The 60,652-nt window shown below is 47.6% G+C and overlaps 1 protein-coding gene across 1 annotated transcript; it reads right to left on the bottom strand.

The window, feature by feature from the left end:
- Positions 1-826: 826 nt before the first annotated feature.
- DAGLA (diacylglycerol lipase alpha) lies at positions 827-59,135 on the bottom strand (the record flags this gene model as incomplete). The annotated part of the gene is made up of 20 exons (XM_084288470.1): positions 59,041-59,135; positions 30,722-30,860; positions 29,964-30,175; positions 27,462-27,563; positions 26,716-26,854; positions 23,270-23,357; positions 18,739-18,873; positions 17,983-18,060; positions 16,607-16,731; positions 15,313-15,469; positions 14,934-15,017; positions 14,731-14,808; positions 10,527-10,607; positions 8,179-8,321; positions 6,490-6,570; positions 5,437-5,509; positions 4,153-4,349; positions 3,661-3,790; positions 2,458-2,639; positions 827-1,754 (listed from the first exon to the last, which is right to left on the bottom strand). Exons 2-20 carry the CDS (start codon positions 30,814-30,816, stop codon positions 827-829), a joined length of 3,108 nt encoding a protein of 1,035 aa, XP_084144596.1. The 5' UTR covers positions 30,817-30,860; positions 59,041-59,135.
- Positions 59,136-60,652: the final 1,517 nt, after the last annotated feature.

The following is a 60,652-nucleotide window of genomic DNA, read 5'->3' as shown; positions in this document are numbered from 1 at the left end:
TAGGAACGTCGCCAGCTCAGAGCAGTCCAGGGAACTGAGAAGTGATGATGATGGCATCCAGGAGGATTCTTTCCAGCAAAGGAGGGACATGGCAGAGGGCTTTTGGCTCTTCAGAACAATTTCCTTTCCTCTCAGGAGCAGCCTGGTGGTCATTGAACACAGAAGTACTCAGGGGAGAGAAAACAGTGCCAGAACGATTCTTGCTGTGCCTGGCCAGGGAAAGGGAGGCTGCATTTGGGGAGAATACAGCCCCAATGGCTTTAAAACAAGAGTGTGTCCTAGGAAAGCAATCCCCGTGAAAGTGTGACGAATTGGATCTTGGGCCAGATCCGACATGGTAGTGCAACAGGGCCCAAAGTCTCAATCCGCTCATTTCCAAAACTACTGAAACGGTACCAAGGGGGTGATCTGGCCTGGCCCCCTTGCTTCTGTCTATCTAATCCTCAAGCTTCAGAGAAGCTTTACCCCAGAGGACTCCCTGAAGCAGAGCATCTCGCTCCCAAACTCAGCAGGTGCCCTTGGGCAAGGAATCTGCCTCTTCTATGAAACGAGACAGGCTGAGGTAGGGAACTTGCATCTACCTTTACTGACTCAGACCCTCTCAGTGTAGCAGGCCTCGTGAGGCAATGCTCCTTATCCCAGCTATACGCATGGGACTCGAGCACAATCCATCCTCCAGATAGTGTGCCACCACCGTGTCACCCCAGAAGGAATGTTTCCAGCTGTCTCCACCGATCTGAACTGCCTGATGACCACCTCCTCCAAGTATTATCCCAGCACGCAGCCTACGGGATCAGCTCTCAGAGCCACACCCCTTTGCCCTGCACTAAAGGGCAGAAATCATGAGGTCCTCCTGCTTGGCAGGGCTGGTTACATGCCCAGTGGGGGTGGAAGTCCGGATTTTGTCAGTGGCCAGGCACTCCTGGCTGCTCACGCCTGTGGGAGTGATGTCCATGAGTTCTCCAGATGAACTAAGGGGGAAAGAGGGTGAGACAGAGATGCCCGACGAAGGATCTGTTGAGCCTGCAAACAACCTTGGGGGCTTTGGGACTAGGTTGGGTTCATATTGCGCCCTCAACAGGATCTCCTGATCACTGACAGACTTGGGCATCTCTGCAAAGTCACTGGAGCTGTCAGACACCATCATGCAGTAGATGTCCTGGAAGGAGCTGCTTTTGCTATCCAAATTGAAGAGGCTGTCTATGAACTCAGCAAACTCCAGCACTTGGGGACTGGGAACATCAGTGAGCCGTCCATTCTGGAGGGACAGCTCCTCACGAGGGGCTAAGGAAACACGGTCCCCCTCACTGCTGGCCCCCTCCTCACTGCAGCGTCGCTGGGGGGTAGTGCCACCACTGTTGAGTGCATTCTCGGGGGGCTGAGTCTCCTGGGAGTGCTTGGAGAGGCTATCAGCAGCCAGCAGCTCTGTCCGCGAGCTGAGGGAGGGGTTCTCCTCAGGGATAGCAGGGTCTATATAAAAGCAATGCGTCTCGTCCTTCTCCATGACAGCATGGAGGCTGGGAGAGCCCCGGATGCTACGAAAACCAGAGGAACGCCTTGAATCAAAGCTGTAGATGGATTCATTGTCAGAGAGGCTCTCCATGGTTGCAAGAGGAGCACGTCGGTCCTGTAGCTCCACAGACAGACGTTCCTTTGTATCCAGGAGCAGCAGCTCCACGGGGTCTTTCTGCACAGGAGAAAGTGGCTTTGTCTCATAAAACCCCTCCAAGCTAATTTCAGAATGGGACTTGCTCCTGCAATGAGAAACAGAGACAACGTGAGACTGAATTACTCAGAACCAAAAGCTGCCAGAACAGCCAGAGGAACCAAGCCTGGGGCACAGACTGCAGGGCACAATTCTTACAGAGGGAAAAGCAAGCAGGAATGCTTATGGCAATAAATTGCAAGAATACACACAAAACTGTTTCACTTTACAAAATTATTAAAGGTATGAATGCCTCTTAAGATGGCCTCCTGTTTCTACCATGATTCCTATTTGCTCTCCAACCACAAACCGTCTTAGAATCATAGGATGGTTTGGGTTGGAAAGGACCTAAAAGATCATCTAGTTCCAGCCCCACCACCATGGGCAGGGTCACCTTCCACTAGACCAGGTTACTTCGTTCTCAGTTTCTCACTTCCCTGTTTCGCCTGCATGGTGCAACTCCTTCCCCTGCAAGCTTCGTCTTTGTGGTTCCACGGAAAATCCCACTTGCCTTGATAAGAGAAGGAAGTTTCTGTACCTTCAACTTTTAGGTCCCCCTGACCTTTCTGCACTAGCAGATTCTTAAGCGACACAAAGGATCCTTTTTCACCTAGCACAACACAAGACATACTGAAGCAAAATGAAAGTCCCATACAGGCAGCCCTTGGATCTATTCTTCCCACTAACATTGATCACAATGGACCCACAGGAGAGCCAACGATCCTATAAAGAACTCAAAGATGTAGTCTTACTTTGTACTGCTGTTCCTTCTGTCCACTGTTATGGCTCCAGTTCCAATCTGCACTGAGGGTCCACTAGGCAAGGGCTGACTCTGGAAGATCAACTCTGGGGTGAGATCCACTTCTGTAGGACTCACCATCACTTTGGCAGCGGAAAGTAAAGCTGTTTTCCCCTTATTGTAATTCTCCAAGACCTATAACAAGGCAAGCAAAGGAACAATAGTGCTTCACTGGAGGTAACTTCGCTGTTCTTAGCTCAAAACTTCCAAACTGCTGGATCTGCAATTGGTTCTTACTGAGGTGTTCCACAAGCACAGAGCAAAGTCTTGACATAAATGATTATATCAGTGAATTTTGACGTACTCTATCCTGTCAGGATGCCCCGCTGGGAATCCAGTGCTGGGGAGATGCCCAGAGATGCTGGCAGAAGCAGCTTTCACACCAATACAGTAGAGAAGATTTGGCTAACTCTCTATGGCAGAGCTGCATGGCTACGAACTGTAGTTTAGGAGCAGAGACTCATTCCACAACCATTACACATAAGCATAAGCTCAGCCACCCTGCAGACTAACAGAGCAGCTGCAACAGTAGCGTGGAGGACTTCTGAAATACCCCATGCAGCTGCATGCACAGACATCCAGTGCTGTCACAGCTCACTAAATTTCACTTGAACTGCATGCTGTAACAGGCAGCTTTGAGAGAGTGAACCGAACACCACCTAACCTCATATTATTATGGCATTAAAATTGGAAATAGGACCTAGTTTGGGACTCTGGGCATTGGGACTGAAATCTACATTCAATTTCCAGACCTCATCACATTTGACTCAAATAGCCTACACATATCTGGCCCAGAGTACAGTCTTTTTTTCTCTTCCCCCACAAAGGGAAAGGTATTGTGTATTTAAACAGCCTGCTCTCCTGGGTGAGAACTACCTGAAGGCCTGTGATAAGGCACTGGTGTTATTAGGGCATTTTAAGTGCTCTTGCATTACGAATGAATAAGCCCAAACCCCACCAAAGGGATTCCTGGCTCTCCAGCACACACACACAACTTTGGCTCTGTGGACATTTCGTGTCTACAGCTCACCTCAACAGCATCATCATGCCAAGCCTTTCCTGCCCAAACCCAGGCCTTCCACACATTCAAGCCAAAGTCCATGCTATTGAACTGAGTGACCCCTCCCCGCCCCCTGATCCCAATTTTCAGCATTACCTTGTTGAGCCCTTCCATGACCACGTATGGGAGGTGTTCGTGCAACATCGCTGGTGAGATGATGACTTCATTAAACGCCTTATTGTCACCCCAGATAGCAAAGTAAGTGGGATCCTCTTGCTCGCAGCAACTAAAAGAGGAGTTGGGATCCAGAGGAGAAAATGGGGAGCAGGGGATGAAAGAGCAGGCCAATGTTTTGGCATGCAAAAGCATGAAACAGAAGGTTACAGAGACAGAAAAAACAACAGGAGGAAAAATAGAGGGAGGAAATATTAAATACACATGCTACTGCCGTTGCTCTAAAGCACTGCACTAACAAACAGCAACACAAGTGTCTTTCTATCCTCACAGCACGGACACAATCACCGTCACCGTAAGGCAGTGAAAAGTCACCTCCTTCATGGATGGATTGCTCTCTTGGGAAGTCTTTTCCAACAGAAGTTTTTCAACCCCCCATCCATAGGCTGACTTCACAGCTCTGCATATACTCACCAGCACTGCTCTGCAGGATGATTGTGCACCACGTGGATGATGCGGCCAGGCGGGTAGAGCGGTGTGCTTGCAGACAGAGCAATAGTCAGATCACTGGGATGGGTCCAGAGGCGATTACTCGTTACTGAGTTTTCTTCTGTCTCTTCAGGGAGCTCTGACTTGGGTATGCACTTGGTAGCACCCACAATGATTCGCCACTGTCCAGCACAAAGGAAAGGAAGGAGAATATGGAGAAGAGAAAATGATCAGAGAAAGAGCCATCTCACGGGACACTATAGGTAGTTTTATTTAAACTGAATACCTAATATCAGAAAAGAGAAAAACAGAGCTCATGTACCTGTTGCTTGAATAGTAAACCTAGAGAGAGGTAACACCCTTGCTCAGAAAAATTACTTCTCTCTCCCTTCCTTTCACACTTTTAACCTTAAAAGTGGCAAAATCTTGTCTGTCTTCTTTTTGCTGGATGTTTTTGTAGAGTTTGGGATCTAGAGCAAACATATTTGTCCACCAATGGATAGCTTATCTTCCAGGATAAAAAAGGTAGACAGAAACTGAATATTTAATGTACCAAAAGAAGCAAGACTACAACTTATGCAGACAAAAATTCCCTTTATGTCTTTATGCATAAAAAAAATCCTAAAATCTGAAAAAATGCCCAAACCCACAGAATTCTATCAAGAAAAGCATTAGCTCAGTTGTGTTTTTTTGGTTTTTTTACCCTCAATTGATCATTTACATAATATTTTACCCCTAAGAATCTTCAAGTCTTATGCTTTTCCCATCTCAATGTAATAGTAAAGACGACAAGGGAAGAACAAATTTACACATTTCTTATCTCCAAAACGTTAACAGGCCACTTGTCCTAGAAGGGCACCATCCAGAGAGCACACAGCAATGCCTAGAAGCAGACAACTGTTGCACTTCAAAGCCTGTTACCATTTGTTGTTGGCCCCGAAATGCTAGGCTTGGAACAGAGTCTTCAAAACAGGCCAAGATTAGAAAGCTTCCTGCTCTGTTGTTTTAGACATGTAACAGTGAAGTTACAGCACATGAGCCAGAATTATCACAGAGTTACAACTCAGCCTGCAGAGCGTAGCCCCTAACCCAGACCTCTCTAGGTGTCTTCTTGCTGTTGCCATCACTCCTCTGGTTACGGAAACAACACACATGGTGGACCTGAGAGACCTACAGTGCAGAAGTCTGCAGCATTGTTATATGACACGGAGCTATCATCATCACTGCTCAGACGCTTGCCTTCATAAGTCTTTTAATCTTCATTCTTACCTTTGGTTTGTTACTCCTCTGAAGAACATCCAGAAGCTGACGGCGAAATCCCTCCAGCTGAGAGAGACCAATTCTGGAAAAGAGGAAGATGTGGTTACAACAGCTGGGCAAGGAACAGCAGGCAGGTAACAGGATAGTAGAGACATACAGCACAGAAGAATGAGAAGTTATGCTACAAAAGAAACAACAATGCCATAACGTAGATCACTCCAGAGGTGAGTTGAGGCATCACCTGGGACCAGTGAGCAGGGTAAAAGGCCACAGAAACCACTGTGACCACAAACCAGTATGAAATGCGATAGACTCAGAGTGGTGAACGCACATGAAAGGTCAATGATGAGATGAGGGAAATGAAGCCATCAGGGAAACAAGTGAGCAAGAAACAAATGAAAGATAGCACAGAGCTATACAACACTATTAAGCAGACTTCAGGATCGACAGGATTTTGTTATACAAGTTAACAAGAGGTATACTGAATATTGTAGTAGTTTTCCTCCACTGAACTCTACATGCCTAATATTGTACATAGAGAATTTACCTGAAGTCACACAACAGGGCTGAGGTAAAAATAAAACTCTGGTTGATTGGCTCCTAGTTCAATGCCCTGTTTACCCCCCTAGTTCAGGGGAATATGTCACAGCAACAAGAGGTGAGAAATGCCAAGACAAGAAATGAAGGAGATGACAAGAAATCAGCACATGTAGTTCAGGGCAGAGTAAAGAGGTCTGAGATAACACAGACAACCAGAAGGATGGCATTGACACATCAGACACCACCATAAGTATTATTACAGAGGCTGGCTATTCACCTTTTTCTATTATACAGGCAACTGATGCAGAGATGGGGAGGGATATGCCTATAACAAGGTGTGTGAAACACCAATATAGGCGTGCAGTAAAAGATGCAGCAGCACAGGTAAACTAGGAAGACAAGTGAGAAGCATATAAGGATAGGTAAATGAGGACACAAGACAGGTATGATCTGGGTGTTTCTGAAAGGAAACAGGTGACTTTGGTAGAGAACAGCAGATATTTAATCAAGAAATTTGGACACTTCTCAACTTGCCTGGGCACTAGATCTTTGCCAAGCACGACTGCAGTCACAAACTCTTTTGAATACTCCATGGCATCCTCACTGGAAGAGAAACAGGACCAAGAAGAAGCAAACAGGGTTTCACTAGCAGCAAACTGCACTTCATTCCCAATTTGCCACTGGTACCTGAGAAGTTACTAGACTACAGTGAACCTGGGTCATAAAACACACAACACAAGCCGCTCGACGCCCTCAGGACTTGCACGCTTTAAAAAGACGAGCCTGATATTCACATCCCATGCCCCAAGCAACACTGCTCTGTAAGGGTATAGCTCAGATAGCACACCTCCTCCTTTCTTACCTGTGAACAGCTCTGCATATACTTAGAAACAGAAGTTTCTCTAACTCAACACCTCATAGCAGTTTTCCTGTGCTTTGGGAATGGCCAGGTGACCAGAGAGGAAGAAGATATCCCATGCTCTTGAGACTACTCTAAAAAGACACCATAGTAGAACTAAGATGGCCACTTCCTGCAGCAACCTGAGCACCAAGACAAAAGGGAATCAAGGCTTCCACTCCATGAGCTCATTCTGCAGTCAGCTACCTTCTAAAGACTTTTCTTCTGAATCAGTCACCACAGGTAGAGGCCACCAGCACCACTGACCTAGAGATGATCCTGGGCACGATGCACAGTGCAACAGAACTGTGGCAGTCAGAGGCACCTCCTTGAACTCAGACAGCTGAGGTGGCACAGTACTGTTTGGCCTGTGCTATCAAGGGAACTCAGGAGGGAAAGCTCTAAGCAGAAAGCTAAAAAAAAACTCTCAGAAAACATTCTGCAGAGCAATTCCTCTCTAGCTGCAGATGACTAGACATTATTGTCACAACAAGGCATGCTAATGTCCAGAATCATTAGCAGGATGGTTAAAATCCATTGGCTGCTGCTGGAACATGATGCAATAGCTACAAAAGAAGGCTGTAATCCATAGGTCCTTCTAAGTGCACTCACGGTACCCATCATGACTGGAAAGACCTTATTTCACAAGTGGGATGTTATTTGGCTGCCATATAAATAACACGATCAGCAGGTCTGCTCCAGTTTACAGCAGGAGAAACTCACAATACCTCTCTTCAGATATCTGAGGCAGCTACCCTAGATTCCCCCTACAACCAAAGGAGAGAAACAGGCAACAAAGCAGCACAACCTCTCTGACCTATTTTAGACATCCACTTTAGAATGACAGAAATCACACTCTGGAAGTGCCAATTTCTTTGTCAGTTGCAAAAGGAGCCCAAACTGATCTGATGTTTGACCAAATGTAAACGCCTCCATCTCCCATTCTGCACACCTATTCACAGAGGATGGGGAGAGGACACAGTGTCACTGTGCAAACAATAAGCAAGGAAAACGCACTGTCTACTCAACTTGTGTTTCCTACTAGTCAGGGTTAAATAAGAGCTATAGAAGTAAACAAAGCTGAATATTTGGGAGTGGTCACCTGTGATCATATCCTAAACTCTAAACTACAGCAGAGAACAAGAGCTGCCAACAACTCTCAGGTCCTATAAATTGACACTACATTTTTCTACGTGCTTCTCAGGGCAGAGACTTTCTTTTATTGCTCATCAGAACATCACAACCAGGATCTTTCCAGCTACAGCTACATCCCCCCCACACCCTGTCACCAGACCTCCTGACCCAACACCTACCTCAGCAGCCCACCTGGCGGAGAATAGGCAAAGCACTTCAGTGACGGGTACTGCGGACGCAAAAGGAAGGACAGGATGGCAGCTGTGCCAGCCCCTAGGGAATGGCCAACCACAATCAGGCCATAGTGTTTTGTTCCTCTCCCCTGAAAATGAAAAACAAAAGAAGAAATTGAAGTCAGACCAAAAAGAAACTTGACAAACCTCCAAATCTGTCCCTTTCCCCAGCTTCTGAGTCTTTGCTATATGTGAGCACTCCACATTCCAGCTAAACAATTCCTCCTTCAATGGGAACTAGTTATGTTATATTTTGAAACAGGAACACAGTTTTGATTTGCAGTGGCTCATCTATGTCACACAGGAGCTGGGCACAGGGCACATTCCTGTCTTCCAGTAGCACTTGTTCTGAGGGAACACGGGAAGTCATTCTCCTACACTTCCATGAGTCAGCATTTGATCTACTGGGTCTTCCCTGAAAAAGAAAGGGAATGTACACTCAAGTTGTTTGAGTTACTTGGAATCTGATGAGCTTTTTGTTCCTCCTCAGATCTGATAACCATCTGAAAATATTTGAGCCTAGACTCACAGATTAGAGGTCTCCTTGGTTCTAGGAATTATGACTTGCTCTCATTAATTTCACTGCTTGTGAATGCTGAAAAACAGAAATCCTAACCTGCAGTAGGAACAGCAGTCTTTTGAAGTTCAGATGTTCCCAACAGCTGGCAATTGTACAAGTAATTCAAAGACAAAACTATTCTCTAAAAATTTCTGCTGTTCTTGTTATTCAGAGGTGAGAGCACTAGGCATGGCTTAGACTCTAGCAGTTCATTAAGACAATGTTTGAGAAACTTTGATCTTGTTTTAATGCCAGATGACAGAGCTCTGGCCATGCCTTGTAGGCTTTACACAAGGACAGAGAACCCAAATCCTACTCTCCACAGTATCTGGTCACCACAGCTGTGACTATAGATTTCTGCATAAGGTGAAAAAAAGAACACAGACAAAGCCACAGGAAAGAAAGCTCCTTGTATCATTTTACTTCAAGACCACTTCTAAGTCAACATCATGCCTCCTACAGTCAGTGAGGTTGAGGTGAATACTGGGAGAGAATGGAGCCTTTATGCATTTCACTTGTTACTGTATTTTCCTGAACATCTGTTGCTGGCAACTGTCAGAAACAATTTACTGGGGTAGACAAACATTTGGGACCTGGGACAGATGGCATTTATGTTCCACCCATACCACTTCTTCATATATTCTTCAAAGTTAACTTCAGACTATTTCATTTCCTAACCCAAGCCAGTAGTTCCATCTCATTAATCAAGTTCTCTCTCTACCTTTGTGGGTCAGGTCCAGCTAATTACGCTCTATTACATCCATTAGAAATTGGACCCACCATGCATAAAGCCAGCTTCAAACAGAACCAGACGTGTTCCTTGTTATCACACACAGAAGGCAACCAAAATATAGAGCTTCTAATGCCACCATATCCTTACCAGTCAGATAGCAACCGAGCTCTATAGGAGAGCAGGAAAAAATCCTCACGAGCAACAGCTCACTTAAAACCAGTGAGTTTTCTGGGTATAGAGGAATAAAGCATGATAAAAGAAGTCAGATGTCTATGTATCTCTTCTTTCACCTACCGAACATCACAAGACAGACGCTTCTGCACTGACTTCGTGAAACACCAGTTCCAGGGAAGCATCAAGCCTTTTAACCCTCTTCTCCTTTTCTTTCTCCCTTGAGCTGTGGCTAATTTCCCATGGGCCTGCTCAGGCCAAGACATTATTTGGGCACAAGAAAAGGACAGCTGTCTGGCAGCAGGGAATCAGGCAGTTCAGAAGATCCCTCCCCAGCAGGGAGGGTGACTGTGCCTTTAGTGACACAGAAGCTAAGTAAGCTTGTTCGTAATGTCTCTCTCGGGTTTTCCTATAGCTTTCTATCACAAGAAATGTGCACACATAGACAGTCAGCATGGCATCCCACTGCTGTCTCCAAAGAGAATCTCCATAGAGATGGGATTTTAGTTCCTGTTGATTTGTTTTTAATCTTCCCTGTTACTGCATTGCCAATGAATGGGGCTTCCTGCCTTAGCTTTGCCCAAGGAATAAAAAAAAAAAATCTGGAGCTCTGCAGTACTGTTGGGTAGAAGGCTTCAAAATAAAAATAAGCTTTGTGGGAATAAGTAACTCATGGCCCATCTGGAAATCCAGAGGGACAGGAATTGGAAGGAAGATTTTAGAAGTTAGTACAACAGATTCAGGGACCTGGAGGTTGAAAATCAGCATTTTAGGGAAATCTCAACTTCTTTACAGCCTGCAGTGATTAAAAAAAAAAAAACTAATGCTCACCAAGTCTCGTCCAAAAGCTTGAGAAAGCACCATTTCTTGCTCCAATTTCTTCTTGATGTACTCGGCAGATAGCACCATTCCCTGAGGGCAAACACAAAGACAGAACAGGACATTAACGGCTGCAGATCAGCACTGATGTGAACACCTAGGTGGCACCAAACTGCCCTGAACATTGTACAATCTCTAGAGTGCCACACAGCACGTGCCAAGGCTGAGGAAGAATACTGACTCCACTCCATGTTTAGGAAGACTCCATTAGACACGTCTTGACTCGCTGATTACCAGAGCCACAGCTTGTTTAGGAGTAATGACAGTTCTTAAGTTATGACAACCCTCACAGATCCTATTCCTAGGCTTGTGGTGTAAAGTCTGGAAAAAAACACACACCATACCCTAACTTAAACACAAGGCTGTCTATCTGGTAGTTCAGCTCACACTGAGACTTGCAGTAGAGCAGGAGAACCAAACTTTGATTTTCTGCATGTCAGTATCTTAACAACAGAACTGTAATCTTCCATGGAAATCTGCAAATCAGAGCATGAGCTAGCCTAACAAGTTCACAGGGCAACAGCACAAACACCAAGACATAACTGGAGGGAAAAAGTGGCAGCTCTATGTGTGGAGGAAAGAGTTACTGATGACTGCAGGCAGCAGCAGCTATTAAGTGGATTCAGCTGTCAAAGGACATTAACTGCAAATTTTTAAAGGTTTTTATTTCCTAGAAGCTAAGAACTGCTGGAGGATGGGAAAAAAACTGATAGTCTGGTTCTGAACATCTACCCTCTCTCCCAGCTGATGGCTGCATTTAAAGAGTTTGTCTCCCTCTGCATAACAGAGATGCAGCTAAACACTGATATAAACAAATGGCTAGAATTTGGTCTGTTGCATAAATTCTTGGTTATACCTTTATTGCAGTTTATATTCAGTGGTGAGCAAGCCTGAACTGCAAAGTCTAAAAACAGTGATGTAGTCCAAGGTGAACGCAGGTAAACAGAAATTGGCTACTTCTAATTCATTGATTACATATCTCAAGTAATTCACACTGCCTAGGCTGGCCAAAAACCAAGGAGGATCATCTCCTCTGCTATTTTCCATTACACTCCTACCTGAAAACTGTACAAAACAGTACGAAATGAATATTATTGAGCACCGTTTAATCTCAAAGACACAAAAGAATTCACAGACCCCTCAAAAAGCAAAGAAATGTGGAATTGTCAAAGTCCTCGATATCAAACATACCATCAAACCCATCTGCCTATTGAAGAAAAAGAAGACAGGTGATTTTGCTGAGCCCAGAAATGGGACATCTGTAATGCTACTGTCATTATCAAAAAAAGCAGATGCCATGATATTTCATGCCTGTGTTCAGATCTCTCAGCAGCTAGCCAGCTTCAGCTGCATTCAGAAGAGTCTCCATTTCCAACTCTAATGAGAAGTGAATGGCAGGCTACTTATATAAATTTCTAACATGAATTTAGGATCCTATTTTTGAAAAGCATGACCTAAATCTGCGGTGATATCACTATATCACTAATGAGTGGTTAGTCAGCCTTATATCTTTTTTTTTGCCTTTTTTTTTTTTAATATATATAATTACAGCATATTTTAACATAGACAGTGATTTTAACATTATGGAATGAGACTTACCAAAGTTGCATTTAAGCTTTCTGTTAAACACGACCTTGTTTCACAAGTTTCAATGGAATAAAACTACCTGGGTTTAATTTTAAATGTGTAAATAACCAAACAGCCTGGAGATCTAGGAAAAGTAGGAAACATTCTGTATTCTTCACCAATTGACACCACAAAACTTCTATACAATATTTGAATTGTGTATGTGAAAACCCACAAAAGAGGGCATTTATGTGGTAGAAAAGAGCTTGAAAGTTATTGCTATTACTGATTGTTCTATCAAACCAGTGAGGGCTGCTATCACGGCTGAGCTTTCAGGGTTTCATTCTTAGCAGCTACTCACTGTCATCCTAGCTGGCTCAACAGCATGAGACAAACCTCTGTAACGTCATCACTTCAGCAGCTTTGATCTATACAGGTTCAACAGAACTAACCATGAATTCATGCCCTTCACTTGTGATTATTTTTAAATGATCTTTGTTATAAAATTCAATGGATTTTATCTCAAATGGCAAAGTTAGATCTTTTTGTTGTTAATTTCCTCTTTAAGTTGCAATAATCCCCTACTTATATTCTTTTTTGGCACACCAGCCCATAAACCTTAGTTACAGCTATGTTCTTTCTGACCCAAAATAGCTCAGAGACCTAACAAATGTTAACTGTGGCATTCACAGCAACCCAAACAATCAAACACTTTCAGCTGTGGTACCAGTGGAGTGATAAGAAGGCTCATGTAAACATCAAGAGTTTTAATTTGTAAGATGTCTGATCGACACTGCGTGAAGCAGCTTGACAGGCTGGCTCCCAGCCTGCTGGGTGTGCAGGACAGAATCAGCAAGAAAAATAACAGAAGCCAAACAACTTACAGGAAGCTCCCAAATGGTCCAATACTTTTCTTCAAATTAAATGCGTTAGCAAGATACGTCACATACTTTTATATTAAAGTTGACTTCTGGACATTAAAAATGCATCAAGACAGGCATTTTTAAATTCTATTATCTCCATTAGTTTCCCTCAGGAATCAACAGTACATTATTTTCTGAAGATTAATATTGATAATAATTTGAGATAAAGCTGTATTTCTGTATGAGTAACAATAGAAAAAGAAATAATACAAACGCCAAATAAAAAATCAATATACAACACAGGAAATGATCTGATGTTTCATATAAGTTATGGGCAGATGAATATTGTTGTACAAAAGAGATCAAAAGGAAAAACTAACTTCTGCAGGTATTACTAGTTTTTCTGCACATTTAAAACAGAACAAATTTCCCTTACTTTCCTTTGGTTTCCTTTTTTTTTTCCTTTTTTTTTTTTTTTTTTTGAAACTTGTGAACTGCTTATCACAATGATTATGTGAAGCCCTTTTGAACTAAATGAATGAGTAAAAAACCAAGTAACATTATCTTCAGCAGCAGGCATAACACTTCAGAAATGTTAAATGAGTAGTAAAGGCTCAGATATCTAAATAACAATTATGTGACAAAATGCTTCCTCAGGTATCTCTGTTTCTATACGATGTCCTGTGTAATCACTATATTGATTCATTTTCTCATTGGGGGGGGGAAAAAAAAAAAAAAAAAAAAAAAGCACTCATTGTCCAAAGAGGAGCTACAAAATATTGCTTTCAAGAACACACTTTCTGGGAGCGTGTCAGAAATTCCTTCAAGTCCACAGAGTCCCAACAGCACTTCCTTGGGTATCTGGCTTCTTTATCAGACCCGTATCTAAGCATCTGAGTACGCAGTTATCAGCTACTAATGCTCCACTTCCTAAAGCAAAGCATCAAAGCACAGAAGAGGTGATCTGGAAGGACACTGGCCATGAAGCAGGAGCTCACAGCTCACGGCTGCCAAAGAGCTGAGCTCAGTGTCCTGCCCTGAAGAGACCCTGACCAGATATCAGCGGCATCTTGTCTCCCTGAACAGCAGCATTTCCTAGCAGCCACTACATTCCTTCCAACACACACAACCTCCAGTTTGTATTTTTCCTTCCCAGTCTGGCACGGCATCTTGAGAGGCTGCCAAATTCCTGATAATCTTAAAACTCGGCACGTGTGTCATTACTTTGCTGGACTGGGGCAAAGGTGAGTTCTGTACCAAATTGATTTAGTCAGCCCACTCCCAATCATTAACACAGACACACAGCGTCAGTCTAATTACACAGTAGCAAGTCCTGCCAATATCGTTTTACGAGGTTCAATGACTATCCCATTGCAACAGAATTTTAAACATATTGTTGGGGTTTGATTGCAAATTTTGAAAAGGTCATTGGAAGAAAAAGTAATTTCAATGACACCAATAATTTTGTTCTAGGTCTCCACGGATTCCTTTTGCAGCTTGGTTTTTACTAATTGCATGTTGCTTTTTTTTTTAATGTTTTATTATTATTACAGATTGATTTTAACTGTTACAATTTAATGATTTATTTATTTTACATTTCATAGCCATTTCACTGCAGTTACATAACACCCTTAACACCTCAAGCAGTTTAATACTTTTTTTTCCCTGTATTTTTTTTTTTTTTTAAAAACTCAAAACATCAAAATAAGAAGTGTTTTCTTACATACCTTGTGTCCCAGCCACGTCCCATGGTGACCCTCCACTGGAAGGCGCTCTGCGTCCCCAGTTAGGTCAGTCAAGGCATCCTGAAGAAAAGAAGTCACCGTGTTTCAGATAAGTCAAACAGCAAGGGCAAGTCAAGAAGGTCTCAGACTATCCTGAAAGTTTGCTAGGGCAGCCAGGGGTAGATGAGGTCTCACAGTGCACTTACTTTTGGAGACAGCGTTCCTCGGATGCTAATGACCACCTTCTTCTTATCATGGTCCACAGCCACATAGAAAGGAGTTTCATAAACCTGGAAAAGATCCACTGCTGTAGCACTCAGGTGAAACATTCCTGTTTACATATTCTCCTGCTCAGGAAAAAAGAGCAGCTTGACAGACCATCCCTTACAGGTAAGCACTCCTCTGAACGATCTGATTTGGGCAGTAAACAAATATTTCTGTCCAAGGGGCAGAATTTCTTGGCAGAGAGACAGGAAAATTTCAAGTTCCCTTCTTTTGTACCACTACATCTGGAAACATGTGAGCCCCATTAGGAGGGACCGTAGGAGCATGCCCCACATATGAAGGGGGCTGCAGACTCCTTACCGCGTCATGGCAAGAAGTATAAACGATGTCCACCGAGGTCATGTTCTCATCCAAGAAGTGGCGCCGGATGGCAATGGCATTGCAGCCACAGCAATTATCCTCCTCAATGGTAACACTGGGTGCGTAGCGGGGACGTGAGGGACAGAGACAGCAACATCTGCAGAAGAAAAAAAAAAAAAGAGAGAGCTTTGAGGAAAGAGGAACGTGGAAGAGACTGGATTTTACAGTGGAATGCCTAGAGATGAGGGAAAGGAAGGGGGACCCTGCAAGACACACTGGCCTTGTCTTGACAGCAATGGTTTCCTTCAGTTGTTGAAGCTCTTGCACAAAACAGCACACAACTCATGTTTCGGCATCAAAAAGGGGCACTGGGCTCAAATGCAGTTTACTTTCTGAGCACCAGAGAGAGCTACAGTGCAACCAGTCTCCAAGGAATCACTGCATGGTAGGGCTAGGATCTCTCCTCAGGGAATATTGTGCTTAATGGCACAATTCCTCTATTGCTTCAACACACAAGCAGATAACATTTTTTAGATGTGTATCTATTTACAATAAACAACAAACAGGTCTAGACTCATCCCAGAGCCACAACAGAAGCAGATTCTTTCTTCCTTTCCTTTCCCTGAAAGATGCTTCACAGCTAAAAGTGAAAAGAAATTGCTTGCATAAGTGCAAAAAGCTCAACCCCAAAGAGAATCTGATGACAGCATTACAGCAGCTAAAAGCAAACATTTAAAACTATGCAATCCTGAACTGTACTACAGCATTGCTACTGTGAGGTGAGAACTGTATAGCATGGCAGAAAAAAAAAACAGAGAGAGCACAGCACAAACTCTGGCCAAGTCTTATTGATGCTTTAATAAAGACCCAAATGTCAACTCCCTGCATATCTGGGCTTGCTGATAAATCTGATTTCTGCACTCTACAACAGCTATTTTGTCTCAGTGTGAAAGCAGTCTTGTGCCAGATGAGTTCTCTCCACTGTCTGTCCAAACTGCACAGGACTGGCGTGATCCTTAGTGCACCAGAGAGGATAGAGCATATGACAGTCTGGTTTATTTAACAAGGTAAGAAGATAAGCAACTGTAGGAAAGACATGAGAATGAAGGAAAAGAGGTAGAGACAGCATATGAAGTGAAAAAGGAATAAAAGGAGAAGAGCAAAGAAGAAGGAAGTAACTGAAGAATGAGGGAGAGAGCAAACTGATGAAAGAAATGAGAGTTTTAAATCAGGAAAAACCAGAAGGGAAGAGGAAAGAAGAGAAGGCAGAGCGATAGACAGGACGGCCACTCACGAGCAGGATCTGGCCAGGCGACAGAGTCCACATGTGGGCTTCCTCATCAGGTAAATGGGCCAGCCATAGGCCGCCAGGGCAAACAGCATGTAGTAACACACCTCTTTGTATCGCTGCATCTCTTGCTGAAAGAGACAAGAGACTCACTAAAGGCCTTATTCTCTTAACACGTTGATTTGTTCCTGTTTCCCTTTTTCCATCTTAGTTAGACTACACCCTTCTTTCTGAAGATCAGCGTTCACTCTTACCACCACTAGAACAGCAAACACTGTCAGCATTTCCAGGTGGCTGCAGGAGAGTGCGCTGGTTATGCTCTAGCAAGATCCTCTCCCTCCCCTCCCAGTATAGCTATGCCATTGTTGTGATCCGAGGGGCCCTGCTAGCTGCTTAACAAAGGCAGAAGTTAGTTCTATAGGCATTCTCCTCTATGTATCAAACACCCTGCTGCAAAGGAAGGTCATTCTCTGTGGGTTTTACCCCACCCAACCCTCTCTGAACGTAGGAGAAACTAATTTAAGTCTCAGAAAGATGAGCTCTCTAAATACACTGCTCCACATGGGCACAGGCCATAAGGAAGATGCCCAGAGAGGACCATAAAGACAGGGTGAGGCCACGTGCCCCAGTGCTGTCTTCTATAAGCCATGCTGATATTGCTCCCCGAGCACCCTATGCAGAAGGAGACAGGCTGAACACAAGCAGGATGTTAGCATTAAATGCAGCAGAGTACAGCATAGGCACAAGCAGGTTAATCACAGAATTGCTTGATCAGAGATACTGGGATTGGGTCAGTCTTGCATCTCTTGCAGCAGTATCGTCTAATCAAGGAGTGTGAATATAGCCCAGATGAAGGGCTGCAACAGGAGCATGCCAGGAGAAAAGCCAAGCTCAATTTACATAAAGCAGACTGCAGCCATTTCCATCCTGAGAACTGCTGACAGAACCAGCCCCAGGAAGGAAGGCCATCTCGCTCCAGGAAGCTCCCTTCCCTCATCGTGATGGAGCCCTGCCTGCTGGGCTTCACGAGCTCTGCTGCTGGTGCCACCATATGGAGCTCTGCACAACATTCCTGGCTGCAGCACTGAACTCGTACATCTGGCTTCGGAGACGCCTCGCATTGTCTTTCCCTATCTGAGTGGAAATACTACCACTTCCCGCCACGTGGAGGACAGAGGCAGATAAGGCTTTAAAAGTGATCTGAACACAAAGCTTCAGGAGAGCAAGCATTTTTATTCTATTGTACCAATCTTAATTTCTGTGGTAATTCCAGAGGGGCAGAAGAAAAGAGAAACCACTGAAAAAAAAAAAAAAAAAAAAAAAAGAAAACAGGCTACACAGGAGGTATGGTGAGTTTGCAAGATCACAGTCCAGTGACTTACCGCATTTTTCAGATCCAGATACTTTGTGTTCCTGGTCACTGGCATCCCAGACAGAAAAGCTAAAATGTCATTGTTTGCCTGTAAGTCACAAACAGACAAAAATTCTTCTCTGTGACACCAAGACAAAAATCCACATAAGAACTATGTATGTAACATGGGACAAGATTGTTAGCAAGCATCTTGACCAGTCTCCTGTATGGGTTCTGATTTCTGCCTGATTTGATCACTGCTGTCTGAACATCACCTCTGAGGAAAAAAAAAAAAAAAAAAAAAAAAAAACCACACACAACTTCTCTATTGAGTTAGCAATCTGGAAATCTCAATGCCAGTAACAGCTTGAGAATTCAGGAATTTTTCCCTGATGCTCCTGCTGCAGTTCTGTCCAAATGCTGAAGTCTTCTCTACATCACTGTATAGAAGGAGTAATCCTCCCATTCACTTCAAAGTAACTGCCTCCTCCTTCAAGGCACTTGCCCATCTGGGGTCTAGAGCTAAATCTGTATGTATCACCTGCCTAGAAAAGACAACAGGTTTCAAGCCCAACTTAGTGTCATTTGGGCCCTTTTGGGAGTCTTGGAAAAAGAATAGAACTTATTTTACAGCTCAGTGACTGGCAACAGCCCCTCACACAACAGAAACAAGGTGGGCAGAGACACGCAGTTCTCACACAGCAAGTCAAAAGAGCAACAGGTTAAGTCAGAGGCCAGGTGAAATGCCTACCACCTCTGTGCACAGCAGCACGCCCCCTCTACCCACCTCATCCAGCACAGCATTGCGCTTTGCCCGTTGTCGTTGCCGCAGAAGAACCAGGCCTGCAATGATGTCAGATGGGACGATGTCAAGGTCTCGGAAAAACTCAGCAAAAAGGTAGGCGATTTCAGAGTAGGCGTCCTGCAAAATCCACGGAGAGACAGGTTTAGGAGGAGTTTGGGTGTGGGGAGCCTCAAAACAGGACACAGAATGAAAACCAATGCGGCAGCAATGGCCTCATTTCTGTAGCACTCTCCAAAACATCCATGGGATTCCTTCAGGGAACACCATATCTGACCTAATCGTTATTAATGTCCTTCGTATTTTACGTAGTTGCGCACATAGGTCTCAGCTGAGACTGAATTTGCACTGTGCTGGTTGCCTCCGTGTGGATAAACAGACCACCTCAACATCAAAACAGGCAAGGCAAACACAAAGGGAGGGAAGGGAAACATTTTCATCTCTGCATTGTAAATAAGGCACAGGAAGTAAGCCAAGAACCAAACAAATCCCAATCCAATGTCATCTCAGAGTCCTACTTTATCCTCAAAAGCAATTTCAGTAGAACAAAGGTGATTCAGGAAAAGTGCACCAATTTTGTCCTATTTAACAGTCTCTTCAGTTCCGTAACTCCGTCCTGGAATCATTTTCCCCATACTTAAGCTAGACCTCACCATCCCTGGTACCCCACAGAGAAAGTGAGGGATTTCTGAATCCTGCCACCAAACTGTCTCTGTCGCTTACATTGTTTGTTATCACACTCTTTGTTATACGATTTCAAAGAGTTAAATCACGACAAGCAGGTGTTACATACTACAGCTTGTGGTACTGAAAGAGCTGAGCAAGTTACCAAGCTTTTCCAAGTTTATCTTGGACCACACCCAAGCAAAAGGGCCTGAAGAGAAAAACCTGTAAAAAGAGATCTGAGTCATTAAATGCAGAGTTCCAGCAGAGAAAGTGACCACCCCCCCCCCAAAAAAAAAAAGGAAAACACCACAGAAGGGAGGGAAGTGGAAGTGATCTTCAAAAGTCACCCAAAGGCTGTGAAGCAGAGTGACATAGATTTTGATGAGGAATGTTGTTTTCCCTTTGGCTCTGTACCATGAAAGAACATGGGGCCTTGAGTGAGAATGGTTTGGGAGGTTGGAGATGGGCTGGACTGCAAGGTGATGCGTCTGGCCATCGCTCAGAACAATGAACTTAAAGGCAGAAGCGACCCAAGGGATAAACAAATAAAAAGTGGGACTTAGCAAGTGCTGTGGGACACAGATAGTCAGTATTTTCACTCATGCCATTGCTAAACCTTTCCTATGAAGATTTAACAGTCTCGTCCTGAACTTCCAAGCCTGTATTTTCATAGCAGCCTTTACTCAGAGTTCAGGCCACGTGACTGCAGTCTGGTCTGTAGAAAGCCTGGGCTGTTCAAGAAAGGCTGGTCTTCAGGTCAGAATCTCTCCATCTCTTTGACAGGCAAGAAAGTAAGTCCCTTCTCCCCCTAGCAGGCTGGTAGGCAGTGACCTACATTCATTCATCTCTGACAAACTCCTGGAGTGCGAGATTACTTTCTGTATTTTTTCACATGCCTACAAAAGGAAGTTAAATCATCTTTAGGAATGGGACTTCAGGTGCCAACTGTGCAGGTTTCCACACCAGCTGTGCTTCTGAAGAGCAAATGGACTTGCATCAACCTCTCCAACATTACAACCACGTAGTCCTCAAAGTACCAACCCCATAAATCCTACCACCGTTCCTACAAGCATGCAAGAAATGCAAATGGACTCAATATAAAATATAACGAAATAACAACCCCTCCTTTTAACACTCTGACCAAAATAAAAGGTCAGAACAAAGAGTCCAACACATGTGTTTTGTTCCAAAGGAGGGGTTTCTGCTGGAGCACTGGATATGACACTGTGGGATTGTCTGCAGTGTTCTGCTACAAACCCTGGAGGCTCTGGGGCTGGCAGAGCCTTAGTGCTGCAGACTTGACTCCAAACCCTTAAAACAGATTCTTGCCCTGATGCCACGTCCGCTCAGAAGAACTCTATTTTCCAGCTCAGAGGACAATCATCCCCTGCTAGAACATTTTTTCCCATGAAGCCTGGGAGAGGCAGCAAAGGATTCATTTCTGATCCATTACATATGCATTCATTCCACACACTGCCATGCCAGGACAAAGTCAGAGCTTGTTTCTTCAAAGAAAAGAGCCTGGAAATCACACAAGCTGAATGTAAAGTGGGAATTCAATAGCACAAGGAATTTGAAGATTCTGGTATCTGCTTTTATGCTCAACTAGAAAAAAAAGTAGAAACCAACAGTCACAGCAGAATGAGAAGTTTGTTTAAAAAAAATCCTGACACGAGGTGAAATATGTTGCATTCCTAGATAAAATACATTTGTTCAGGAATCAGGACATTTGGCTGCCCCTCAGGGCTCCCAAGCCAGGCTGCAGTGCCCGCACTGCCCTGAGGGCAGGCGGCTCTGGGTACCCAGGCAAGGCACCTGGAGGTGCTGCCAGGCAGGAGGGAAGCTGGTGCACCCAAAAAGCAGAGGGGCAGAACGTAACCACCAAGGGAACGCTGCTCTTTGAGCTGCCACAACACAAAGCTTGTTTCGTTGCGGTTTTCCAGACAGATTTTCCTAAGCAGCTCTAGCAGATCTGTGAAGGTCAGCAGTCCTGGGCCGTTCCTCCTGAGCAGGACAGCAGCTCGGGGCCGGATGTCCCCCAGGAGCCACGAGGTGTTTTGTCCAGTACTGCAGGAGCGCCTGGGAGGACCAGCACGCCAGAACACTTGCTGGATTTCTGCAGAAGGGCTGTGACAACTCCTGCCGCCATCCACACTTCGGAAACCGCACCCTGAGGATAACTACGCAGCACTTACCAACAACCCTTTTTAATCTAACTCATACTGGTTGCCATCTGTGATGAACACATGTTCAGGTAGCCTGCACCTGACTCTCCATTATTTTTACATGGCTTTTCATCTTATTGCACCTTTTCCTTTTGAGGTTAAAATCCCAGTCTTATTTCTCTTCCTATACAAGCTCACGTCCCTTCCATTACGCTCCTCTTTCTGCTGCATCTTTTAGGAGATCAAACTATATTTAGTGAGAACATCACTGATGTGGCCGGTCCCTTGATGGCTTTCCTGTCATTTTCTATGCCCTTCCACTGAAGTTAAATGTTTTTTTCTGGGTGTTTTTTTTTTTTTTTTTTGTCACTGCTGTGCAGTTATGTCTTTGTTGAGGTGCCCTTGATAACTCCTAGCTCTTTTCCTGAGAGGTTGTAACTAATTCAGAGCCTATCAGCGTATGTGAGTGATTTGTTTCTTCAAATGCGTACGTATCACCTCATCTTTTTCTATTATGACTTTCGTTTATCATTGATAATTCCCTTGTTCTGCTTGGTCCTTCAGGAGTTCTCAGATACTCTTAATTCTCACCAACCTAAATAGAAGAGTCACCAGCAAAATTCTTTACCTTATTATTCACACCTCCACCAGGTCATTGGGAGTCCTGCTGAATACCACCTTAACATATAAAAACCTGCTCCCACTGCTTTCAGTAGGAATGAATGCACTGATAACTTTTATGGAAGCGAAAATCAACCCCTTACCTTCCTGTGTTCCCTCTTCCCAAACCCCTTCCCACCCCCCAAGCTGTTTTCTGGGAAAGAAAGTACCAACTGTAGCACATAAAAACTTCAAAGTGTCAATCTTCATTTGAATTCATGGATTAGATGGTAGGTTTGAACCACTTGGTATCTAGAAATACTCCTTTACCAATTCTGACAGGTTTACATTTTCCCCCCTTTCAAAGAGGTCTCTTTTTGAAGCATAAAAGACAAACTCAAACAGTAAGAGAAACTGCCTAAGCAAAAGGAAACTGAATCTGACCAAAGTGCTGTCAAGTGCTGAACCTACATTGATGAAAGATGTATTTTTCCACCAGTATCTTCACTTAAAATCACCCCAGTTTGCCACAACAGCAAGGTAAAGAACAACTTCAGGAGAAGAGCCTAAAACTGACAAACAACATTGCTTTTCTGTGCTATTACCTGTCCTAGAGAGCATCCTGTAATACTCAAAAGCAGAAGGTTAAGACTGGCTGTTTTGAAAGAGACAGCTGCCCTCCCCAGCAATGTTGAAAGGTGAAAATCTGCACCTAAAGGGAAACACCAGCTTCTGTTTTTGCACAGAATACCCAGGTTTCCTCCTGCAGAAATACAAGTTTTAATTCAACCCACTCAGGCTAAAAGGAAGGAAAAGGAACTAACATACAGCAAAACTTCAAGACTTTTCATTCTGGGAGGCAGCTCAGCTTGCTGCTTCTTGAAGGACATTTTCGATCCTTGCATACACTGTTCTCAAGGCTTACTGGACTCATTGTGGCTCCAGATCTCAAAGAACATTTACAGGGAAATGAGATACGTCCAGGTTTGACAGCAGGAATCCCACACTGCTGTGCTCTGCTGAGTCCCACGTACCATCAGCCACACACAGAGTTTGCTCTCCGACAGGAGATACTTGGTACCTACCGACTGAGAGTCTTTTGTCCGCGTGCAGCAAAGAAAAACTTTGAGTCGGCGTGTCCAGCTGCTGGCCTGCCCTTCTTCCAGGCGGTGTCTGCAGTAAAGAAATAAAGGGTAGGTCAGCACATGGGGGCAGGCAGAAGAACATGACAAAACAACAGTATGATCAAATAAACCATGCAGCCACAGGTAAAATGCATCCTAAGCCTTACTCTTACATTTATGTTGCTCTAGCAGAGAAAAGGAGACCTCACACAGTTTAAAGACTGAGCTCATTTCATAGGAAAGTGAGCGTATCAATGTTCTAGCCAGGACCAAGCCTCTGTTTTTATATAGACGGCATCCTTCCTGAGCAAGATGGTTGTTCTATATCATCTGCTGAAGGCAGCATGTCCAAGCACCTGGTGGTGCACAGAAGAGGTGTTCCACCTCTTTGGAACTAGATGATCTTTAAGGTCACTTCCAAGCTGAGCCACTCTATGATTCTCTGAATGGAAGGAGTATCTACTGGAAACTTGGTAGCTGCATCAGAAACTTGGTAGTTCTGACATACCACCACTCAGTGCTAACACTTTACCTTGGGCGGGGAGGGTTACAAAAGATACTGAGTACTTAAAATAAAAGCTGTGCAAATCTTTCCAATAAATTGCTTATTTGGAAAAACATATTTATGCTAAGTAATGCAGTAATATAGAACTGAAAAAAGCCTATTCTTTTTTCAAGTACAGTGCATAACTTTAATCTGAAAAGGGAAAAGCAAGCTAAACGTTCTCTTTCAATTTAGAAAAGGTTAAAAGAGCCTGAATACAGAAGGTTTCACTCAACCCACATTTGGTTTATATGACATTTCAATTTCAGTTCAAAATTAGCTAATCGGACAACCCTATTTAAAATAAACTACAGCTGAGTTCATTCCACTGTCGTGAGCTTGCCCTAGTTACAACACTTTGCAGGGTGACAGTCCCTTATGTTTAACTAGCATTCCTGCAGAACAAACCTGAGATCAAGTCAGACTTGGCACTGTTGAAGCAGGTGACTTTTTTTTTTTTTTTTTTTTTGCCAGACAGCCATGCCACCTGCATGTGAGAAAGTCCACAGCTCTTCTCATGCAGGATCTTTTTAATGTGAACACTAACTTCACATGGGGCAGACCCATGTTAATCAATCAAGACCAAATCAAGACCACCACCATTTTTCTGCCAAATGATCACGTCAGGAAGATCCCAAGCACAAAGAGTGGGTTGCACCTGGCAGAAAAAGATGCTGGTAAACAAGCACCTGCCTGCAACAGGAGGAGGAGATTCTGCACGGCTATCCATCAGCTCATGCCTGAACATTATAAAACTACCCATAACCTCCAAGGAAGATTCCAAAGAGTCGAACAGGAATACATGGGTCTTAAGACAGAGCTGGCAACGCCAGTTTGCTCTACAAAACTCCACAGAACTCAGGCAGCAATGCAAAGAACTTCACAACTCCACCGCGGGGGCTGAAAAGCCAGTGTGCTCTGAGCTATTTTCACTCCAACTTTTCCCAAATTCTTTCTTCCTAACAGTGAACTTCCACACGTTTATTATGAGCCCCAGAGCAAGTTTCTTAGAAAAAAGTCTCAGCACAATTAATTGCGTCATTTGTTTTGATTTATTCTGTTAGCTCTGCAAGATTGTAAAAGCCCCCACACATCAAGATGCCACTAGTAAAGGAAAACCACTCTGTAGCAGAGTCCAGTAAGTTACAGAGTACCACAAAAAGGAAGACAAAGTCACATGTTTCCTAATTGTGACAAACAAACCAAGTACTTTTATGAGTTAAGACAAAGGAAACATGGCTCAGATTAAGGTAATGCAAAGGTCAAATTACTGCTGTAACGTCAGAAGGCTCTATCAGACCGAGGGACTTCAATAGGAATGGCTGGTCCTCAGCATCTTGCAGAATCACAATCCAGAAACAGGCTGAAAACTTCAAAGCATACTCCTCAGAAGGATTGTTTTAAGTGGAGAATTTCAAAATATACTCTGGAAACAACTGCTTTAGCAGCAAACCTGTAGTAATATTTTATGTTTCCCTCTCACATTGCAGCCCAGAGCACTGTGCTTGTTAACATCTGTTAACGCTCCCCTTTCTACAGTAGAAATCTGCAAACAGCAAGCACAAGCTCTCTGAAAATGTTACAGGCCTGGAGGGAAAAACCTGGCCATGGCCCAAGGGACAAATACCTTCACTCAGTTGTCTGGGATCTTAAAATTCCAGAGGGCAGATCATTTTTGGTGTTTTGTTTTGTGCTACCTTAAGTTCTCCAGCAAAAAGAACTTCGTAACCTGTGGCACTCAGTTTTCCCTTGGGGAAAAAACATGGATTAAACCCAACAGTTTTTATTTTTTGTGGGGTACAAGATCCACAGTATCTTCATAGCGTCTTCCAGCTTCTCATCCAGACCTGCATAGGAATGTCTTGATCATAATGCAGCAATTGCACACATTAGGCTTACATGGCACTAACTGAACATCCAAGGACAGCGTTAGTAACATACTGGAAAGGTAAGAAAGAGCATCTTATATTCTGCAGTAAAAACCAGGCTCCTTCAAACAAAGCTTGCCTTCAAAAAAAGCTTGTTGTGTGGCCCTTAGAAGAGTCTAAGTACTTTTTTCCTACAGAAAAATACAGTCTGAAGCATCCCATTTCAAGACACTGAATGAGCACATATCCGAAACACTCCTTGAATATACATTCCCAATGAGAAATACAAAATTTGCAGAGTATTTTTGTTTTAAAAAGTCTCATTTTTAACATTCAAAACATAATGCCCTCAGTCCTACAAAGCCACATTCCTTGCTGACAGTTACATATGTCAAGACTGCATAATAAAACAAAAGCCTGTTTGTGTTGTCCCACTACTGGAAAAAGCTTCTGAAAAATGCCTTGCTTGGTGAAAAAAGCTTTCACATCCCCATCTGGGTAGCTCAAAGATGCAATCAATTCTTAATTAAAACATCTAGCTTCCAACACAAAAGAAACTGTTTCCTGGCCAAAACCAAATACAAGAAATCTCAGGCCAAAAGGTCCTATTTTGCAGATAAAAATAAAGGAGGAAATGGCTTTGGAAGGAGATGCCTCTACCTAAGCAAAATCTAAGCACTGCCTTGCTGTTACTAGGCAAAACACAATGTTACAGGACAGACAAACAAGCTGTTATGATCAGCACTGTGGTTCAAGGGGCTAGCAAGTATTTACAAAACCAGTGACTAATGCATAATCCATCCAGATACCTCGTTGCTTTGCCTCCTTTAGATACAGATGCCCACACACAGCACCTGACAGTCTGCGCTGCATTCCTCCAAAATCACCCTCACCAAAGGGAAGCAACGCCTGAAGCTGAACGCTCCCTGAAGCAAGGCAGGGAGAATGCCAAGAAGCAAAGAAAGCAGGGCACCCTTCCAGAAATGCTGCTTTACCGCAGGTTGTATGTCCTCAAGTTGCGCTGTCTCCGCTTCGTGGCACGCAGTTTGACAAAGGTCCGGCCTGTCGGGTCGAAGACGCACAGGACCGTGATGCAGACGCTCAGGATGACAACCCAGTTGCACACAACCATTCCTACAAAGAAAGAAGAGGAGTCAGGTGCTCTGCCCTTAAGTCTTGGCAGCATCATCGTTCTCTGCTCTTCTCCACAGACATCACACGTACCTCTCCGTTGCTGCAGGGCAGACAGAGGAATTTAACCCAAATACTTTTGCAGCCAGCTGCAGCACGAGTAAATATCCTCTGCAAAGGCTTCTGACCACAGCTAGGTTTTCCAGCTGTTTTAGGAGATTGCCCATGCAGCAGGCCATTAAACACTCATTGAGTACCTAGGTGGACTGTAACATTACCATCAGCCCCCAACCAGTCCGCTGAGGGATTGAAAAGAAATTCTAGAAAAATGGTAAAGCCATTTTGACCAGAAGAGGAACCAGGTCTTTCAGATTCCCCAGTCAGACCCTTCCATGGGAATGTGAATTCTTGCCTCGGTGCAGACAGCACAGACAAATGAATAGAACAACTGTTCTGAGCTCTAATGTCTCAGGGAAACAAGCACCACATTTACAGCTACAATCCACTTCCAACAGTCAATCCCCACATGCATGAATGAATTAGCTCTCCAAGGCAAGAGGATGTCTGCGCATACACAGGACTGCACACAAACCACACTCCAAATACATACCCAAAGTGACACTCTTTGCGGTGATATCATTGCAGGAAGTGTAGTACTGCGTTAGCCAAATGATGCCCACAATAGCATACACAAACTCAATCACCAAGATAGCTGAAACAAAAGGAACACAATGAATAGTAGCAGCATCTCCCTAAGGATTAATGACTGCCTCTCCTCATCTTCTGGAGAGGAATCTCAAAGACAGGTTCGTTACAGCAGTGGCATAGGCTAAATGATGGCAGGACTGGGCCCCAGTGCTTTGGAAGGAGTTATTCAAGAAAGCTAACCAAAAACGTAATGCCTCCGTAACAGTAACTACTCCTAAGTGACACAGGGACCACACAGCTCTATGTGCAAGTACTCTGGCTGCAGAGGTGTGAATCAACCTTCCACCCATGGCAGTGGAAAGACTCCCAGGTAATAAGAATCACCACCTAGGTGATTCTCAATCACCTCAGAGAGCTGGCCTGATTCAAAGAAATGGAGTAAATAGGGATGTGTACCCAGGATTAATTCTGCTTACTACACTGAGCACATGTTCCCATCACCTCTGTCCTTTGCAGTCCTTACAGCAACAGTTGCCAGGATGCAGTCCTGAAGGAAGCATTTACTGGCTCCTCAGTTCTGCACAATACCCTGGCAGTGAGCGAAAAACCTGGGGGTTAACAGTGGTTCAACAAAGAAGTTGGGGAACGCAACCAAGTGCCCATCCTCACTTCCTCAATGCATTACCACCCCGAAGTATAGACGGGGAGCCAGGTACTGAGAGAGTAAGCAGCTTACTTTGATACGCCTAGCATGCTGTTGGTGGAGCTGAGACTGAACCCACGTTCCAGCCTGATGCCTGACCATCCACCCTCCTCATCTACACATGGGCATAGTATCGGGCAGCAGGTGGTCTGCTAGAGACTCTCACCATCCCAGAAAGACTGGTTCAAAGAGCCAGGTAGCAAACAGCTTGTGAGAGCAATGGGCCAGAAACCAGAGCTGGACCCAGCCCCTCATCAGCGCAACCTACGTTCTGAAGCAGCACTTGGCATTGCCCTCCTTAGCTGACCTCCCCTCTGAGAGCGCCAGCTGCAGAGCAGGAGCAGCAGCAGCAGCACAGACAAGGCTGTTGTGGGCTCACATCAGAGCTATATCCTTCGGTTCGTAGGCACTAAATATCACATGCTGAAACAGGACAATCGCACGGACCTTGCCCATGAAAAGGTCACAGCCCTACGTCTATCATCAGAGCTGACAAAACTGTTAAGAGTAAAAAACATCAGCTAAACATACATAAGACCCATGTTACAGTGTAAAAACAGCATCTGAACATGGGTCTAGTTTAACACAGACAGGGAAGAAATCTGGATTATTCTTGGGTAGGAAAATGGCGCTTTGGATTCTCTCTCCTTCCCTTGCCCCATTTAGTCTGTTTTTAACAGTGTTACTCAAGCTGTCAGGCTCTACGTGCTTCCCTAGGGAGACCGCAGTGTGTCTGGGAAACTGGAGAGAAAGATTTGTTTGCTCTTCATGTTAATGATTTGCACTTAGCACTCAAAGGCGGAAATGTCTCCCAGACAGAGCTTTCAAGCAAGGTTACCCATATTTTAGCAAATTTTGCATGAAAACAATCCAGCAAAAACATGCGATGCAAAAACATGCAATGCTTTGTTGGAATGGACTTGACCCTGCCTCTCCGAAAGATTCTCTTAGAATCGTCACCTAGCAGAAAAAAAAAAAATCCAATCAAGTTTCTGTATCTAGAAGAGAATAGCAGTATTCTATTCTGGAATACCAGAGGAGAGAAGAAAAACTAAAATGGAAACCCTGAATGACAGACTAAAGAACAATCCCTTTTACAGCCTAGTTCTTAGTGAGTGTGCAAAACAGGAAATGTTTTTAGGAACACAAGATAAATATGCACCCTAAGAGAGAATGCAACTAGTGAGCAGGTGGCAAACCTATTTATCTCCAAGTGCCTGGAGGTAGAGTATCAGAGTGCAGGTTGCTGGATGGAGAGATGCATCACATGTGAGTCAAGAGGTCAGGTACGTCTTGAGGTAGGTGGATGCAGATTTAAGTATATATATGACAGGCAAGGACATGCACATGCCTCAGGGTGAGAACAGCCATGATTTACAAAGGCATATGTCTGTATCATAGGAAAACTTGTGGAAAAAAAGGTGGGAGAGAGGTGTAGATGCATCTCACTGTGGCAGATCTGTGTTGCAAGACAGAAGGGGAGCATATTTTCTTAGAGGAAAAGGATGTACCTGCATTGCAATGAGGATGACAAGTTAAAGGTTTGCTAGAAAGATATTTGGGGCACTGCATGAGAGTCCTACAGCAATGACAGGGTGCAGTATATGTGATGTATTCAGATGCATATCACATACAAGTGGCCATCTGGATGTCTTTCAGAAGCTGTGTGTTTGTCAGGGTGTGGGGAGAGAAGTCTTCTGCGATAGCAGATGGCAGTGTGGAGGCTGAGTCATTAGGAGGCCTCAGGCCGCTGCCTCTTACCCAGTCTGACATAGAGCACATACTGCATGGAGTCCCGGGGCTCTGTGTACAGGATACTGCCTCGCATGCTGAGCCAGATGATTGCCACCTCTGCGATCATACAGCTGAGCAGGATGCCCAGGTAGCCTCTGCCGTGGTCCACCAGGTTAAGCGAGCAGGCCTCGTTGGGGTTGTACACCAGCCCGAAGAGCACCACGGAGAGGATCACAAACCTGCCAGTCACAAACCAGCTCGTTACAAGAAGCCAAAGAAAGCCACATGCAACATCCCACACCTGCTGTCCTCAAAGTTACCAAGGATCCTCAGTGTCCCACCTAACTTGGCTGCCGACAACTAGTATTAATTTGTTCTGGAAATCCCCTCCCCACAAGCCATCCATGCTAGCCCCACATCAGAACAATTTGATGATCTATGTCAAGGCACGTTATCCCATGGGATCTGCTACTCCAATTGCTTTTCCTGTGCCCCTGTCCAGAAACATTGCCCCAAACTCCAGTGGACAATACTGGGTAGCTCAGGAGGATAAAGGGAGCTCTGGTCAGGCTTTTTCTTTGGAACTGGAACTTAGAAGAGAACTCCTCCAAACAACCAACAGCTGGAAATATGCTGGTGTCCATCAGAAATGCCCCACAGAAGCCTTCCAGACACTTGTATAAGTGCAGGAAGAATTACAGCTGTAAGGAACAGGAGCAGCAAAAAATAAATAAATAAATAAATCATGGAATTATTCAAGCCATCATCCTGCCTTTCTCACTTACCAGGTGGTATGCAGGAGGAAGAGGAAGACTGCTGGCAAAACGAGGTCATCGCTGCCTACAGACCAGCGACGGCGGAACACGACAATCCCTGGCATGGCTAGTGGGTCTGAGAAAGTTCAGCAGGCACGACACTCACCTCCTAGAAAAGAACAGAATCAAAGACACTGCTGATCCTCTTCACCCCCAACAGCAGAGCCCTGCAGCCCCATACCAGCAGAAGGACCACACCTGAGAGCTACCCTATTTTTACACCAAAGATGGTAGAGCTTCTTCCTTCCAGCACCAGGGGGCATGGCACGCTCGGGAAGGAGCACACAGGAGAAGAAGGTACAATTTGAAGGGTGGGAAGGATTCGGTGACTTAAACACCTGCTTCACCTGACGAAATCACCACTCACCCAGCTCCACTTCACAAGATTACCGGGAATCCTGTTGCAGCTCTGTGTCAGTAAGTAGCCAGGTGCTTTGGACAGGTTATGCGGGGGCCTCAACCCTAAATAAGGCCCTATTACCGTGTTCTTCCACAGACGTACCTGCTGCAGCCTCTTCTCTCGTCCAACAGTGCCCTCCCTCACTTGGCTCAGCAAGCCAGAGCACCATTAACAGTTAGCAGTAGCATTTGACAAAGCTATTGACTGACTCCCAACAGAAAGCACTCAGCCGAGGGAGCAAACTCCTAGGAGATCTCTCGCTCAACCACAAGTTGCACAAAGCACCCTGCCAGCTCCACATCTCCTTTGTGTTCAACGTTGGCCCTGGCGGGGACTAGCAATTAAGAAGGTCGAAGATTGAGGGGCTGGCTGTTCCTCCTCGCATTTTGTTTGTGCTCCTATTTCTAAAGCTCCACAAACCCTTTTTAAAAAAAGAAACAGCAGTGATATAAGTCACAAGACTCCACAGGGCTATCCAGACACCTCCTCCCAGCAGAGCTCTCCCACACCACTTCAGTTCTGCTGTGCACGCTCCAGCCTGCTCCAGTCCAATTCTGCGGGGTCAGACCAGTCCCGTCTGTCCCCACAGCACCCCCTCTCCCCTCTGGCATTTCTGGTACAACACACTCGGACCCTCAGCAGCAGCTGTGCCTTCTGTACAGTTTTGTCCACCTTCTACTTCAGAGATCTTGCCTCTGCATGGTCTGCCCACAGCCACCAGAGATCCAACTGCAGCGATGGTCGCTTCCTCCCTCACTCACTCCAAACCCCACCACGCTCCCGACCTGCACCCTCCTGTGCTACCACAGACCAGGGCACCACACGCGTTGGCCTCCCCTCTGAGCGTCCCCCCAAGGCATCTCAGTCCCAAATCACAGCACGGCTCCCAGCCCCTGCCCACCCTCCACCTGCACGTGCCACAGCCGGGGCGCTCCAGCCACGACCTGTGGTCACCACGCTGCTCCACAGCTGTGTCTTGGAAGCAACAACAGCTTTTCATTTTGCTGCTAGGCAAAAAGGAAAGTGTCCCCATTTGTTATTTGTGATGTAATCAGGACTTCCAACAGCATTTTACGGGGAGTATCATCTGCTGCACCTCACACATCACACAAAAAACTTAACTTGCACATCTCTAAGTGCTCCAAGTTTAAAAAAAAAAAAAAAAACAACAACAACACAACGGTACAAGTTTCATGGTCACATTTAAACTAGTTTGAACCTTCTTCACTGTAACACGAGTGCTGGTTCTGTGACAGACCACACTGTATCACAGCACCAGCTGCTGCAGGTAGAGAAACCTCCCCGTCCTACCAAGGCGTACTCAGTCACACGCGGTTACCCCATCCCTTTCCCGCGGTGCAGACCACCCCAAAACAGAAGCCTCCCTGCTGTGCTGACACCCAGGGCCACCGGCTCAGCCCCACCTACCTGCTTCAGTCCCCAAGCACCGAAAACACGCACAAGTCTTGCGCACTTTCCGGGAGACTCCATAGCGAACAGGCTGACGCTTCCAGCACGTTACTCACTTGGGCGAAGGAAACGCTCCATTCCACAAACACAGCGAATGTGCAATTACAACACCATTTGGATTCACACTTCCTTAGCACATAATAATCAGAGCACTCGGTACATTGCAGCTCTACCTTCAAACTGCTCACTCCTCTGGCCATCTGGCAACTCCTTCCAGCCTCGCCGCGAATAACCCGCCTGCACGACAGCCCCTGTGCCTCCAGTACCGCTAGCCCCGCTCCGTATACGTGGATGCACTTTCCGACATCCTCATTTGCTCTGCCTCTGGCCAAGCTCAGCTCCCGTCATCCCCAGCTCACGGCCGTGTCCCACCGAGGAGCTTTCCACAACTCTTGGACCCCTCCAAGTGCAGGCAGGCGCTCTCCGCCTGCTTTCACCGCCCCACCAGCTCGGGGCAGGGTATCAGCAAGAGCAGCAAGCACCTGATGGGAATTCCTCGGGCAGCAGCCCGGCACTCACCGTCACACACGAGACCGGTCACCGTGGGGCTGTTGCTCCTAGCTGTATGCTTAGCAGGCAGCCAGCACGCTGCAAAAAGAGTCCCGATTAATTTTCAAAGACTGCCCGTGCCAAACCTGAACTGTGAGGCCCAGGGCCTCGTCCCTGGTTTGAGAAGAAAGGAGATGATAGAAGGCCTGAGACTGTAAAGCCCACAAAAAAAAAAAAAAAAAAAAAAAAAAAAAGGCACCACCATAATGCTGTCACTGTGAAGACTCTGGCTGCATGCCAGGGTAGCAGATCCCAGGAGTTACATTTCCAGAAGATGAAGATGGGAGTTCCAGCAGGGGAACTGGGAGGAAAAGTGGAAGGTCAGAGTGCAAACAGCCCTGAGACCACTGACCCTAGTTTGCAACAACAAGAATCCCTTGCACTGACCCAAAAATTGCTCCAAAGAGTGGAAGAATTCCCAGGACCTTGAAATCTGAACCGTGGTGCGAGAAGCCCCAAGCTCCCAACGTGAAATTCGGGGGAGGCACATGCAGGAGCGAGCTTTGCGTGCAAGGAGTCCAGAGCCCTGCCCCTTGCATCAGAGGCAGATGTATGGAAGCAGAAATCTTACATGGCCCGCGGTCCAGCTGCCGCTCATCCTTCTCTCCCATGAGGGCGTTTCAGGAGAAGAGCACGTCCACGGCGCCAGGCATCACGAGCGAAGGAGGGAGCAGCAAACTCTTCTTGCAGCCATTGAGAAGCCCGGGCGGCGGAGGGAAGGACGGCGCGCTGCCTGCCTGCTGCCCACGGAGCCGGGCAGCATCCTCCCGGCAACTCCCTCTCCCCGCGAGCCTGGTTTCTTCAGCGGGGCTGCCGAGAGCCGAGCCAGGGGTCGTGACTCCCCCTTCCACACCCCCGGCACCCTCTGGAAGGAAGTGACATCATCCCTATTCTGAGGAGATTGTGTGCGAATTGTGGGAAGGATGGGGAGCAGCGAGAGCAGGCGACGCTGTCAGATGCGTGCGGGGAGATGGGAGGGAAGGGAAGGCTCCAGCAGCGCCAACCTCGAGCCTCCTCCTCCCGCAGCGAGGCCGGCGGCACCGGGAGCGCCGCGGGCACGGCCACAGCTCGGAAAAGCACCCAGGCATCGGGAGGGTGCTGAGCCCGGCCGGGAAGGCCTTGGGCCACCGGCATCTCCTCTGGCACGCACTGAATGACCAGGGGGAGGGGAGCTGGACGGGACACAAAAGGGGCACACAGAGGGGGCCACCCGCCGCAGAAAGGAGAGCCTGTTCCAGAGGAGCAGCCTCTGCCGGCCTTTTCAGCCGCTAATTCCTTGTGACACGCTCTGGGGTATGACAGGATGTGGGGGAAGGGGAGAATTAGCCGGCTGCAGGGGAAGGCTTAGAGAAAAGAGCAAGGGAGAAAAATGCTACAGCGAGACAACATTCCAGCTAAACCTGGGAGATTTAGTCTAATCCAACATCCCATCACGGCTGACATTAGCCTGGGAAGAAGGCGGGTGAGCACAAGCTGAGCCCAGCCCCAGCCCAAGGATAAGGGCTGCGCGCGCCCCGTGCTGCAGGAGCCCACCCACGCCACGCCAACACCCGCAGGAGAATCAGCGCCTCCCAGCTCCCCGCACCACGCAGGCACCCGAGGCTCAGCTGCACCCACGCAGCCCACGCCGACTCCTCGTGAGCCCCCTCCAGAGGGTCCCCCAGCCCCAGACCCGCCAGGCCGGGGGCTCGCTCAGCATCCCCTCCTCGGCTGCCCCGAATGCTCCCCAGGTCCCCGCTCGGCCTCTTGTGTTTCAGACCGTGACCCGCTACTCCTGCCAAGCTGAAGCTGTGAGGCCAACCGCATGCCAAAACCCGATCCCGCACAGCGCCACGAGTTTCTTCTCGCTCTGACGGACCGCTGGTGATGTCCACACAGAGACACTCGCGGGGGGACGCCCTGCTAGCCTGGCACACTCATCATCTCCCCCCGGCACGAGGCGGTGACCTGTGTGCGACAAGACACCGTGCAGGATGATGGAGCAATCCCAGCCCTAAGGGTGGCTCTGCTTACACGCAGCAGTCACCGTAGGACAAGGCCCCTCGCCGCCCCGGCACTGCTCCTTCCAGGGGGAACAGCCCAGGACTGCCGTTTTTCACAGAGCTGCTTAGGAAAACCCGCCTGGAAAACTGCAACGAAACAAGCTTTGTGCACTCTGCCCTTCCACTGGCCTGTGCGGTCTCAGCAGAGGTGGCTCCGGGTACCTGGGCAAGGCAGCTGGTGGTGCAGCATCGTCATTTCCAGAGGGACGTGTTCCAGAGATGCGTCCTCTGCCTGCCACCACGCAGGATGGCACTCACGAGCACTTCCCGCAGCGCTGTGCAACTTTCCGCGTCTCCTTGCAGCAACAGGAACACGTTCTGCCCCTTGTCAGCGTGCCGGCATGCCTTCACCTTCCTAAGTTATTTATTAGAGCTATTGAAGCTCGCTGGATTTCTTGTGGATGCCTGCATTATTATTTTTTTTTTTATATACTGAAGTGAACTCAGAAAGCAACAGCACTGGAAAATAACCACGTTTGTCACATTCAGGTGACCAAAAATGCCATTCAGCATGATTAACCAGACAGCTCCCGACCCTTAAGTGTGTGCTGCTTCATAAAACCCGAACCCTTCCCCTGCAGTAACAGCACTTGGGGAGCAGACAGGGTTCCAGCCCTGCCTGAAGCACACAGCCCCCCTTCCCCTCCTCACAAGCACACCCCACAGCCACCACGGGCAGCCTGCCCCACGTCGGGTCGCCACCCCTGCGGCTTACAGAAGCCCCCTGTTCCTGCTCAGCATGCCTTTCTTAAGCACTTACTGTACTTGACGGAAATCATCAATTAGAACTTGGACCCGACTTTATCAATCCTTGGCCAGCTATTTTTAAAGGCCTTAAATGAAGCTCTTTCTGTTTCTGAGCTCGGACCCTCACAATCTGGGAATTGTTCCTTGCAGCGAGACGCAGGGGATGTGGTTTCATCCCCACTGAGATGTCCCGAGGCTGGTCAGGCGTTTCCTTGCCGGTGTCTGCACGCTTGCAAACCCATCTGGCCCCATCCAGGACACGGCCTGCGGCAGGAGCTGGACAGCAAGGTCAGCTGCGTCCAACTTCCCTGCACAATCCACCCACTAGCAAACAAAGGGAAGAAATGAGCCAGGTGACAGATGAAAGAAAAGCATCCAGACCTTCAAAAAAATGCATCCCCTGGATGGGAATACCTCAAAGTAACATGGAAGGATACCTACTGAGTGTACAAGGTGAAACGGAGGCTCATACTCTAACAGGAAGACAAGTCCCACAGCACCAGAGGAGGACGAGTTCTTCCAACACAGGGCTGCCTTTTGCAGGCAGCAGCAAGTCCGTATTGCAAGCAATGCCTTCAAGAACTGTAGGGAAAGCTCCTTCCCTGGGGGGAGATGGAAGAGCGGCTGCCAGAAGGCTGTGAGGACAGATCTGCCGTAACTGAGCAGGCTTAAGGGAGCAGATTTGTATTTTGAAGAATATGACACGTATTAACGTAACGTCTAGGAGCCACATTTACAATCAAGTCACAAGCTGCTCGGCACGAGCAGACAATGCAGGCAAAGTCACGGCTGTTGGAGTACCAGTCTCACACCTACTTTGAAGATCCTCCTCCGTACCCTCCTATTTTCCAAGCAGAAGGAAATAAAGTGAGGCAGTGCCAGAGCCACCAGGTCAAGTCACCAGGTCTGAGCCAGGAAAGGTTCAAAAAGTCTCCTGTGGCCTGGCCCGCTTCAGGCAGGGCTCCCCCACGCCACGCTGTCACCAGCAGGGAACTACTGCAATTAGGTCAGACCCAGAGCCGTGACAGTGCCCACTGACACAGACACCCAGAGCACACACTGAGTACAACCTGAACTTCAAACCCCACGCGTGGGGCAAGCACTTACCATTACGTCCTGCTTTAAATCCCAAATTTTGGTTTAAATCCCAAATGCGGGCATGATCCTGCCCTTGGAAATGCAGTAGCGATGGCTGCCAGACTAGGCTGGTAGCAACAGAGCAGCCCAACACGCTGGCCTGTCCCCAGCTCTTCGTCCCTAATGCTTCTTCAAAGCCCCCGTCCTCAGGCAGAAGCATCAAAGTGTCTTCAGGTGATTCGTCCCATCGAGGTGGGACAGCTGGACTAGATGATCCTGAAGGTCTTTTCCACGCTTAATGATTCTATGATTCTAATTGCACGTGCTCCTTGCTTACATCCATTCCCTTTGTCTCTTACCCCAGACACCTTGGGGAGAAATTGCTCTCGTGAGTCCTGCTCCATCTTCAGACAAACAACTTCTCCCACCCATTTACCTTCTTGAACCTCACAGCCTTGCAATTTACACCTGGGAATTTCAAAAGCCTCTTATCAGAGAGCTGTTCTGCTTCGTTTTAACAGTGCCTCTCCTCTAACAAGGAGAAAAAAAATCAGCTCTCAAAACCTTACTACTGAAGCAGGGGATGTTGTCACATCTGCTACACACTCTGAAATGGCTATTTTCCTGTAGGATGATGCCATACAGAGCACACCACAAAGGGTCCAAGACGGAAATATCACCCGCTTCTGAGCAATCATATTGCTAGTCCCAGGTGATCAGAGCCATTAACTGAGATTTAAAAATTCACAAGTGTATTTCCAAGAAGAGATGCTCCCATTACCATCTTTCAGTTGGATTTCAGGGTTCTGCAGACAAAGGGTTCGAGTTTCCAAGCATTTTTCTGCAACTGCAGGGACTGTAACTTCTTCCTGTCTAACAACAACACGGGAGATAACAAGCATTTAAGAACAACACACTGCAAACTGGCAGCGTATCTGCCTCCCTTCAAAGGAGCTTCACAGAAACGGAGTGTGTGAGGGAAGAGCAGGTGACACGCTCACCCTCGGGCTGGGACAGTGCCTTGCTTCTTTGGGAGGGCTGGCTAGCCGTGCTGCTGCTGCCTTCAGCATGCCAAGATGAACACGTTTTCTGAATGATTTTTCTTCTTGAGACACAGACATACAGACACTGGAACGACCGACACATCTGCATGGCGTGTGCTTGCCCACAGTGCTGCCCTTCTTCTGGAAAAAGAAAGAATTCTACCGACTCTCACTGTCCTTACTGTGAGAAGATGGAAAAGTCCTAAGCAGAGCTGAACGATACCAAAATGCTGCTACTACTACTCGCAGCGCTCCTTCACAGCTTTCCAGCCAGCGGTTAAAAGCAGGATGAGGAATCCACGGAACTGAGAAGGAAGTGAAGACGCTCTCCCCCTGGCGAGATGTTCCCACGAACCTGCTGCGATGCCCGCGGCGCCCCTGGCACCAGCCGAGCCTGCTCTCCTGGCTGTGCTCGCAGCACAGCTCTCCTGAGCACAGCAAATGCTCCCAGCAAGTGTACTTCAGGGGTGGCTTCGCCAAGGGGGCTGCCCGTCATTCTCTGCTGCAATTAGCGAGATGTGTGTAAATAGGAGAAAAATTGGCAGGACCTAAAGTTCCCCTCCCTCCTCCCCCCAAGTTGGCATACCCCACAGGCCAGGATTTATCCACAGGCAGGCAAGGGACAACTTGGCAGGGGTAAGCACAGTCCTCTTAAAAGCGTCTTCAAGTGCCAAACAAGTTAGCGCATAAAAACAGAGATCCCCATGAGAAACCTGACTGCCCAAATTCAGGAAGAGTGATGTTCAGTGATGTTCTCGGATGTGAAAACAGCCTCACTCTACAGCTCCAGGACGACCAGGGATTTTATCTCAGGAGGTCTCACCACAGCATAGCTCCAAGCTTCAGGATTGTCAGGCTACAGAACGTTAAAAAGTCTCCACAAATAACTGGTCAAGAAACAACAGAAGCCGACAGACAGCCTCACCTTAAAACGAGCCACTTTACTGGAAACCTAGGAGTACAAAAAGGAGCACAATCCAAGTCTGCTGACATTAATTTAGTTAAAAACAACACCCCGTCGTTGTATCAATGCCGACATATCTGCAGCCACCTACATTTTGTGCTAGCAAAGCCCACAATCTGAGCTTTCTGACGATTCCAAGCTCGAGCAAAAATAATGTCCAAGTTGCTAGGGGAAAAAAATGTATTAAAAAGTGAAACTAATTTTGTATTTCAAATAGAACTTACTGTTCTACAGGGTAATAAAACCTGCTAGTGTTTAATAGCCAGCAGTCAGTGACAAGAAAAGCCTGGCTTGATCAGGGAAGGAAAAGGATGCTGGAAAGTATCACTGGCATGAGCCAGCACAAGTCTGTGGGCAAAGCCAAAACGCCGGGCATCCCAAGCCCAAGTGGCATCAGCAGGCAATGCCAGCACAATACTGGCCAGCCCATGTTTGCATACGAGGTACAGCAGTTAATTTTTCCTGGACCCATCCACTGGGGATTGCAATTCTTCATTTCTTGTTGTAACATCTCATGGCTGCCTTCAAAATTTGGTAATTCACAGTTGTAAACCACACAAGTATTAATTTGCCCTTAGCAAAACCAACCAGGGCTGGGTTAAGTCAGCCAGGGAGAGAAAGTGGTAAGTGGTGCTTTAAGGAATATTTTGGATGTAATCAACCGCTGCCAACCTGCCACCCTTGTTTCTTCAGGCAAGCTATTTTTCACTACAATCCTGGCAAATTCAAATCTGTCAGTTTTACTCCACCCTGCAACGCTTCTCAGATCAGCCAGGAGAAAAGATCTCAGATCGACCAGGAGAAAAGAATCAGGAGCAGCGTACCTCGGGGTGAAAGTAAATGAAGTTGGCGATGGTTCCCTGAGGTGGCTAACCTCCAAGTGCCCTGTCCTCAGGAAGAGGGGAAACTCCAGCCACGCTGAAAAACAATTGCCTTTCTGCGATACCACAGCCAGGCTCCCCGGCTTCCTACTTTACACTAGTGGGCAAACAGTTTTCCCAATAACTTGACTCATTGCTTCGGGAATTCCCTAGAGGATGAGTCACATTACAGGGAAAGCCACCAGTCATTCTACGGGGAGCTACACGGACCACCGCTGCCAATACGAGAAGAGTGAAAGAAGTGGGAGAACAGAAGATCAGTGCCAAACTCTGGAAAACGGTGCGGTCAACAGCACTCCTTGGCACTCCTTCCCTGCTCCCCTCCCCAAAAAGCACCCAGGAGTGCTCGCGCCTGGCTGTGGAGAGGTGGCAGCAGGCTCCCGAGCCTCACGGTGGGGCGCTGGAGGGAGGAAGCGCTGGCTCTGCTCGCATCAAGAAGCGCCTGACAGAGGAAGGAAGGTGCTGAGGAGATAAAACCATGCACTGTGGGGAGTGGAACGGCAGCACGAGGGGCACAGAGCTGCAGGGCCCCTCACTGCATCCCTGCTCAGCAGGGACCTCAAACAGCGCTGCTTCTGCTGCCTTACGACCCACCACAGCTTATACTGCAATTTTCCCTTTCCTCCCATCCCATTAGGACGTTCCTAAGTGCACCCATGCTCCAGTCAAAAATGCTGAGAATGCCTGCTGCACGGCAAGGCTGCATCCTAAAGCACCTTTTCATAATGCCACTTGCAATTGTTAAACGGGGATGCTAATGATGTGAAACCGTCAGGCTCATCTGTGCTGGAAATTCACTTCAGCCAGGTTAAGGCTTACCTGGCTGCTGCTGACGCTCACCTCCTGGAGCTGCATGTTTGCCTGTTTGTTTCAGTGATTTTGCCCTCAATTGTCCCTAATTGCAGGACCTGGGCTGACAGCTCCATTTCTGCTCAAGCAGCGGGTCCTGGTGTTGCTTCTCCAGTCTCTGTGTTACGTCTGCACTGACAGGTGGCATCTGTAAGTCTCCTTGAGCACCATGTGCCTTCACCTGGGTTCAGCTCCCTCCTTTTTTTGTCTCACATTCTTTGCTTCAGGCAGGAGAAGCGTGCCTGTGTCTTACATTCCCAGAAACCAACCTGAAAGTATGGGGCCATCACCCATAGGTGATGCATCACCCAAAGGCGTGTATATTCAGTCCCGTCCTTAAATCACCCAGGACAAGACCTGAACTTCAGAGCTCTTGATTGTTGGAAACGACTCCAACAACTAAGCTCTCACCATTTCTCCATGCCATCCACCCCTAGGGCAAGGCACTGCGTGTTGTAAGAAGCAATCCCTTTCCTAAACCTTCTCCCATTACACCTCTGTTCCCACGAGCCACCCTGTGCACGCTGCTAACCCACCTCACGACCTTGTTTTCATGAGTCCCTCCCAAAACCATGAAGCCTGGGTTCCCACTTTCCAATAGCTCACTCCTACCCAGAGCAGCAGCATCATACATTTTCAAGCAGGAGCTCCTCTTTTTCTTGCCACAACTTGGGATTCCTTAGAGCCTTCACTGAAAATTAATTTAACATTAACTGATATTTCTGCTTGCAGCACATCCCATTCTTCCAAGGAAATTTAATAAAACAGAACCTAAATCAATATTCATGGCATCCTGTTTAGGAAACCTAACTCTGCTACTGCCACCATTCCCCTTCCTCATTTTTTTGGACTCCTGCAGGGCGTTATTTATGGAGGCAGACGCAAAAAACTCTGGCTTCACAGAAGTAGCATCAAAACCCAAACACCCTAATCCATTTTTCCAACAAGATCTTGGGAAATTTAATAATCTAACATCTCAAGGACCGCTGCTTTCCATAGGAGGGCTACCCTCAGCAGGAATCCAGGCCACGTACCCATATCACAAAGCATATCCAGTTGCATTTCAGTTTACCCCAGGGCATTAAGGGAGCAGAGATCAAACACCCGAGGTGCTCGATGTGGTAAAGGACCTACCTGTGCAGCTCCGGACACACGAGCACGTGCACGGGCAAGCACTTTTCCCGACACAAACGTCAGCCCAGCAGCGACCGCCTTCACCGTCCATCCCGCACGGCACAGCCACCGCATCGTATTTGCTAAAAATCCTATAGCAGAGCTGCGAATTGCAGCTGGGAAGTTTCCTTGCCTGGGGCAACGCCCGCCATACCGCTCGGTACACGCGCTGTAAGAGACCTCTCAGCGGGACAGCAGAGCGCTGCCCTCGGCTGTTCAGCGCCTGTATCCAAACGCTGACCCTCTGCTGCTCCCCGTCTGTCGCCTGCGGTCTCAGAAGCCTTTCAGACACTAAAGGAAAGGCACTTTGGAGGCAGGTGACAGCAGAACGGCTTTATATCGAGTAACGTGCTCTTCTCACCCTAAAGCAGCCCAAATCACGCAGGTGAGAATCGCTCAAAGCCTTCCCCGCTGCACCTAAGCTCACAGGGAACCTCGAAAGCCAGACTGGATTCTCAGACGCGGGCGTTTGTCGCTGCAACTTCAGAAGAAATCCGTGGTTCTGCCCCTCCCTTCTCATGGCTTCCACCTCAGTGCACGAGAACAGCCCTTGGAATAAAACAAAGGATTGAGCTAAGTACTCCCAGAAGAAAAAAATGTTTCCTTATTCCTGCCTGGAGAACGCAGCCTTCTAAAGAAAGCTGCCAGCCCTGACCCAGCTCATGTAAAGCGTGCTAATTACAGTGAAAATCCAAAGAAAGCAAGAGCAGGAGGGAGGGAGGGAGGGAAAGCCAGACTCCAGCTCGCTGGCTCACACAAATGACAGCTTGAGCAAACTTTCCCTGCCCGAGTGGCTGCTGCCATAAATAACGCCCTCCAGGAGCCCAAGCCCCAGTCACGGCGTGGGGACGGCAGCAGCGGCACCTCGCCACCCGGAGCAGCCCCACTCCTGCACCACTTTCTGAAAGCCGCCCTTGTCTCCTCGCCCCATCCTGCAGATTTGATGCATCTCTCGCCTCTGGCAACCCACTCCCCCATTATGCTGTCATTCTTTTACTCCCTTTCCTTTTTCAGTCTCCGCATTTTCCGTGGCTCCCCTCGATGACACCGCTCTGCAGCTCTCCATCGATTTCTCCAGGGCTTTGTTGCTCTGGAGGATCCCCACAGGAGCCGGGCTCCTCCTTCCAGCTGCCAGCAGCTGCTCTCCGACCCCAAACACTTTGCCATTAGGACCTAAAGGCAGTCACCAAGGAACACAGCACTCCTCACAAAGTGAGCTCCTTGACCACTTGCTGCAAGCAGCTCCAGCCCTCTCCTGCTTTAGGAAACTAAGTCCCAAATTCAGACCCAGGGGAAGTCAGACAGGTAGCTCCCTGTAAGTTGGCTCACTTTTCCTCCAGCCTTTCTGGTGGTGCTGTCCCAGTCACACGCACGCAGCGCTGCTAGAAGAGGCTCGAGGGACAGCGTGGGTCCTGCACCTTCGTACGCCGCCAGTTGCTGGGACAGCAGACCGACAGCTTCCTCTTCCTCCTGAAAACTCCTGGCTTTCCTAGCAATGTGGGAAGATAAAACTGAAGCTTGGGGCTGAATGCAGCCGTGCTCTTCCAGAACCTCAGCCCTGGATGCGTGTGATAGCCGGCGGTAAGCCTATTTTCAGTTTGGTACGCAAGCAAGGGTGAACAGAGCCCAGGTTTCTCTGATCTTGCCTCGTATTTAAGCCACATCAAAGGCATATTTAAGACAGAAATATGTAACCTGGAAACCCAGAACTAAAAGTCCTTTAGCTAAAAGTCTGGCACAGCACCGGGGCTGGACCCCACTGCCCTGCCATGTGAGCGGAAGAAGCGCTTCCTAGCTCCTTGTTTAGGTAGGCAACTCGATTTTAGAAGCTCACCCATTCAAGCTGGATCAGCCTCTACTTTTCCAGCTGTGGGTCCTGTGAGCACTCTTACTGTACTGTACTGCTCTGTTGCAGAGCTTATGTAGACTTCTGCCACTTTTATCTGCAGGTTCCAAAAAAAAAAAAAAAAAAAAAAAAAAAAAAAAAGCCTCTATTTATTGCTGTTTCTAATACACCGGAAGAAGCCAAATGATTTGGGAACAGCAGAACACAATCACTTCATTTGACAATTAATTCTGTTCATCACCACAGACCCTGGAGCTGGAACAGCTAATTCCCATCCCGTCCTCTGCTCTCCAAATGTGAAGCTCCATGCTCCAGGCAGCACAGCCACGTGCTCCTGCCTTCGGCCAGGGCGCCTCCCTCTGCTCCTGACGTGCCCAAGTTTCCATGCTCGTTTGCTAAACTGTCACTGCCTTGGTCTTGGCCGCCTGTACCTCTCTGCCCCTGCACAGCCCTCCCACACACCCCAGTGTGCTCCCTGCCTGCCTTTCCTCACGGCTCCAAGAGGAGCACCACGCCACAGGCGGCCTCAGCTCTGCCTCCAAAGAGGCTACGCAGGGGGCCAGACACAGCTCACCTTTGCACGGATGTTTGCATGATGTAGCTCGCAGCTAATTGCACGGGATCACAACGTAATCAAAGCATTTCTAGCCAGTCCCAGGGTTGCCCTGACATTTTCACGAAGGCAAATATTTTCTCCCTGTTGCCACAATCCTCCTTGTTTTCCTAAACTCCTCGCTTTGTCTCGTTAGCAGCTGCTGGAGAAGTGGCCAAGCACACGTTGGCAGGAGCTAGGCGAGCGTGTCAGCGTCGCTATCCCCTTGGCATCTCTTTGCTAACCACCAGGTTAGCAAAGACGTACAAAAGGGAGGCGAGGAGGAAAGCTGCAGCAGTAGAATACCCCGGCAGAACATTCCTTGGCTTCATGCAGATGTCCAGACATGAACTGCACAACATGGATTGCAACTGTCTGCTTCAGTGGCTAACAAGTGGCTGCACTAGAAGAAAATCGGGAATAATCCTTCCCCACACTAACGGAGCAGAAGAAACACAGGCCAGTCACGCACAGGAGTTCCCTAACCCTGGTGTCGCAGACTTAGAACTACTGTAGGAGGTACAAAAAAAAAAAGCAGGGCACTATTCAGAACATAAATCAAAAGCAAGGTTACTAAAATATAGATAAGCGCAAAAATAAAATGAAAGGGATCAGAGATCACAAAAGAGGCGCTGGGAAAGGAGCAAGGTATGCTCCTGCCAAAAGAGAAGTCAGACAGAATTCAGTTACAAGCTTCATCTAAATGTCATCAGCTTGGGGCCAGTGAACTGCCAAAGAGATGGAAACAAGACCGGCCATCTTATCTGTGAGCAAACAACACGGAGCGATAGGCCAGACTAAACAGCTCGGCCGCGCCACTCGCCTGGCAAGCAGCTGCAGACCTGCCTGAAAAAACACCCCGCGTGCCCCACGTTGGCTCAGCTGTGCTACTCTTGTTCGAGAGGGCGATCCGACATAATGTGCTCCTCCTAAAACTTGTCACCGAAGCCCACATCTGTCAGAATCAACCAAAAAATAAAAAACACGTCGTCTTCCCTGAAGAAAATCAGCAGGGTCATCCCCCGAGCTCTCCAAAGTTATCCATGTGGAAATAACACTTTCTGGAAACTTGAAGCATCGGGAACTTCACAGCTTTGGCAAAACAGAGGAAAGCAGTAACGCTGCTCTTCCATCGGTGAGAAAGATAAAGAAGAGCAGCTGACCCCAAAGCTCACCTGGAGAGCTTCCCAACGGAGAGGGGGCTCACGCGCAGGAAACAGGAGGCTCCAGCAGCTCCCCGGAAAGGAAGCGTTTTGAAATTGACTTTTGTAAGAAGCCACCTTTCCTCTAGTCTGGCAGACGAGATTTTCAAAAGCTAAATGAGTCTTCGCACTTGAATTTATAATCCAAACAGGATTATAAGAAAAAAAAAAAAGCTGTTTATTCAGATGTATTCCAGGACAAGCGATTGGCTCTGAGCCGACACACAGAAAGACAGATTTAGACTATTAGAAGAAAAAGTACTTCTTCCTCTCATGCTGTAGGCAATATATCATTATCCCTGTAATTAAATTTAGTGCCTTTGTGGCAATGCCTTCTGCAGAATTTATCTAACTGTGGACTTTTTTTTTCCCCTTTCCTTTAATTATAGTACAATTAACCATGAAGCGTCCGGTCATTTAAAGCTTTTCAATTGGGCTTCAGAAGTAGGTGCCTGAAGCAGGCTTTGGTGGGAGTGCTGTAATAATCTCAGAGCAGATCACGAGCACAAGACCCGGGGTTTGGCTACTAATTCACCTTTTGTTGTTGCAAGGGAATTTTCAAAGCTTGCAAAAGATCTTCATTTCATCTTTTGCAGTTACAGCACCCGATTCAAATCTTCATCCTTGATTAGAGCTCAAAGGCCTCAGAACAGTATTAAATTGCAATTAACCCAGCTGATGAAGGCATAATCAAGCACCTAAGTATCAGGCATAAGCATATTTTTTTTCCCCTCGATTTCTTCACTGTCACTTAAATTCTGGACATGGCCACAAAGATTCGAGCTGAGATTTCCTACTGCTCTTTTCTGGGCAACGTGGGAAAATGTTTCCAGCCTTTCTGAAGAAACCTTACAGGAATTACACCTGCATTCTTGCAGAAATGTTGTCTGACTTACGCTCTGCACGGACCTCTCAGACCACAGAGCCCAGCCCGCAGGACTAGCAAACCACGCTTGAATCAATCTGAGATCTGCACATACAACAAGATGCAAGGACAAAAGGTACAGAAGAGCTTGTCAGATGGCTCCACTTCTTCCCCCAAAATAGGACTGTAACCACAGTCTCTGAAAAGGGGATCTCCTGAGTACTCATTAACAGATCACACAAGGACTGCACTGAGATGCCAGGTAGCTTCTTGCAGACCTTCGCAGCGTTCCTGAAGACAGCCTTTCCCACAGGCAACGTGCTTTCCCCAAAGATCTCTGCCTCTAACACCTGACAGCGTTAGACCTGACACAACCTGACAGTCATGGGGACCTCAGGAACCCACGCTGGGTCAAGCACTCGCTTCTCTCCAGCTGCTGAGCTGCAGGTAGCTACCAGTCCGCTTGGTTTGCTGCATTCCTTTCCTTCCTTGAAACTTGTAGCTCCAGGGGACATGTCAGGAGTTGCTTTACAGAAAGGTGACATGAAAATATTGAAGTATTTTCACTGTGTGAGGAATTCATCGTCAGAATCAGTGATTAGGCTACGGCTGGAAGCGAGAGGATTAAGAACTCTTATTTATCCATATTAGTGTCACTATTCATACGAACACCTGACTATTTTGTACATCTTAGGATGCACAACATCCCGTCCATCATGTGGCAGAAAGCTGCACAGATAACTTAAGATTTTATTTGCATGGCAAAGAAAAGAGCAGAGCAGACAGTTCCAGAAAGCATAGTCTGCTACAGCGTGCAGCTCTGAGGATTGACTTGCCCAACACCTGGTGAACTTGAGCATTCTTTCAAGGGGAAAAAAAAAATGAATATCCATAGGCTTCTTCCTTCCTCGGAACTCCTCGGTCACAGATCAGAGTGTCCAGCCAAAGAGCTGGACACCCTGCACACCGCAGTATGCTGCAAACAGAATCCTACTTCAGCCGAGAGAGTCATACCAGTGGGCCGACGATCACTCTGGAGTAAGGAAACAAGAACGCTGGCAGAATGACACCATAAATAATTCACTGACACTTCAGTGATCTCTCCTGGCACTACTGAAACTTTAAAGGTGCTCCAGCTGCCAGACTGAAGTTGATCTGGAAAAGGAAAAAAGTATACAAAGGACATAAGAATGACCCCGCTGCCTTTCCTCAAGTACTCTTCAAACTGAAGCATCAGCAGCTGCACATCTTCCTCCCTCTCTCCTTCCTCTCCCCAGCTCCTCTGCTTTACCCTAATTAGCCAGGGAGCAGACAAACACAGGAAAATGGAAAGCTTCTGCGTTTCCAGCACTGGGAAGCTGTATATGGGAGCAGCAGGGGAGGTGCAGTGAGACAATCTGGTCTCTGAGATGTGGTAGGTTACAGGATAATACATGTAACCTACCTAGATGTGCGGGCCTACGGGGACTTGCACGCTCAGCCTCACTTCTGGCTGGATCCGGGACAGCGCTGAAGCCTTGCCACTGCTCAGCTACTGGATTTGGCACCCCTAGCCAAACGCACAGGAACAGCTCGCTCTCTGACCCCGTCAGCTGGAAGGAGTTAGGGAACAGTAATGTCATCAGGACGGGAGTCAAAGAATACAGAAATAAATCATCGAATCAGAGGCAGGAAGGAAAGAAGATAAAGACCCTGATGAGTACCACAGCAGCCTGCCCCCTTAACGCCCCTCCCGCGGCTGCCAGCAGCAGGCATCACGTTCTGCTGCCTGCTGCCAGCCAGGCCCGCAGCGACCTTTCCCACCCGCCCCCGGAGGACAGGAGAGCCACGCACCAGCACCCTACACCTGATTTTCCTTCAAGCGCCCACTTCTTCAGCACGTCCTAACTTCAGGGCAATCTGAGATGAGATTCCGTGCTGGCTTTTGCAGTTAAGAACGGGAGCTCGTAAGAAAAAGAATTGAGGGTGGGTTTTTCTCCCTCCACGAGGAAGGTGAAATCATGCTCTTTAAATAGTTCCAAGTCCTCAGCGAGCGCCCTCAGTACGAAATCTGCAGAGAAGGCAGAGCTGTCCTTTCACTCAACCACTTGATAAAAATGCTCTGCACATGTAACCGATCTTAATTCAAATTGCATTTTACTATGCTGGCAAGGCACAAAGCAGAAGGACTATGAAGAAACAGCACCGCTTCCCACTCACCGCAGCGGAGCAAAGTTTGCAGTTACACCGCAGGCACTGCATTCCACGCCAGCCACCGCCTCAAACGAAGCCCGCAGCGCCGGGGGCAGACTGGTCGGCTCCCCACGAGTAGAACGAAGCCCTGCCCCGGGGCTGCAGTCCCCAGGCACCCAAACGTGACCTCGACAGGGAGCAGAGGTGCTGCAGCCAGGCCCTGCGGCTCCAGGGGTGAGCCACGCTCACGGTTTTGCTCGGCGGCCAAATCGCATTGACTTCGCTACGGGTCAAAGAACCAGGATGTGCAGCTACAAAGCGGGGTGAAAAAGTGCATTAAAGGGAGCTGTTTATAAGAGGTGAGTGCAAAACAATGGGGTTTACCCATGTGAGAAGGACAATCCCCGAACACCTGCTGTTCCTGAGCCTTTTGCTGCTGTCACAGACTGCTAAACCCCCCAAATTTCCTCCTTAAGCACACCACCGCCAGGGAGCAGGTGCGCACCCATCCGAGGGCCAGGAAGGCACCGCCCCAGGCAGATGCCTGCCTTCCACTGAATTTCGTTGGAAAACAGCATGACAAAACTAAGCCTCTTCACGAATACCTTTTTTTTTTTTTTTTTTTTTTTTTGGCATTTCCTTCCAAATCCTCAGAAAGAGCAGCCTAACTTTGGAATCGCAGCTCCTTTCTGGTGGCCAAGCGCAGGTTTCCCTGATCCCATGTGGGTTTGTCGCCAGCCTTTGCGTGCGGGGAGGTCAACTGATCTCCCCGAAGATCAGTGCTGGGTGGATGGGGCAAAGTCCCGCAGGTAACAGAAACTGCAGGAGAAACAACAGCAACTGTCTGCCCCAAGCACCAGTCCTACTTTAAACAGCGAGGTAAAAGTGGATTCAGAACTATTTCCTCCAGCCCATCCGCTCGGGTGGTTGCTAACCCTGCTCTTCAAGCACAGCTGCTCTGCAGAAGCCCCCGGTCTTTTCGCTGCCCACCACGCACAGAAGAGCTCTGAACCACCGACTTGGTCAAACAGCAGCAGGGCGGGCTCAATGCATCTGGCCGCCTGCCTTGTAATTAACTCTGTGGCAGTGGAGCAGCCAGGCAGCCTTGAGGACGCGGCACAAAATCCCATCTCCTCTTCAGCGGAGAAAAACCGTAGTCAGGAGCCAATCGGGGAGAGAATGAAGCATATTAGTTTCCCACTCCACTCAAAGTAGAAATTTTTTCCCACCTTTCTTGACAAATCCCCTTATAGTTGAGAATCCAAGCCCTTGCATCTCCTAGCTGTTCCCATAGGAACCTAACAGCCACAACTGCTTCCAACCCCACCGTTCTCCAACAGCAGAAATATCTAATGAAGTCTTGGTAGCCTTGCTCCTCCGCAGCAGGGATGTTACGCGCGTTTGAAGAACAGATAGAGATCACGCTCCTCATCTCTTCCACTCCTGCTCCCTACAGAAAGGGTCACTAACCCCAGGATAAGCGTATCTTCCTCCCTATTCCCCTCTGCTAATTGGCATCTGCCACGTTTTCTCTCCAAAAAAAAAATCTAGAGTTGGAACAAAAACTCCATTATGAAACACCAGTTCCGGGAAAACTCCTGCAGAGAGGCAGCAGTCAGGTGCAAGGCACTTGAGCAAACACCACCGTAATCAGCTAGAGTACAAGGAAGCCACCACATTTTGGGGAAGCAGAACCTGCTGATTCTCCAAGCCCGGACAAGCAGGTTCAAGGAACAGACCAGGAAAAGAAAAGGGGCCTCGCTCGCACTCCCCACCCAAAAGATTTTGTATGAAAGGTTTCAGGAAGTAAACCAAACATGCCACTTGAACGAAGCCTGTTGGAAGGACTGAAAGTTCAACTTACTCTTTTCTTCGGGAGCGTTCAGCCCTTGTGGTTTAGGCCAGAGGCTGAAGAGCTGTATTTTCTCATGCTAGTCCAAGGGAGTGTTTTGGCATAACACCAGGTAACTTACAGCCGAGTGGTTTGCAAAGCAAATCTATGTTAACATTGAGATTTTCATGTCATAAATCAGGTAATTTAAAGTGAAAAGGTTCCTGATTGCTTTAGCCACACCCTTTTCTGCATTTGCTCTCAAAAGGATTTCATTTCATGGCCACAATATAGAAGGGGCAGTGACACGAAATGCAACTGACCTGCAGCTACAGCAACGGGAACAAGTACAAGTCCTTCCCTTTCTGCTCAACTCTGTTGTTTTCCAAAAGAACATGCCTCCTTGTCCTTGGGATCACATAACAAAAGCAAAAAAGGCCTTATTCCTTATGAAGGCATTAAAGTGGGAAGCAAGACTAGAGCTTTCGTCTTTTGCTCTCTTCTGTTCAATTAAAAAACAATCCATTTTGCTGCTTTCAAGTCTCCTTTTGTTTATTACAAATTAAGAGTTCACTAGAGAAGAAATATGAGCTGAGCGACTGGAAAAGCAGAAGTTTTCATAGGATAAACACAAGAGCAGCTTGGGACATAAAGGCCTGTCCTTCGCACATCATTAGTGTTTCAAAGAGTGATTAGCTCAGAGGACAGACTGAAATATTCAGAGACTTCCATGTTCCCTTTAACATCTCCATCCATCCTCCCCCCACACTAACCAAGCAACTCACCTCACTCAGAGAGCTGGCAGAAGCATCCCGTACACATCCTGCAACTTGCTTTATATTAACGTGCATTTTCTGAGAACAGAGTGAATTTCCTTCCACCTTCTTGACATGAGAAATACTTCTGAGAGCTCAGAGTCATTAAAAGCAGCCTCGGAACAATTCTGCTGTTTCACCACTCTGGTTGCTACAGCATCGTCTCAAAATACAGAGCAATGTTAAGTTCTTATCAGGCTTTCAGTCAACACTATGCTAAAAGTTCAAGTCCCGCAAAAACTCATTTCCTCATTGCATCCTTGATGCCGAAGGCTTTGGTCACCAACTCATTTCTCTGCTGGCTATTGTCTCCAAACATCCCTTTAACCGCACCCCACCACCATCTGCAGACCCAAGCGCACACAGGAGCGCAAGCAAACATTTCTCTGCTCTTTGCTGCTCCCAGTAGGAGGGAGATGACTATTTCTGTGGCCGTATCATCCCCCAGGAGCTGGTCAGAGTAGCTCATCACGAAATATGCGCTGCATGTCCCGAAGAACACGGACACAACCATCGTGCCTTTGAGCTCCTAGCAGACGACTCTCGAGCTGTTCCAAGGAACAAACACCCGAGGAGCCAGGAGGATCAGGGACACAAAAATGTAGCTTTCCCACACTGAAGAGCAGTTTGCATTGTTTGTTTCCTCCATGCAAGTTAGCAACTCAGAAGCACGTGTGCCTGCACTACTCAAATACACGTCCAGCAAACTTGCACGCTCAGTTACAGGAACAAACATCTCTTCTCCCCAAACACCCTGTACCCACCTCACGGTGGATTTTCAGGCTCCCTACCCACCCCTCCCTGAACAAGCTTCTGCACATCACCCTTCGCTGGCACAAATTAAACATACTTGATACTTCCTGTGCTTGCGAGCAAACTCATACGCTGCATACTCCCAACTCACCAACCCTGTAAATATTACCAGCAGGCTCCCATCAGGCACTTGAGATGCATGCACCACACTTACTCAGCCGCCCGTTCACAGAGGAACGAGCATTTTTCTGCAGCGTCCCACATGGCTCCCACCTCCGAAACCGCCTGTACTAATTCCTCCACCTTCATCTGAGAGAAAGTCAGACCGAGGCCTCGGGGAATTGATAGATTCTCTTCCCCACCAGCAGCGAGCTGCGGTCCTATAAAAAGCAAGGTAAACAATTAACTAGCTAGCTACATGCAGCCCACAAAGATCTTTATCTCAGACTCTTCTAAGCCTGCAGAAGGCATCCAGGACAACACCGCATTTGTGGATGCCCCAGTTTCCCGTGGAGTTAAAATTGATCGCGGCCCCTGAGGCATTCAAAAGGGTTTGCTCTTAGAGATCTGGAAAAAACATGTGCTACTTTTTCTTCTGTCCACGAAAATCAACAGGGATAAAAGACCGGTTTCCAAAAGCAATGCACTGAACCAGGAATAAGCATGACATTTGGAGAGGAAAGGGCTTCTGGTGGAAGAACACCATGGTTTCCTGCAGAGAGAAATTTTAGCACCACATTTATGCAAGGGCGTTTTGCCCTGCTCTCCAATAATGCCACTGAAGTTCGAGGAAAGCTCTGCTCTTTCCGGTTTTAGAACACGCACGTAACGTCTCAGGAAAAGCACCTCTCCCTCCCTCTGCACTTCATTATTCATGTGCCAAGTAGCTCTAGCCCCGTATTAACCTTGGAAGGAAGACTTGAAAGAAAGAGCAGCCTCTTTCTCTGCTAGAAAATAAGTGAAAATGACAAAGGTGAGGGGAAGAGCAATCCCGCAGCATGCAAATAGAGAATCGTTAAAGAAATCTGTCGTTATTCTGTCTGTTCTACACAGGGAAGAGCATCCACTGCAGCAGGAACATAACACAAGTCACAAAGCGCTGCTGCTTCATCTTCTTTTAAGGAAGAAACTTACCCACCGTTCAACAGAGCAAACGGGAACTTTTCCCTTTCCTCTGATGGAGGATCACGGGCACAGGTTACCCTCAAGTAGTACCTGAACACCCTCCTTTAGGGGAGCAGCTGTCACCAGCAGACACTGGGCTACCACGGAGATGGTGACAAACAAGCGAAGCAGGCAGAGCACAGCAACAAGGAGGGCGCCGTGGTTTACAAGGTTAAATCTGGCTGAGAGGTAACGCAGTCACACGGGACCTTCAAAGCAGAAGGACAGATCGTCTCACTGGGGATATTCTGGAAAAAACTCCTCCGTTTCCAGAGGGTCAGAGGCAGATGCTCGAGGAGTGGCGGGCATGCTTTTAAAAGAGGGCTTTTGGGAGCTCAGCAGCAGACGAGCAAACAGAGCAGTGCGCTTCCTGCTGCCGAGCCATTCGGCAACGGAGAGCCACAAGGAGTTCATTTACTGCTTCTCACATCTGGATCACCGGAATCTGAGCTGCATCTCAACAAGGAAAGAATAGAAGTTTTGGCCGCTCATTTTTCAATTTTGCCACACATAAAGGGAAGTTATAAGATAGTACTAGGTTGAATTTTGAGGAAAAATGTGCTTTTGACAGGTCCTGATGCGCTCTACTAATAGGGTATGCAAGACAACAGAAGAGAGGATTTGCCTTATTCAGGGTAATCACAGGCTGACTGAGATACTGCAAGCTCACAAAAAAGCATCTGACTTGCTCTTCTATTATGGGAGGTGAAACAGTTAATCTCCCACACGAGAAAAGAGCACAGCTCTGCAAGATCATCGAGCAGATCACCTGGGGAAAAGGCAAGCCTCCAGAAGCTCAGACGTTTGAGCTGGAATCTATGTTCCAAAAATGCACCGAGGCTGTATCTTCAGCTGTAAACACCAGCAAGCACATTACAGAAATGGTGCCAAATCGTTTTTATTCTTCTTCCTAAAAGATGCAGAGCTGTGTAAATTCCAACTATATACATAAATCTGACAGGAAACCTTTCAGGGGAGAAATGCACTTAGGAGTTTTTATCCCTACCAGCCTGCCCAATTCTATTGTACTTACTGCAGTGACACGGTAACAAGATCCTGAATTTCCCCATTTCTTCCTATTATCCGGTTCAATTTTATTTAAGCTGGCCTAAGGGATTCACCATTTCATTTGCACATCTGTTGTTCTTCAGAGAAGACTGACTCAGTCTAGAGGCCTGCCTGGATCTGAGCTCAGGATCTCCCAGGTCTGTGCCGACGATCACACCTCTAGGCCAACAAACCCAAAGCAGACGTTACACAAGACACACGGCAAAGGCTTGCAGCACCTACGCGCTTAAGGTAGTCCTTGCACATTTCTTGACTAATGACTCCTAGGATCTCCAAACACTGGTTAAAACTATCTCACCACAGCTCCACAAGAGGAAGAGGATCTCCTACAAACCACCTGGGATCAGCAAATCTCCCTTTCAGCAAGGGAGCACCACTCCTCAATAACACGACAGACTCACTGCTTGGATGCTCCAGCAAACCTCCTCACCTCACACACCACCAGGCTGCACCACCTAAGGATCCCAGCAGCAAAGGAGGGCAAGAAGGCTCCCACAAAGCATCACCAGTGCTCGCCCACAGAAGCCCTGAGCACATCTGGCAGCTGTCTCAAGGCCCCTTGGGGCACAAGGACGCTCCCACTCCGAGGAAGACTCCGAAGAAGGAAGCACGCACAGCAGCACAATCCTGCCTCCTTTTTATGCACCTTGTTTGTGCATAAGTTTAGGGAAATGAGAGCAGCTTAAACAACTCCATGGGAGACGCTGCATCTTACTGTTAGCTTGCTAGAGAAGTTACTGCTGCACCAGGTTTCTCCCTCTGTCACTGCCTGCTGAATAGCACCTTCACCTGATGAAACGGTACACGAAAAGCACGAGGAAAATTACAATTTTTAAGGCTCTAGATTGCATCTTGCTCCATCCTGTTTGCAGGGAGAAATTCTTATTAAGGTCATGTAGCTCACTGAGGAATCTACTCGTAGTTTTAATTCCACACATGGGGAACGCGCAAGAACCAAAAGAGGGCTGGCTATCGAGTTAACTTGAGTGGAACTAAAAGCCATGAATTCTCATGCAATTCCCCCAGACATTTAGAGGCAACCTGAGGGAGACCAAGAGGAGGGGCAGAAACTGCAGTGCAGGAGGAGGGAAAATTTCCAGGGGGCTGCCAGAGCCCCACCGTCCGCAGGAACTTGTGTCCAGTTAAAGGAGCATTTGTGCAGAAGCAGACTGACTGTACACTGGGGGGTTAAGAGCACACATTAAAACTCCTTGCTCCACAGGCAGTCTGCTTGCCACGCACATTTTTCACTCTGCTGATTATTTTACTCTTCCTTGCAGCAAATCTTTTTTTATTTCATCTTTTAATTTGACATCTTGTCAAGCAAATCCAGTCTATGAGGTAGAGAACCTTCAGCCTTTCACCGGACAGGGCAGAAGAAAGAAGGGGGATGGAAAAGAACAGAAAAGAAGAAATACATGACCGAAAAGAGAGGGCACGTTTCTTCCTCGGGCTCAGTAGGAATTTAATTCAAATCCACCACCAAGATACAGCAGCGTTATGCTCTGCATTTAAAACCAAATTGCATATGCATTTTGTATTAGGATATTCCGTTTCTCAAACATAAAAACGTCAGTTTTCACGTTCCTTGTTATCACTCTTTAAAGCTCGCACTAGCGCTTCAAACAGCTAACTGACTCGTTAAGCAGATCACTTAAGGGTACATTCCTGTATATGCTCAGTTCTATAACGCGCTTAAGATCCAGATGCCAGGCACCATATGACAAACCCAGGCACCCAAACAAGCAAGCAGGATAAGAAGAGCGCTGAGCATCTTGTACTACAGAATTGCACATAGAGCAATTGCACTCGGAGGAGACGAAATGCATACGGTATTACCGGAGAGCAGGCTGAGATCTAGTGAACAGGACCCTAGTTTTTACTTTTCCCAGCTTACACTTTTCTCTATTTCTTATTAAAACCAGAGAAATAGTCTTAATTTCTTCCTTCTTAGCAGTTCAAAGTTAGAAAGATTGTGCAACAGGCCTGCTTTTTTTTTTTTTTTTTAAATATATGTATTTTTTTTCCTGAGATGTCTCTTCAAAAACACAAGAGCCAGCAAGTGTTAGCTTGAAGCTGAAGGAGCGTAGTTCTAACTAGAAGCATCACAACCATTCCCACCACCATCAACATGTGCCACGCGTGTTTGTTCTGACAGACGTGCACTTAAGCTAGATTCTCACAGATGTACACTGAAATAGAGAAATATCGGCACAAAGCAGCTAAAAGCTTGATTTACTCATGGAGAATCTGTTCCAGCAGGAATAACCATCCCAAAGCTATCCACACATCTCAAGAGTCCCCTTGTCACAGTCCTGACAGCACAAAGGGCACTTTCATAAACCCCTTCCCTGTCTGAAGTCTTCCTTCGGAGAAGTAACTGGCCCCACAGCTCTCTAAAAGAGAACTGAAAGAGTTTCACTCCTCTAAGCATCTCCACCGCTGTCTCTTTAAATATAACTTCCTCAAACTGCAATGCTGAATCCAGCTCAGGATGTACTTATTCATCTGCTGGATCACTGTCAGCACCAGACTCTCAGCTTTAACCATGTACTATTAACTGCTACCTAGGTGGCACGCTGAAAAGCCAAGTGGGGTGTTTCCTTAGAGGAAAAGCAGGGTACAGGCAGACTGCCCAACATAAAAACCACGTGTTCCAGAGGAGATCTAGGACTTCGCTACTCAAGGAAAGAAGTCTCAAACAACTTTCCCCTGCCAGAAGGCTGAACAGAACCCCTGCTGTTTTAATGCAAGGAAGATCATGGAATTGTAGGCAGGGCCGTAAAGGATTCAAAGCGCCTCATTACCTAGCTGAAGCTGCGCAGGGTACCAAGCATCACGGGGCTCACGCTCAATCATTAGCGCTCGTGTTTCCTACGTGCTCCCACTTTCTGGTCCTTCCCTGGTAGGCACCCACGAAAGCAAAAAGATTGAGATTTGCATTGCTTCAGGAGGGTTTCTTAAGTCACAAAGGCTTGGCAGAAGTGCACGAATCCTGCTTGTGAATTCATACAATTTTATTGCAACTCCGAAAGCAAAGTGACCTAGTTTTCATGATCTATCTCAAAATTAATTCACTGCTGGAATGAGGCTGCATATGAAACACCTCTCCACCCGGTTTTGCTCTTGGCACTCTTAAAAAGCCATGGAACATCTGCATCTTCAGCACCCTAGGATTAAAGCTTGCATCCCAAAGAGCCAACCTGAACTTCCCCTGGATTACATGATAATCCACAGCTGGCATGCTCGGATCCCCCAGGGAATGCCAAACTTTTGCAGAGGGAAGCAAAGATAGGCGGGGCTGAAAAAACATGCAAATTAAGTGGGTCTGTCAAAGGGTAGCTAGACAGCTTGCAAGTCTTCTTCGCCAGCCTCTGGTTAGATATACGCAGTGCCCAAGGGATGCATAAAAATCTTCTCTGTCTTTGAACAAACTGAGGTAGACGTGGGACAAGGAACGCAGCATCTCTGTTTGCACATGAAATCCAAAAACACATCCATGCACTCACGTATACTCCAATTTCTCTGTTGTCATAATTACTTGCACACATGAATTTTGAGTTTCATAAAATTAAAGCTGCCACAATTTAGTAGAATGCACTGAGAGACAAGTCTTCTCAACTCTTTTAAATGGTTTCTTATCTAATTTCATTCATTTTTTATCAGGCAGACCAATGGGTATTTTCATTTACCTTATTTCTCCTCTAGTTTTTACCACAGCTTTGTCATCAGAGGGGCTATTTTTGACCTTTCCACTTTTCTTCTGTGTCTAGTGGGTTTCTCAGTTTTAACCACTCAGATCATGTTGTTGCGCAACCACTCCTTCCTAGGACTTGAGAAGAGGAACTGGTAGACACAGCAGAGTGAAGTTTGCCTTTTTTGTTGCCCATTTCTGGCAATGATTGAGCCCCGTAGCCATCACAAGGCTGCACAGATACACGTTCCCTAGGTTGAGCAGTAATACAATCAGCAGCTTGAAGAACCCAATGCAACTTTTATGCCACAGAAAGCTAACACCTAGCACAACGACAACTGGGTAACTTCACCCAGACCATGTATCCTATTCTGAAAACATTCCAGCAGTGCCTAATAGATACCCCTTTCTCCTCAGTCACAAGCAGACCTCCTTAACGGTGTAGATACTTCACCACTAGACACACATTTCACTGAAGCAAATGTCATAAAACCCAGAGATCAAAGAATCTGTCTTTACAGAAGCCACATCCTACAATTTCATTATCTCCCAACCACGACTATTTTAAAAACACTCAGCCTGACCGCAAGAGCTCAGATGCTTCTCCCTGCTCGACCAGAGAACGACAGTCAGCGGGATGTGGAAACTCCTCACCAGGTAACACGAGGCTTTATCCTCGCAGGCGGGTAATCTCCTTCCCACCTTGGCAGAGGTTACACTTTCCTCCAGACCCATTTTCTTTTAACGAGCTGGCTAATCCATCCAACAGAGATTTGCGGCTTTCCATACGCAACACTTACAAGCGCTCCAGCGTCCCAGGAGCTGGATATACTTACTACCTTTGGCAATCCCTGGGCGATTTTCCCATTCGGCACCGGCTGCAAGTCCCGCACCACCTATAGCAGGACGTGCAGACTGTGCAGCCACCAATTCTATATTCCAGGCGGCAACCGAGCCTGTCCCAAAGGCAGAGATTGGTACCAGCTCCCAGAATGTGCCCAGCATGAGCTGTGGCCGAGCAGCCTGGCAGCACCTGAGACCCCAATGGGATGGATGTACCCTTTTACCGTGAGAAGCACGCAGCTCTCTGACCTTAACCGTGGATTCCTCTGGCCAGGGCTCGCCTCACGCCGTGGCGGACACATGTCGCAGGAGTCCCTCCAGAGCCGGGAAACTTTTTCACACGCCGGTCCCTGCGGAGAAGCGGTAACGGCTGACAGGGGGCAAAAACCCACGCGCCACACCCGCCACCGAGCCCCCCGTCCCCGTGAGGCACCGGCACCGAGCCCTAACGGGCGGGGCCGGTACCGAGGCCTGCCCCCCGCCGGGCCCCGGGGCAGCAAGGGCCCCGGGGCGAGGCCCCACCGCCTGCCTCAGGGCCTCTCCGGGCTGGGCCCGACCCGGGGGCCGGGCTCCGGCCGCAGCAGCCCCGCTGCACCTGCCGCGGGGCCTCCTGGCCGCCGGCACAGGCCTCGGGGGACGCCGCCTCCCTCCCTCACCTCTCTGCCGCCGCCGCCGCCGCCAGCGCCTCAGGCCCGGGGCCGCCGCCGCCGCCTCCATCCCGGGGCCTCGCGGTCCCCCCCCGATTCTCCAACGCCGCCTCCGCCCGTGCCGGGGCCGCCCCCGCCCGTGCCGGGCCGCCCACTGCGTCAGCTTCGTAAGGGCCGCTACGCACCCAGCGGTCGCCATGGCGACGGCTGCCAGGGGAGGGGGAGCGGGAAGGGCGGGGGGAGGCGGCGGCGCCCCCTGGCGGGCCCGGCCTGAGGCGAGAGGGCCCCGGGGGCACCGCGGTGGGCCCGGCACGGTCGCCCTCCGCTTATCCGCGCGGGGAGACCCCCGCCCGATGTCCCCCAGCGCTGCCCCGGTCCCCCCAATGCAGCCCCATCCATCGGCGGTGCCCCCCAGCATCTCGCAGCCAAAAGCTCCCTCCCGGTGTAGCGGGATGGAGAGGGAAGTGAGACCACTTGTGATACCCCAAGGGCATCACTTAGAGGCTCTTACTGCAAAAGGATAGGAAAGTGGCAAAAAACATCTCTGGTGGTACGAGTACAGGTCCCAGAAAGCACACAGGCTCATCCCCCGGGGTTAGCGGCACACACGTTTCGGTCCGTTCCTCTTCAGATGGCCCACCCGGGGCAGAGCACCGTGCCTGCAAAATAAAACGGCCCAACAGAACTAAAGGTGGTGGGAAAACTTCCAGTAAAAGCTTTGAAGCTCCGGTGTTCACTGATGCTGAGATCTCTGTATAGCGCGCAGGCAATAAGATTGCATTCGTGCTTGTTTTAAGTCCCTTTATCTTGCCAGACAGGTGTAAAGTGGCTCCGGTTTAGATGAAAAGCTGGTGCCAAATTTAGTGTTTGCAGAAATCGTTTCACCCCGCCTCGTGGCACTTCCGAGGCCTCCTGTCAGCACGAGTCGTTCCCAGCAGAGCTGAGCCAACGCGGTGGGCAGACGCCCCTGGGAGCTCTGAAACCTGCAGCAGACAGAAGCAAGCATCTCATGAAAGCTCTACCTGACTTTTATTAATGAAAAAGCAATCAGCCGCTGTCCAAGCCTTTCAATTCAAGCGGTGGTAAGGAGTATCTAACAGTCCGGATGCTGCCAATTAGCCTGCACAACTCATCACAGGCAATTAGCCTCATCCAGCTCAGGCGGTCAGCATGAGCAGCCCCAGCCACCCGTGCCCGACTGGAGCTGCCCCTCA

The sequence above is a fragment of the Netta rufina genome (assembly GCF_964035555.1).
Source record: "Netta rufina genome assembly, chromosome: 5".
NCBI classification, from domain to species: domain Eukaryota; kingdom Metazoa; phylum Chordata; class Aves; order Anseriformes; family Anatidae; genus Netta; species Netta rufina.
This window is presented reverse-complemented; position numbering and strand designations above follow the sequence as displayed.